The sequence below is a fragment of the Equus asinus genome, chromosome 2 (genome assembly GCF_041296235.1).
Source record: "Equus asinus isolate D_3611 breed Donkey chromosome 2, EquAss-T2T_v2, whole genome shotgun sequence".
Taxonomy (NCBI): Eukaryota; Metazoa; Chordata; class Mammalia; order Perissodactyla; family Equidae; genus Equus; species Equus asinus.
Window position 1 is genome coordinate 163,951,801 of NC_091791.1, and position 72,089 is coordinate 164,023,889.

At 38.4% G+C, this 72,089-nt stretch overlaps 4 protein-coding genes and 1 pseudogene across 13 annotated transcripts; 4 read left to right on the top strand and 1 right to left on the bottom strand.

Annotated features, from left to right (window-relative positions):
• LOC106833321 (olfactory receptor 11H12-like) overlaps positions 1 to 12 on the top strand; it is a 1,227-nt pseudogene extending 1,215 nt beyond the window's left edge.
• Positions 13 to 5,506: 5,494 nt separating this feature from the next.
• On the top strand, positions 5,507 to 12,528 carry LOC106833300 (toll-like receptor 11). Of its 10 annotated transcripts, none has more exons than XM_070503940.1 (3): positions 5,507 to 5,967; positions 6,700 to 6,856; positions 8,721 to 12,528. In XM_070503940.1, exon 3 carries the CDS (start codon positions 8,735 to 8,737, stop codon positions 11,504 to 11,506), a length of 2,772 nt encoding a protein of 923 aa, XP_070360041.1. In that variant the 5' UTR covers positions 5,507 to 5,967; positions 6,700 to 6,856; positions 8,721 to 8,734; the 3' UTR covers positions 11,507 to 12,528. The 10 variants fall into 10 exon arrangements, with proteins under 10 accessions (XP_070360041.1, XP_070360034.1, XP_070360035.1 ...); XM_070503939.1 differs by lacking the exon at positions 5,507 to 5,967 and adding an exon at positions 8,073 to 8,194 and having other exon boundaries at positions 6,576 to 6,883; XM_070503933.1 differs by having other exon boundaries at positions 5,508 to 5,967; positions 6,700 to 12,528.
• A 12,105-nt stretch (positions 12,529 to 24,633) lies between these two features.
• Positions 24,634 to 30,876, top strand: LOC106833320 (olfactory receptor 11G2-like). The gene has a single exon (XM_070503941.1). It carries the CDS (start codon positions 29,700 to 29,702, stop codon positions 30,666 to 30,668), a length of 969 nt encoding a protein of 322 aa, XP_070360042.1. The 5' UTR covers positions 24,634 to 29,699; the 3' UTR covers positions 30,669 to 30,876.
• Positions 30,877 to 53,915: 23,039 nt separating this feature from the next.
• Positions 53,916 to 61,149, top strand: LOC106833319 (olfactory receptor 11H6-like). Its single transcript, XM_070518708.1, has one exon. It carries the CDS (start codon positions 56,748 to 56,750, stop codon positions 57,714 to 57,716), a length of 969 nt encoding a protein of 322 aa, XP_070374809.1. The 5' UTR covers positions 53,916 to 56,747; the 3' UTR covers positions 57,717 to 61,149.
• Positions 61,150 to 64,235: 3,086 nt separating this feature from the next.
• LOC106833318 (olfactory receptor 11H12-like) lies at positions 64,236 to 65,210 on the bottom strand. The gene has a single exon (XM_014844522.2). The coding sequence runs from the start codon at positions 65,208 to 65,210 to the stop codon at positions 64,236 to 64,238; it is 975 nt and encodes a 324-aa protein (XP_014700008.2).
• Between the last annotated feature and the right edge of the window lie 6,879 nt (positions 65,211 to 72,089).

The following is a 72,089-nucleotide window of genomic DNA, read 5'->3' on the forward strand; positions in this document are numbered from 1 at the left end:
ACAGTTCATGGGATTCTTTTGTGATAAAAATTCCTGTATTCTATTCGATAATTTTGATTAATAGTCTTGGGATCAATAAAATTATAATTATGTCATTTTGTTTGTTGAGTTGGTTTGTTGTAAATAAAAGAAGGAAATACATTATTTTCTGATTGTGATTCTTCTCATATTTGACTTTGTTATTTTGGTGATATGGTCACTCCTGATAAATAAACCTTTAGAAGCAATTATCCAAAATTTCTATAGGACAAAAATAGTCTGCTAACCTAATGATATCCAGACATATGTTGTTTGTTTTCTTTACATGTTACCCATTTCTAGGCCCTTAAAGGTCAGATTTTAATTCCATATATAACAACATCAATCAAACTATTCAAAAATACAATATTCTGAGTACTAATATTTTTACCTAAATGAAGTGTCATCAAAAACTTGATGGCTCAACTAGTTGGATTTCAGATAATAGAACATCTCTTCCTAAAAATCTTAGAAGGAAATGGTGTACTTGGGTTTAAATTACTTAAGTTCAGAAAATAAATGACAGATGATTGTTATTTGTCACTGAAACAATGCTAAAATAACATTAAGGAAAATTTCTGAAGAATAAAAGTATGCAGAATTCAATCATTGTAACAAAACAACTTTCACTTATATGTATGCTTTATTTAATGTAACATCAAACTTGTTCCTATGTTATAGGAGTTTTTATAATTATTGTATTTTAGGAAATGTAACATTCTGCTAAACCAATATAGCATGGAATGTAAATTTTCATGTGGTGAGATGAATATCTTCCTAGAAGGAGGATTGTCCTTCCAAGTAGCTTGACGCTGACTTGTGAAGGATATAAGAAAGGGACTTTTCAGAAGAGGAATTAGGGGAAAAATGAATGCCACCACTACACTATAATGATCGCTTAAAGAATAAGTACTCAAGGATTCAGACTCTCCTTCTTTCTGTTACCAATCTCTTTGTTGGACGTTATGCTTATTTCCATTATTTTACTGTAAAATTTAATATCTCTAGGAAATCTTCATAAATATTTGCCATAATGATATTTTGCAAACCTAAATTAGGATTCATCATGTAATCCAAAATCAGAACTGCCCCAGAAAATCCAGGATGGAAGAATACTATATGCATGTAACAATTTTCCCTTTAGGGTTTTTAGAACAGTTTCCTGGGAAAGAGATGGATTACTCTGTTCAAAAGATAGGAATGCATTTGTGAGTTTTGAAATGGATGTTCCTAGCAGGACAACTATTTGTTGCTTCGATGTGAGACACTGTCAAGCTCCTTACTCAATCGTACTTATAAGAACTCTGCCATATCTTCTATCACTGGTCTAGTCCATTGAGGATGTTTTCTAACTCTATCCCCTTTCCCAGGATGCATGACTTTTAAGTTTCCTGAGATCAGCTAAGGAAAGGGCTGAAGAAGAACAGGTAGTTAATGATGACAATATTTCCAATGTAATGTCAGAATTTCCTACCACGGGTTACTAAATTTACACACTTGTACAGCCACGAGCTTTTCAATGATCTCTTCTTAGAACCTCAAACACTCTAACTGGTTCACAACCTTTTCCAAAGTATTGAATTATTTGACATATCATCACAACTTATATACGATATTTTTTCAAAACCAAACTGCATCCCAAAGAGAGGAGAGAAGAAAAAGTATTAGAGGTGGCAGTAAGAAGATAGTGTTTCTCTTTTTTTCTGAGTATTTGAGCTTTCGAATGAACACAGAAAGGTCATGTTAAAAATAATTGTGCTTGTTAGTGGTTTCCTCAGGGAAATGAAAAAAGAAAGTCAGTATTTTTCGCTTTCAGATATGAGTCATGGTGTTTATCAGCTGCCTTGGAACCCTTGTTAAGCTGACTGAACATTGACTATCCCTCAATTGCAACTGCCTCCCTCACAAAGTAAAATTTATTTATAAAGCCAAACATTATGTATAGTCAAGATTTCAGGAAAAATAAGGGCATGGGGCACATGGGAAAACAATATTACAAGAAAGAAAAGTGAATTTATTAGTTTAACAAGTTTAGATGTACAAATTCACCACTATGGGGTTTCCTCTTATTGACAACATTGAAAGGAATAATAATGAACATTTTGAGCCTCTTGTTTTGTGCCAGGCACTGTTCTAAGTCCTTTACATATGTCACTTTATTTACTAACCATGACAAACCAAAGAAGTCAGGTCAGTATTTTCGTATCTCTAATTTACTATGGGTGAAAGAGGCACAAAGAGTAACTTACTTAGCGGAAGGTGGTATTCAATCCCAGGTGGGCTAACTACAGGACCCACGCTTTTTACTACTGTAGAGGAGAAGGGCCAGCACTCTGGAATCAGATAGATGGGTTTCAAAGCTAAGTACTATCACTAACTGTGTGAGCTTGTGCAAATCACTTGGCCTTTCTTCCTTGACTTTTTTAAATCTACAAAATAGAGCTAGTGATGATACTTTTGTCACAGAGTGGCTGTGAGTAATAAAGGAGGTTAATCAGAATAGGACTTTATACATAGTATGTATGCAATTGATTTCAGTTAATATTATTAATATATTTCTTTTGTAAAGCTCTTTATAATTTACAAAACACTTTGACTTATTCTTTCAGTTCATCTACACAACTTCTGTGACATAGTTAGGGTAGATATTCTCATAATCATTTCACAGGTAAGACCCAAAGAAGCCAAATATGTTGTCCAAGGTCACAGAAGTAAGTGAAGGAACCAATTCTGCTAACTTCAGTATCACTAAGAACTCTGCTTTGCTATGTTTTCTCTCCTGGGAACTACAGCTATACACTATGTAACTACCTTCAGAACTACAGGACAATGCAGGCCAAAAAGCTGCATTTACCTCAGAAATGAATATTGTAGAGGAGAAATGCATGTAGAACACTTATAAGAGATTTCTTTTCTATTGTTTTAATACAGAAATTACATGAAGATTTATGTAAAAAATATTTAATAGGTAAAATATTATGTTACTGAGCGAAAAAGGTAGATCATGAAACAATTATTATAGAAGTTTACTTAAATATAGAGTAACAGTATTATGGGTAAGTTAGGTTCTTTTTTTCCCTCTTTTATGTTAATATATGTTTATTTCCTAATTTTCCATGATAACGATGTATACCTCATTTAATTTAAAAAGAATGGGGAGTTTAAAAATTGTTTAGAAAGGGATATACAATTTAGAGCAATTCTCCTAGACATATTGCTTACCTAAGCTTTTCCTCTACTTTATATGTTAGGAAAGGACAATGGTACTGTCTTTGGTAAGTCTTACATCATATGCCTTTCCAGGGCTCCTCAAAGACTTTTCCATGGGAGCCACTTTGTGGAGAGGAGTAAATTTGGCTCCCTAGTGCTTCTGTTTCACTCAGAATCAGCTCTTTCTCTAAAGGAAAGAGGGGTTCTTGGCAGTATATTCTGGCTTTGCAGGTTTTGTTCTAGATGCTTGGAATAGAAAGAAGAAAGGAAATAGACATGTCATGCAATCGAATGAATTTCCAATGAATGTTCCCAAATAGGAAAATTTTCCCCAGGGACCTCCCATCTACATGTTTCTATCTCTCACCTAGGCCCCCTGCTTACCAGTAGTACAACAAAGAATTTTCATGAAAAGAGAGTTTGAATTATTATGCTTTTAACACCTATTCTTTATTACTTCTGTTTCTTTTTAACAACTTGTTTCAAATATCCACCTCTTTTAAAGAACATATGCCATTTATCTATCAAAATACATACTTTAAATCATCTTAATGAAAACAGAGCCTTTTTTTAAAGAAAATGATCATTCAACTGCAGCAAAAGAAGCAAAGAATCCAGAATTGGAAGAAATAACAATTACTTTTTTATTAAATAATTCAGATACTCCATATTTTACCCACTTGAGTGATGGAAACAAAAAGGAAACTCCAGCTCTATCCAGGGACCCAGAATTGCCATATATATTAGACTTAGATTCAGCTGCATATAATAGAAATACAAATAGCAGCTTATGCGAGATGAAGATTTAGTTTGTTTCTCACATATAAACTTCTAGAAGTAGGCAGTCCATGGCAATCCAGAGGTAGGCAGTTCCAAGATGTCTCAGGGACTCTGGCTCTCCTGGCTTTCTGATAAACACTTTGTAGGGGACTGGAATTGGCCACACCAAGATACTTCTCTTTGGCATGAGGATTATTTTGGGCTGGTTACTTTTAAAAACTGCAGACATGAGAGAAACTCTGAAAAATAGAGTTTAACCCTTTGTCAAGAGACATTTATATTTGTAAATGAAATTTCCATCTGTAAATGTGTCTCCCTCTCTGTAACAGGAAGAAGCAGGGATGACCTTATCTCTAGAAACTCTTATCAATGCAGAAGGCAAGGACTTAAATCTGCATAATAACCTTACTGTTGTTTACTGTAGTTTTCTGGTCATCTCCCATAACTGACTCCCCCCACCCTCAACATCCTCCTTTGTCTTGAGCTGAGGATGGTATTTAAGGTGAGAGCTTCCACCATTTTGGCAAGCTATGCAGTTTTTCTGGGTCTCTCTCATGTATACATGTTATAAAGCTTTGTTTAATTTTTTCCTGCTATTCTGTCTCATGTGAATTTAATTCATTGTCCAGCCAAAAGGACTCAGAGTGGGTAGAGGAAATGTCTTCCTCCCCTACACCTTCTTAGACATATTTTCTTTCCCAAATACATCTTATTATCTGAAGATGGCAGCTGAAACTTCAGACAGCAGGGAAGAGGCTAACTTACACTTCTTTTATATTTTTGATTGAACAGAAGTCTGTCACATAATAACCCCTATGCATAAGAGAGGCTACAGTATTTGATTTTTCAAGCTGGGCACTTTGCCACCAGAAAAGAATTGAGGTTGTATTAGTTAGGAAACAATAAAAATGGATAGTAAGTATGCAGCTAACACACTCTGCCACATGTGTATTGGGCATAAAATAAGAAAATGAATACAATTATGACCTTTGCCCAATGCTACCTCTTTAGCAGGTTGACACTCAAGGAAATCTTTACATCCAAATAAGCAGCAAGGAGACATTTAGTGGATAGAAAAGGTTGAAAGACCAATGTGTTAATAACAAAAAAAAATGAGGCAATACAGAACCTAAGATTTTAGTCAAAACTCATGAATGTGTGTGAAAAAAATAAATATAAATGTTTCCCTAATCCTCAACAAACAAAAGCACCTCATGTGATACTTGATAAAATGAATGCTTGGGACAAGAGATGAGAGAAATATTTTAATGTCTCCATAATCAAGCTTATTTAATTGTTACTCCAAAAACAGAGGCAGGAAAAAAAATACCCAAAAAGAGTTTCAGTCAAGTTAGGCATCATATGAATCAGAATGTGGGCGATGCTTCTCTCTTTGGGATACTAACTTGCTAAAACCTGTCCTGGCTCTGATTTCATGACTTCCTTTGCAGAAGTTTCTCAATGGCTCATATCCTCTGGGAAAGAAGATTCTGCCATTCAGATAGAAATATTCTTCCTTCTCCTCTGCTCTTCTAACCTCAGTTTGAAGGTCAAGTTCCATCCACCAAAATTATGGGTGCCCCTTCAATCATCCTGCTACAAAGGAGCTTAATATTAAGACTATTGGCAGGACTGAGAGGAAAAAGGTAGAAACGGTAGAAATGATGCGGGGTTGGTGAGCCGAGGAGTCGAAAGAAAGATTTCTTGGACTCTCAACTTCTGGCAGTAGTGCTCTTTTGTTTAGAGAATAGTGTGGAATAGCATGGGGACAGGACCCATGGGCAGTCAGAGCTGCTGCTGCTGCTGGCATGGGGACAGGACCCATGGGCAGTAAAGAGCTGCTGCCACCGTTGCTGCTGCTGCATGGGGACAGGACCCACGGGCAGTCAGAGCTGCTGGCATGGGGAGATGCTGCTGCTGCAAACATGGGTGGAGAGTAAGGCTAAATTTAAGGCACAGGTATGTGAATTATCTCTTTACAAGACAAAGGAAAGAATATGTAAAAACAGTTGTTAAAATGGTATCAGGGCAGGTGGGGTCTAGTTATTGGGTGGTCCTATAACTTTTAGATAAGAATCAAACTGGATTGAGTAAATGGCAGAAGCCACCGCTTAAATATTATCTTCAGCTAAAGACAAAGGAGGATGTTGGAGAGGGGGGAGGTAAGTTACAGGAGGTTGCCAGACAGTAAACAACTTAAGTCCTTGCCTTCCCCATTAAGAGTTTCCAGAGATAAGGCCATCCCGCTGTCTTCCTGGCACAGAGAGGAGGCATCTTTACAGATGGAGGTTTCCCTTACAAATGTAAATGTTTCCCAACAAAGGGCAAGCAAACTCTGCTCCTCAGAGTTGCTTTTATTAAAGGTAACCAGCCCCCTTCTCATCTGCAGTTTTAAAAGTAATCAGCCTAAAATAATCCTCATCAGAAATAGTGGGTCACAGTCATTGTAAGGAAGAAAGAAAACTCTCCTGGAAAATGAAGAAGAGACATGTTCTTTCAGACATCAGGAGGATATGATACAAAAGTCGTGAGAACTGAAATCCCCAAGCCAGACTGGAAAAGAGGAAATTATGAAATAGAAAAGGTTGTTAAGACGGAAAAGAGAGAAAATGGTGCAGTTTGGGGAGCAGTTAAGAGGTTACCAAAGAACTCTCCTCTCCTCCCTGACACATTCCACCTTCAATTTAACAGGAGTGTCACACCTGTGTGTGAAGAGGGCAGAGGCCATTGTGGAGGAAACAATCACAGAAGAAAAGGCTTTTACACCTTTGCTGCAGAAGATGAGAAAGAGCCCTTCATGAGAAATTTCAATTCTGTCTCCACTGACCTTCGTTTCCTCTGCTGAAAGGTAAACAAATCGCTGCCCCAGTGCCAGGTAAGCTTTGTTTACAAGGTGGAAGAGCAAGTAGTGGAAATTGAAAAGGAAGAAAGCAAAACAAGACAATCTCCCCTCTATAGAGATCCTGGCCCTCTCCAGGGGAGACCAGAGGCTTCAAGCTGGGCAGGGGCTAGGCACAGCTTAAGGGGAACATTTGTGTTAAAGCTTGCCACAATTTAACTGGCCAAATGAGGAACTGTCATTTGCGGACAATGTAAGCAGTGCTTTGGGTAATACCATCAAAGCTGATTTCCTAAGGACAAAGGACCACTCCATAGCCCAGAATTGTCCTGTGTCCTTGGGATCTGTGCCCCAAGACTATTGTGTCTCCTTGATCTGAGATCTATTCCAAACCCTAAAGTCTCACTACATACTAGTAGGGAAGCCCAAGAATAACAGGGTATGCTATTTGACACAGTCAAGACTGCAGTGGGGACACAAGAAATAGCCTTTTAAAAATTCAAGGAACAGCCATGGAAATAGAATGAAACAGAATCAGGTATACTGAGCGACATCAACAATGAGGTTGATAGTTTTGCAGGGTCAAGTTATCCAATCAATGAATGTCCAGCACCTTCTCCTCAGGCCTCCTCTGAACTTTTTTCACTGAATTCTGAGGTACATACAACTATGGTTCTTGAGGAAAGGCAGCTTCAGTGCTTCCAGAGCCAGCTTTTTCTATCACCCAGGCATGTTATCCTCATGGCAAACTCAAGGGGAAGGCAGGAAATTCTGTATCTTTTAATACCAAATCCTCCTTTGCCAAAGGCATGAGTTACTGAGTAAGCCCAAAGCTTGTCAGGAGGGCAATGCTTTTCACTGTGGTTAACTGGCATTTATCCCTCCCAGAACATCAGTCTGCTCTCCTGCTTCTTTCTACCTTTTCAGGAACCTAGATGGGGGACACATGATTACCGCTCATTTCAAAATGGGGAATTCTCCAATTCTAACTATGGGAGAGGAATAAGTCAGCAGTGATGAAGGGTCAATGGGACCCTTGTTCTGAACACAAAAGTATCAAGACTTCATTTTTTCTTTAAGTGCTATTTCGACTTCTTCATTCTCCTGCTCACTTTCTGTACTTTCTTCATAGTTTTCCTCAACCAACTTTTGAGTCTTTCTTTATAAACTCAAGGTAAACTCAACAGTAGAATTCACTTGAAATGTTTCCTTACTCCTGCCTGAGGATTCTGTACTGAAAGACCACCAAACTTGGAAGAAGAAAACCTGGACTGTGGTCACAATTTTGCCACTTTTACTTCTGTGACATCAGGAAGTCACTTAACTTCTTTGACATTCAACTGCCTTGTGAGTAAAAGAAGGATAATAATATTGGGCCCCCATATATCACACGGCTAAGGATCAAATAGGAGTGTATGTTCAAGTCTTCTTATGTTTGTATCATTACCATTCTTTCTCCTCCAATCTCCTTTGTACTAAGACAAGTAAATTTGTTGCCTGGTCTTGAAAGTAACCCATTCATAGCTGAGGGCTCCCCTCCAAAAACTTATAAATCTGAGCTAATCATCCCCAGCAGGAGGATTGGAAAGTGCCACTAGTTTCTCTGCTGGGATCTTTTTTGAGTTGCAGGTTCTTCTTGCTGGTCTCTCTCTGTTTCTGTCTTTACTGACTTTCTGTCTGCAGGCAGGCACATCTGAGGGTGCACAACTTGAGTCCCCTACTCGGCCAAATGTCTCCTCTATATTGCAATCACAGAACGGTTTCTCAAATATATCCCAGAACATATTGTGTATTGTGTGATCAGAAGGCCCAGGCCTGGGATTATTGGCTTTAGTAGGATATGACATTCCTCTTCTTCCCCCTCTTTTCCTAGAGACAGTACCCAGGATGGAAAGACCTCTGCTGTCCTTCACTCTCCTCTCTCCCTTACTGCTGGGCTTGATGAGCCTCGGCAGGATGAGCTGGGCATGGACTGCTCCTGATTGCACCATAGCAGACAGCTCCCTATTGCCTAACATTTCCTACTACATCCCATTCTGTTCCTTGGCCCCGGGACTGCACCTTTTTGCATCATGCTCCAATGTTAAAGACCTGGCTCAGACCCTAACAGCAGTGCCCCGAGATATAGAGGCACTTTGCCTCCAGGGCACAGTTCCTTTCCTGCCAGCTGATGCCTTTGGACACTTCACCACACTACAACTTCTGAGGCTGCAGCTGGGCACCATCAGCATTACATCTGGGACATTTCAAGGACTGAATCAGCTGCAGCACCTTTCCTTTGAGCATCACGCTCCCTGTTGCCTGAGCCTGTTCCTCCCTCCAGATGCTCTGGAGCACCTCAGACTCCTCAACACCCTTTCCTTCCATGGCTACTGCCTGAATTATAGCCAGAACATCCAGTTGCCCATCAGCCTTAGGCATCTAACCGTGAGGCATAGCTGTCTGATAGAATTGCGGGAACTGCAAGGGCTCTTCCCAAACCTTGTCCCTGGTTCCTCTCCGACAACCAGCCCCAGCCCATGGACCTCCTTCCTGGAGGAGCTGGACCTGTCTGCCAACCTACAGCTGAGCCAGGTGGGCAATAGAGCTCTGGATGGCCTCCAGCTCCGTTCCCTGAGATTGGATGGCACCCCACTAAGCGCATTAGACCTCCTAGGCTCAGGACTGCTCCACTTGGACTCCCTCTCCCTTGAGGGAACAAGGACAGAAAGACTGCCTGGGAATGTGACACGCTACTTTGAGCTTCGTGCTCTTGACCTTGGAAGGAACCAAATCCAGAACCTAGAGGATGAGGATCTCCTAAGCTGCCAGTCCCTGGAATTCCTCAGCCTTCATGCCAATGGCCTGCAGTTACTTCCATCCAGATTCCTGAATGACCTGCCCCAGCTTCAGAGGCTCAATCTGTCAATGAATAAACTGGGCCCAACTTTGGTGCTCCCAGAAGGGCTGGTCAGCTCAAATCTGAGAGTGTTAGATCTGTCCCACAATGAGCTCTGTGTTCTGCCCTATAGGGCCTTCTCCTCTCTTCCTCAACTCCAGGAGCTCCGGCTGAGTGGTAACAACATTTCCAACTTATCCAGTGAAAGCCTGGAGGGACTGAGGTGGCTGAAGACCCTAGACCTGAGTTGGAACCAAATTAAAACGCTGAAGCCAGGCTGGCTCTCCTCTCTTCCTGCTCTCACCTCACTGAACCTCCTGGGCACCCACTTGGAGCATATCTCAGGCAAGCAGCTCCAGGGTCCCCAGAAGCTGAGCCACCTGCAGCTGGGTTCTCTTGAGATGCTGGAGATCTATCCTCCCTGGCCTCCAGCACTGCTCAGCTTGGAGGTACGGGCAGATGTTTACATCCAGTTTGGAGTCCCCAGTGGAGAACCCTTCTTGTTCTTGGAGAACCTTACCTTACAAACTTCCAATATGTTGCTGCAATTGGACAACAACACAATCCACTTCCCTTCCCTACGTCACCTCACTCTGCGAGGCTGCAGCCCCTATATTTTGTCTGGCCATCAATCCCACAGATTCTTCCCACAGCTCCCTCTCCTGGAGCACTTGCACTTCTGGTCTGATCATGAGGGTGCAGACGATCTGCATCTATTTGGGATGCCCAGCCTGCGAGTGCTGGAGCTGGGGGACTTGGATTTCCTCTGTCAGCCAACATCAGTGAAGTTGGAGAAGCTACTGAAGGAGCTGCCTCAGTTACAGGTTCTGGCATTGAGCAACCTGAACCTTGGGAACCTCTCTGCCTCCAGCTTCAGGGGCTTGGGGCCCCTTCAGCTGCTGCTGCTCAATTCTGAATGGGCTCTGGGGCTGGACAGCAGCCTCCAGGAACTAATTCCCCAGATGCCTCAATATGTTTATTTCTCAGATATCACCTTCACTTGCCAGTGTGAAAGCTCTTGGGTGGGGCCTTGGGCAACACAAGCCCCAAACACTTTTGTGTATGGACTGGAGAAATCCATGTGCATGGCCAACGCCTCTGACTACTCCAAGACGCCATTGCTCTCCTTCCTTTCTGGTCACTGCTCACATGATCCTGAGTTTCAGAGCTTTCTAACCAGCTTCACTCTGGTGTTCCTGCTGATCTTCCTTTCATTGCTTGGCTGTCCCAAATGGCCCTGGCTTCATTACCTCCAGACCCTATTTCATGCCTGGTGGTGGAAATTGGGTGGGTGGCGGCCCAGAAACCAATTCCACTATGATGTCTTTATATCCTATTGTGAGCAGGACCGAGCCTGGGTGCTGAAGGAACTGGTTCCTGCTCTAGAGAAGCCTCTTCCAGTTGGTGAGGGTTTGAGGCTATGCCTGCCTGAGAGGGACTTTGGGGTTGGGCAGGACAGGATGGATGCTATGGTTGCCAGCATGGAAAGCAGCAGAGCCACCCTCTGTGTGCTCAGCTGCCAGGCCCTGGGAAGTCCCTGGTGCAATCTGGAGTTAAGGCTTGCCACCTACCACTTGATGGCCAAGCCTGGGACTGCTCGTCTCCTGCTGCTGTTTCTGGAACCTATTGATCGGCGGCAGCTTCACAGCTATCACCGCCTTGCCCGGTGGCTGCAGAAGGAGGACTACTTCGATGTATCCCAAGGAAGGATTGAGTGGGATGCCTTCTCTGAGAAACTCCGGAAAAGGTTAAGGAAAGCTGGGCAAGAGAGAGAGGATTAGGAGTTGTGGAAGAGAGATTCAGACATGCAGGAATAACTCCCAGCATGGCCCTGGATGCCATCCCATCACTGGAAGACAGGCTCAGAAAGGCAGTCTGTAGGCAATGCTTAGCTCAAGTCCGCTTTCCACACTAAAAATGATAGATACAGACAACAAATCTCAATGGGGTAACATATTAGAAAGCACTTGGAAACAAGGCATTCATTCACTAAAACAGTTCTGATACCTACTAGTCCTCTCAACACAAGGCATCCCCTAAAAAAGAATACACAAAAATGTTTTCTAGAATTATGTCTGTATTTTTTGTAATGAATTCATTCTGCCTGACGAAAGCAGTGTATTTATTTTTGGTAAAAAAATCTACTTTATTCTAGTGGAATGGAGCCAGAATCAATGAGCTATTTTTCTGTGCTCTGAAGCTAGATTGAAACCATGTTTGCAATTCACCGGAGGTCCAAAAAGTCAAAGAACTTCCCTAACTCATGAGGCTCTCACAATAACAGTATACATGGCGAGAACAATAGTTTTGATCCTATATTACCCATGGAGACCTAAGCACATAAAAGTGAAGTGCTTTGCCACCCTGCCACAGCTAGTGTATCATAAAGTTTAGATCAATCCAGTACTGTATGCTCTCCACTCTACTGTCTTCCAGGTATCTCTAACCGGTGACAACTTACCTTGCTACAAAATTAAAATAGGCAAACTTGTGGCAAACGTCTTAAAAATACTCACATGTGATCTATTTCCAAGAATTTTTTTATAAGGAAATAAAAATCACAGATTCCCACAAAATTTGAATAAAATAATAAGTGCCCCCAAACAGAAAGATAGTTAAGGTCCATTGATAAATATGGAATATCTGCACCCACTAAGAATCATGCTTCAGGGAAATATTTAGTGGTATGGGAAAAGACTCATCATACAATATAAACAAAGATATTGACAAACTGTATGTAGCCTGACTCTAATTTTGAAAAAGTTCCATATCTATCTAATCTATGAAATATGAAGAGAGAGAAGACTAGAAATGGCCCTGAAATGAGATTGTAGATGATTTAAACTTCTTCTATTTTTCTGTATTATTCACTTTTTCTAAAATAAGCATGTATTACTTTCAAAAAAAATAAATTCTGTTTCAAAACTAAACACCTCTCCTGTAGACCAGTTTAAGTAATTTTCTACTTTATGGTGGCACAATGGGAGCTTTAGAGAAAGCATGAATGCTGAAATCTGGATAAACACAGGAAACAGAGTAAAAAGCCATCACAAACTTTCAAAGATCATCTGTTATGTAAATGAGCCAATGATAGCTTCTGTATAGGTTGCTTACTTCTTCACAGCAGGCTGAATGTTGTTAGCTCAAAAGCCCACAGGTGTCAAAATTTTTACATATCCAATTGTTTTAGAGATAGTCCCAATAAGCAGATTTTAAATCTGCTTTACAGACCTCAGGAAATTATGTCTAACATCTGCTACCCATAGATAAGACAGACTCCAAGATAATACTACCCTTCGGAACTCTCTAACGTAGCACGTCCTCACCCTCAGGCTGACTTCACCTAGACAGGTAAGCCATCTCTCTGATCCCCCTCTTTCTCCTGGGAGTTCCTTAGTCCTCCTCCCCTTCTGAGCAGTGGCACCCCCTCGCCTATAGTCTCTGGAAGGTCTCATGCTGTGAGGGATTTCCCCTGAATACAAATCTGTCAAAACAGTGTCCCCAAATAAAACTTGTGTGTGCCATTCCCACCTCATGGTCATATTTTCCCTTGTTTAGCCCCAAAATCCTCTGAACCCTCTAAACAAACCTTGAAGAATCATCTTTGACCAAACTAAGGATCTACTCATATGTTAGCTCAGAGATTGAGAGATTTCTACACACATTTTTCAGAAAAAAATACCAATTTCTTCAATTAATAGAGTTGGACTATTTGTAGTCCATTGGCATAACTTTGGGACTTTGCTGAGCAAGGCACAGTCTAGAATTCTCTTTTTATTTTCCCTTCATCTATTGTCAACTAACGATCCTTGGAAAATACTATTCATTTTTATCAGTGTTAATGAAATCCTCAAATTCTCATTAACTTTTTTTCCATTACAGTTTTTTATATCATTGAAGTTACCTGGAGAGGTTTTCTTCTTTTCTTGATACATCTGAGATGCATATCATGGAATTTCAGGACTGAAAGAAATTAACTTCTGATGCTTAAATCCCCTCTACCACTTTCTCAGACTGTATTGGACAAAATCCTTGACAGAAAGCAATCTTCTGAAGCAGCTTACCCCATCACTGGAGAGGTTTCTCTGGAAGAAAGTTATTCTCCATGTTGAATTACAATATGTCTCCCTGTAACTTTTGACTATTATTTTTAATTCTGTGCTTTTGGGGTTAAATAGGGCAAACTGAATTTCTCTGTTAAGTGATTACCCTTCCTTTGTTCCCATAGAGTCTTTCGTTCTCCAATTTAAATATCTCAGCTCCATCCACTGTTACTCATTTTTCATACTTTTAAGCCCTTCTAAGTTGCATCCTGCAAATTCACTGCAGTTTGCCCATGTACCTCTTCAATTATGAGACCCAAAACTTATGAAGGTCTCTATATCTGATCTTCATAAAATAAAACAGGATTAGATCACTACGTCCATTTATAAATTCTAAAGTCACATTTTTAGCTGTGGTAGTCATAATGTTGATTTAAAAGTTTAATTTACTTTTCTCTGGCTGAACTGAGATTGAAAGGACAAATTCACAGAACAAGTGGGGCAATAGTTTACAGTCAATGGAACAGTTGTGTAGGGACCTGGAATTGGCCACCCCAAGATATGTCTCTTTGGCCTCAGGATTATTTGAGGCTAATTGCTTTTGATAAACTGGGACAGGGAATGGAGGCTCTGAGGAATGGAACTTGCCCTTTGTTAGGACACATTTACATTTGTAAGGTAAATCTCTGTCTGTAAAAGGTGCCTCCCTCTCTGTACCAGGAAGAAGAAAGGAGATGACCTTCTTTCTAGAAACTCTTAATCAATACCAAAGGCAAGGACTTAAATCTGCATTTTATTGTGCTTGTCTGGTAACCTCCTATAACTGACTTCCCTCTCCCTCCCAACATTGGCATTTCTTTAAGGATTAAGCATCTTTCCTTAGGCTAGGAACTGATTGCTGCACTCACTTGTGACCACCCAGCTCCAGACAATCAACTTGCCTCCTGCTACGCCCACCACCGAGATAGCAGACCACTACCTGCTGTGTCCATCAAGCACTGTGCCGACAGGGCAATCTCGTGACTATTGTGGGAGGGACATTTCAATCACATGTGAAACACCCTGTTTGGGGGTATATAACCACTATGTGCACCCCACTTCTTTGGTGCCCTTTCTTCCCTCGGGAAGAAAGGCCCCGGGCCATGGTTCCTCATAAAGCTTTGTTTAATTTTCTCTTGCTATTCTGTCTCATGTGAATTTAATTCGTTCTCTGGGCAGACGAACCCACATTTGGGAAGAGGAAATGTCTTCCTCCCCTACAGTTTTGGCGCAGTCGGCAGGATGAAATTTCCCTGGCTGGACATTGTGTGCTCCTGGACTGCTGCGGCTGAGAGATCCCGGACCCCTGATGAGAGCCGGCAAGCGGTAAGAGTTCTTACCATGTCAGTCTCCCGGATCTCTGCCTGCAGGCTCCAATGGAAGCAAGAGTGGTGAGTTTTTTTTTTTTTGTTAATTCGTTCTCAGGCCAAATGAACCCACATTTGGGAAGAGGAAATGTCTTCCTCCCCTACAGTTGTTACTGAACCAAAAGTCCCAACATTACCGCAGAATAGTTGGGGCTGGTATATGTGTTGAATTGAGGAGAGGAGGGAACAGATGGTGGAAGCCTTAGAAGTATTTTGTAAATTTTTGAGATAACTAATCTCTGTCTTTACATCCCGTAGCTTCATTGAACCCTTTGCTCTTAGATTTTTATTCCTAAATCCAATGTCATCTCTTTTGTAGGAGACACAGCTGCATTACCATAAAATATATAAAAATGCTTCTGGTTATACAGGCAAGCCTATATTGGAAGAAGATGCTATCTAGGACTTTCATAGCTAGAGAGGAGAAGTCAATGCCTGGCTTCAAAGCTTCAAAGGACAGGCTGACTCTCTTGTTAGGGCCTAATGCAGCTGGTGAATTGAAGTTGAAGCTAGTGCTCGTTTACCACTTTGAAAATCCTAGAGCCCTTAACAATTATGCTAATCTACTCTGCCTGTGCTCTATAAATGAAACAGCAAAGTTTGTATGACAGCACATCTTTTTACAACATAGTTTACTAGATATTTTAAGTCTGCTATTGAGACTTACTGCTCAGAAAAAGATTCGTTTCAAAATATTACTGCTCATTGACAATGTACCTGGTCACTCAAGATCTCTGATGGAGATGAGTAATGAGATTAATATTGTTTTCATGACTGCTAACACAACATTCATTCTGCAGCCCATGGATCACTAAGTAATTTCAACTTTCAAGCCTAAATACTTAAGAAATATGTTTCATAAGGCTACAGCTGCCATAGGTAGTGATACCTCTGATGAGTCTGGACAAAGAAAATTGAAAACTTCTGGAAAGCATTCACCATTCTAGATGCCATTAAGAACATTAGTGATTCATAGGAAGGGGTCAAAATATCAAGATTAACAGGAGTTTGGAAGAAGTTGTTTCCAACCTACATGGACGACTTTGATGAATTCTAGATTTCAGTGGAGGAAGTGGTAAAAATAGCAAGAGGACTAGAATTAGAGGGACCTGAACATGTGACTGAATGGCTGCCATCTCATGATAAAACCAATGGATGAGGAGTTGCTTCTTATGGAAGAGCAAAGAAAGTGTTTCTTGAGATGGAATCTACTCCTGGTAAAGATGCCTTGAAGGTTGTTAAAATGACAATAAAGGATACAGAATATTGCATAAATTAGTTGATAAAGCAGCAGCAGGGATTGAGAGGATTGACTCCAATTTTGAAAGAAATTCCACTGTAAGTAAAAAGTGCTATCAAACAGCATCATATGCTGCAGAGACATCGTTCATAAAAGACAGCGTCAATAGATTCAGCAAACGTCATTGCTGTCTTATTTTAAGAAATTGCCCAGCCACCGCAACCTTCAGCAACCACCACACTGATCAGTCAGTAGCGATCAACATAGAGGCAAAACCCTCAGCCAGGGAAAAGATTACCACTCACAGAAGGCTCCTATGATAGTTACCATTTTTAGGAATAAAGTATTTTTTAATTAAGGTATGTACATTGGCTTTTTTTAAAAAGATATACTGCTATGACACACTTACTAGGCTACAGTGCAGTGTAAATATAACCTTTATACGCACTGGGAAACCAAAAAAATTTTGATTTTTGGATTTTTTTTCTTTCCTTGTTAAGTTGAAGATTTTCATCTTTTCACTTAAAGGAAGCACTTTACTGCTTCTCTTTGTCGTATGCGAATTGCCAGTATCACACCTCCTGTGCTTTAGGGCCATTGTTAAGTAAAATAAGGGTTGCTTGAACACAAGTATGGCAATACTGCAGCAGTCAATATGATAAACAAGACAGCTACTAAGTGACTAACGGGCAGGTACGTATACAGTGTGGATTTGCTGGACAAAGGGATGATTCATGTCCTGGGCAGGTGGAGTGGGAAGGCATGAGATTTTATCAAGCTACTCAGAATGGCACACAATTTAAAACTTAGGAACTGTTTATTTCTGGAATTTTTCATTTAATATTTTTGCATTGCAATTGACCGTGGGTAACTGAAACCACAAAAAGCAAAATTGCAGGTAAGGAGGGGAGTCACCGTATCAGCATGCCTGGAGTGGGGTTAGTAGAGGGAAGAAATGTAGGAAACGGGGGCATGGAGGAAGACCTCACTGGCCATATAGGTTGTGGTAAAGAATTTGTTTTTTTTTAAATGAGTTTAAAAGACTGAGAGCAAGTAGTTGACATAATCAGATTTTTAAAAAACTATCAGTCTAGTCCCGTGTGGGTAATAGTCTCTAAGCATATAAAAAACAAACAGGCAATTTAGGAGACATTTGTAGCAGTTTAAATGAGAGTTTCATGGTAGCATGGACCAGAGTAAAAGCTGATGTGAATCCTAAAAATTGTTCAGATGCTGAATATTTGGAACGTGAGGCCTAGAGAATTTCTTTACAGTTTGGATATAGAGTATTGAGAGAGCTGGTAAGTTATGGCCAAAGTTTGTGGCCTGAGCAACTGAGTAAATTGTGGTGCCATTCAGTGATAATGCCGATAAACTTTAAGTAATCTAAAACTATGCTGCTAATTGAATTGTAAAGAAATTCAGAGAATATCTTAGTGAAAAAACTTCTTTAATATGGTAATATCTTGTTATTACAGTTTTAGGAGAAAAAAATGAAAAACCCAAGAGCAAGTAATCACCGTGACCCTGTGACTGATTCTTCTCGGATTCCCTTGTACCTGGGAGACTCAGATCCTCCTCTTCTCACACTTCTCTGTGATCTATGTCCTGACACTAATTGGAAACCCGTGCATTAGCTGTAAAGTGTGGTGGGACCACCATCTCCACACCCCCATGTACATTCTGCTGGCCAATTTTTCCTTCCTAGAGATTTGGCATGCCACTTCTCCTGTCCCCAATATGGTAGCCAATTTTCTCTCTGAGAACAACACCTTCTCCTCTGGCTGCTTCATCCAGTTTTACTTCTTCTTCTCCATGGGCACCAGTGAGACCTTCTTCTTGTCTGCCATGGCCTTTGACAGGTACCTTGCTATCTGCAGGCCCCTGCACTACCCCACTGTCATGACAGTTCAATGCTGCATCAGAATGGGAGTCTGCTGATGGGTGTATGGCTTCTCCTGTCTTCTCCTCCCAGGGCATCTCATCTCCCAGTTTCCTTTTTGTGGCCCCAATACAGTTGCTTCCTTATGAGGTTGTCCTGTGTGCCAGTTCCTGCCACTGAGATCGTCTGTGCCATCTTTAACTTAAATCATAATTTTCTCCACTTTCCTCTTCATTACCAACTCCTGCACTCTGGTTGTCAGAGCTGTGTTGAGAGTCCCCTCACCAGAAGGCCAGCATAAAGCCTCCTCCACAGGTGGCTTCTGTCACGCGGTGGTGTCCCTGTTCTATGGCTCCATCACAGTGATGTATGTGAGCCCAAGAGCAGGCAATCCAGCAGGAACTAAGAAAATTGTAACTTTATTTTATTCTGTGATGACTCTACTTTTCAATCCCTTGATCTACAGCCTTCGGAATAAGGAGATGAAGGAGGCCCTGAGAAAGCTGTTTAGGATTATAACATTGACTCAAAGACAGCCTCTCAAGAGCTAGAATCCATAGGTGTGTAGGACATGTTGTGATATAAAATTATAGAAGGTTAATGGTCTTAAGTAAATTTGAGAGACAAATACGTTCCCTATATCCCCTGGAATATTTTTAAGGATGCCTTTCAATGAAGCAAATAGCAAGTAAAATCTTACCAGAATTTGCATAAATCATTTGTACTAGGCTTTATTATATTAATATTCCTGTGTGTAGTGCATGGAAACAGGAAAATGCTGGACATTCTCGGGCATTTTTGAAGAAAAAGACATATATAACTCAGATGTCAACTGTCAGTTTCTATCTTTTGCAGATTTAGGTAAATTTGTCTCTGACTCCCAATTTCATAGTGATTAGATGTCTAGAGTCCCCACCACTATCTCCCTACACACACACACACACACACACACACACACCATACAAACAGGTTCCTGCATGCTTCTTTCCTCCCACTCCTGAATCCACCTGCTGTCTTCTTTTGATCACATCAAACTGGATGTGAGACTCATCTCCTTCAATATTTTATCCAAAACCAAACTCATTCCAGCTTAGTGTAGATTTATTAACCTGACTATAGGCTGGAGTTAGGGAGAATCAGAGGAAGGGCCACCGTGCTGGACCACCCACTCAACCTCTCATATTATAGCTGGTGCTGCCTCTTTCTGTTTCTTACTCATCTTCTTCCCACCACCCACAAGAGTGACCAGAACATCTTTCACTTTCTTATTCAGAATAATTTTGTCCATATGTAGGCCCTTTGTGGTTTGAGATTCTTCCTCAAGTGGGCTTGTCAAAAATTTTCTTCTCAGGAAACCAAATTCTTGAACAAGACCTTGTGAAAACACTTTTCTCCAACTGGTTACTTTTCAAGTTGTTTTAGGTTCTTACAATTTGTTAGATTCCTCCTTTATCTTAGTACTACTCAGGAGCACTCAAAGAAAAAAATAAAGGTACTGAAACAGAATAGAGGTGAGACATGGAAACAAGATTACCTAGAAAAAACTTAATGACAAAATAATAATTCATATTTTAAGTGCTTTATGATTTTTAAAGTGCTTTTATCCCTGTATCAATTAGAATGAACACTAACCATGCAGTGAGGGTAGTGTGTGTGAGTCTGAGATAGAAATAAGATAGTATGGCCAGGGTCTAAATGAGGTGTATTACTTTCCAGTTAATTTCCAAAGTGGCCTGGAATTAGCATGCTATATCTTCATAAATGTATCTTACTCCAAGAGGGCACAATCTCATCTACTAGTGAAATTATGCCCAGTTCCACAGGAGCGCAAAAAGCTAGATTCACTTGTCTTCATTTTAGCTATGCATGGGAAATGAAAGTCAGGCTCTATGTGGGCGACAGCAGGAATTAGTTTAAAGTTTGGGTGTAGGGCTGAGGCTAGTCCATGAAGCCCCTTGTGTAGATCACAAGATCACAAAGCAGCCCCTCAGCTGCAAGTCTTGATCAGAAGTGCTTTCATGCACCTCTTCCTCAGGTGGGCCCCACACACACGTCACGGTGCACATTTCTGCTCCCAGGCACAAGCTGGGTGACAGTCACCACTCCCTCTGTTGGACAGGCTCCCTTATTCCAGGAACGACCTGTAGAGCCTTATACGATATCCTTTGGCAGAGGAGGGAAGAAGTCAACCAGTACAGCCTTCCCACATTCTTTCAATAGAAGTATTGAATGAAAGGGGAAGGCAAGTGTTTAACATTCCAACTGTCTTGAAAGAAATAGGGAGAAGATGGTAGGGATTAAAACATAGCACATCAATACTCATCAATTATCTCCTGAACTGAAAGTCAGAAATTTACTCTCACTCCAATACTTATGTTTCTGCCTATTTTTCTTTACTCAAGACTAGTAGATATTTGATGTGAATTTTAATAAAAGTAATTTCAAAAAGTGATTAAAATCAATAACAAATATTAAAATGGTGGCCAGATGCAAAGTGAATTTACAAAAGATAATCAGAAAGAAAATATAATGGAAGGGAAATGCTATTTATAACAACAACAAAGTGTTGTAGACCTCTAAATAAAATCACCAAAAACTAGTGAAGTGTATATGAAGAAAACTGCAAATACTTACCTTGAAACAGTAAAAGTTAATTAATTAATTAATTAATTAATTAATTAAATAAGTGGAGATATCTACCATGTTTCTGGATATAATAAGTAAATGTAAATTTATCATTTCATTCCAAACAAATTGATAATTTAATGAAAATAAAATAAGGATAATCATACCCATTTAAATGTTCCATAACTGGATATTTATTAAGTGAATTATTGTGCATACAAATTATAGACTATCACACAGATATTAAAAATCGCGTTTTGAAATATGTTTGATGAGTTGGGAAAATGTTAATAATATAATGCTAAGTTTAATTTCTCTTTTTCCAAGATAGAAAAGACTTACATGATTATTTCCAAACTTATTTTGTAATCAAGAAAATATAGGAAGGAAACAAAATACATTTCATATTTGTAATCTTTTCAAAAAATTATCGGTGATTTTGTTCTGCTTCTTGATGTGTTTTACAAATTTACTATGATAAGCTTAATTTTTCTTACCAAATTAAAAAATGTCAACTCAGGGGCCGGCCCAGTGGCGCAGTGGTTAAGTTCGCACATTCCACTTCTTGGCTCCCCGGGGTTTGCCAATTCGGATCCTGGGTGGGGACATGGCACCACTTGGCACGCCATGCTGTGGTAGGCATCCCACATATAAAGTAGAGGAAGATGGTCACGATGTTAGCTCAGTGCCAGCCTTCCTCAGCAAAAAGAGGAGGACTGGCAGTAGTTAGCTCAGGGCTAATCTTCCTCAAAAAAAAAAAAAATGAGGGAAAAAAAGTTAACTCAAAAATCTCAACTTGACAGTTTAAAGAAGGCTTATTCTTTATTTCTAATTCTTCCCTCAGAGTGAAATGAGGAGTCTTGCTTCAGGAACTGAAGCTGAGTCAACATAGTGGGACTTTGGTCTGGAGTCCACATGCTGCTGACTGAAGCAGCCACTGAAAAACCTTCATCAGAAAATCTGGAAATAATTTGGGTGATACATCCTATCCCCAAAACTAAGTTCAGAATCAATATACTGAACACATACCTAATCCCTCAAGGACAAAATAACACACATAAAATACACACATACACAAACGCACTTGTTATATCTTGTATTTCCTATAAATGTTTTGGAAAGTTGCTTGTTTCCCTGAGCTCATTTAAGACACAAGGTTGTGTGTTGGTGCAGCATGTGTTGTTCTGGGGACCTTGTCAGTGTCCTTCCAATAGCACAGGTGGTATAAACTCATCACATAAGTAGATTATTAAGTGGGACAGGAGTTCCTCCTTCTTGGTTTTGTGCTCTTTCTTCAAATCAGTTCTCCTTTATACCATCTACATTTCCTCCTATGGATCTCAACTCTTCAAGCTTCCTCATAGAACATCAGCCCTGGAGAATAATCTGAAATTGTAAATAAACCATACATCCACCAATAAATAAATTGTTAAGACCACTGTAGTATGTGTACATGATAGAATGTTTTAGCAGTATTAAAATAAATACTTATAGAGATAGTCCAAAAGTATGGGTAAAGACTTAAGATGTGCTATGAGAGTGAGAAAAATGAGATTCAAAATTGTTATACTATGATTATAAATACATTAGGAATAGGGAAAATGAAACAAGGTATTAATAACAATTTGATTTAGATGTACCAGTAGTGACATTAATCATTTCTCTGCATTTTTCATATTTGCCAATTTTTCTTAGTTTTGTTTTCTAAAATAGTCATTTAAATTGTATATAATTTTCTGACAGTGTAAATGCCTAGTCACATTCAAGGAGAAAACATCCTATAGTAGTATGCAACTTAATATGATTAAAACCCTTTATATGGGTGCAAACAGTGTTAATGATGTTATTTTGCAGATGAGAGTGCACTAAAAGAGGTATTTTGGGAGACATTTAGGCTGGTGGGTCTCAGGCCTTTGAAGTGGTCTCCCTGAGACAGTCTCCTTCTCAGTGTTCTAACTATCAGCGCTGTGTGTGGGAAAGCGACCTGATTTGTGTATTTGAACAAGCTTAATTCCTTCAATTGTTGTGTCTTTAGCTTTCCCCATATCCTTCCAGGCCTCTCTATTTATATATCCAGGAATCTTTCCTGATTTTCCACTTGAATTTCATCACATAACACAATGTGACTGAGATTGCCTTTAAGATCTTAGGCACAACGGATCCAGGTATTTGTGACAACATAGATGGAACTTGAAGACATTACGCTAAGTGAAATCTGTCAGACAGAGAAACACAAATTCTGTATGATCTCACTTACATGTGGGATCTAAAAAAAATAAACAAAACAAAAACCTCGTAGTAAAAGAAATCAGATTTGTGGTTACCAAAGCCATGGGAAGCAATTGGAGGAAGATGGTCAAAAGGCACAAACTTCCAGTTATTAGAATAATAAGTACTAGGGGTGTAATGCACAACATGATGTCCATAGCTAACATGGCTGTGTGATACATAGGAAAGTTGTTAAGAGAGTGGATCCCTAAGAGTTCTCATCACAAGGAGAAATATTTTTTCTTTTCTTGTTATTGTATCAATGTGAGATGATAGATGTTAAACCTATTGTGGTAATCATTTCACAATATATGTAAATGAAACCATCATGCTGTACACCTTAAACTTACATAGTGATATATGGCAATTATTTCTCAATAAAACTGGAAAAAAAAATTTTTAAGTGGAATGAGGGGACTTCAGTCAGACAGTGAGGAACCAGAAGAGGGATTAAAGGACCCAGAAACTCTGAGGACTTAGGCTATGGAGAGGAGCCTTGGAAGAAGCTTAGACCTGCCCACTGCTCTCATTTTACTGTTTCATCTATTAACCAGAGTAAAGGAGGAGGTGGTGAGAAACTGACTTCCAACTGGTCAAGTTCAGAATGAGGTCAACAAGCTTGTTCACACACTCTACAAATGTCTCTGAAATTGGCTACAGATTTCCGTGTTACAACCCACCGCCTTTGTCCCTCTATTATAACATTGGAAAACAATGGAGAAGGGGCTCAGTGGAAAAAAATATATAGATTTGGCAAGTCTTCTATACAGAAAACTGTGAAAGCTTATTGAGAGAAATTCAAGAAGACAAATTAATGGTGAGAATATGCTACATCCATGGATTATAAAAGTAACTACTGTGTAGATGACAATAATTCTCCCCACTCAAAGCAATCTCAAGCAAAATTCCAGCAATAATTTTTGTGCAAATTGAAAAGTGGATTCTAAATTTATGTGAAAATACAATGAGCTAAGACTACCAAAAAAGTTTAAAGAGAAATAAATTAGGAGGACTCACCTTATGAGATATCAGACATTATAAAGCTATGATAATTAAGAGAATGTGCTACCAGTGAAATAGGTACAAAAAGACAGATGGAATTAAATAGATAATCCAGAAATCAAACCATCATATATAGACACTTAGTTTATGATAAAATTAGGACTACAAAGCAGGGGTGGAATGAAGGTTCTTTTACCAAAAAGAAAAAAATGTCTAAGTCAAATGGATTTTCATGTGGAAAAATGAACTTTGACCTCTATTTCAAACCATACACAGAAATTAAGCCCGGGATTATTGCAGATCTTAAATGTGAAAGGTAACATAATAAAGCTAGTAAAAAATAAAGTAGAATGTTTTCATGCCTTTGAAATAAACAAAAAAGAATAACTGTACAGGAACTTGATTGATAAATTAAACACATTAAAATTAAGAACTCCTATTCATTAAAAAAATTATGAGACTGGAAAAATAAGTCACATAAATGGGAGAAAAAATTTGGAATACAGATAACTAATAAAAGGCATGTTTTCAGAATGTTTTTTAAATATTTAAAGTAATAACAAAATTCCTAATAGAAAAATGTGCAAGACCCTTAAAAAATCATTTTGAAAAAAGAATATAATCCAATTATAACACAGTATGTGTTTTCCTAAATGATTTTTTAAAAAACTGACATAATCAAAGACTGGCACAAAATACAGAATGATGAGGATTATCATATACTACTCATGAGAAGGTACATTTGGGTAACCATTTTGGAATACTCTTTGATGCTGTTTGTTAAAATTCAAAATATGCATTCTCTAGGATCCAGAAATTTCTTGTATATACAACATATATTCTTGCAAGCATACACCAAGAGACATGCAGAATACTATTCATTGCAGCACTGGAGCCCCAAACTGGAAACAACCCAAATGTCCCTACAATAGAGTGAAGACTTGTGCATATTCACTCAGAGGAATATTATACAATAGTGAAAACAGATGAACTACAGCAATATGAAAGACCACAGATAAATCTCACAAATTTAATTATCAATGCAAAATTCCAAACACAAAACAGACACTTTCATGATTTGATTTCAAAATCAGGCAAATTGAGGGTATTAGAAATAAAGACAGAGGTTATTTTGGAGAGAGAAGTAGTAATAGGAAAGACCACAGTGAGGCTTCTGGGACCCTAAGTAGTGTCCTATTTCTTTTAGTCAGGTGTCAGTTAAATGGTGTGTGCATTATTAATAATTCAGTGAGCTGTGTAATTACAATAGGCATGCTTTTATGTACAATATTTCAAACTTTAAAAAAAACAAAACCCTTAAGCCAGATCATTTTATTCTCTGCTTAAACACCTCCCCTGACCCTTTCTTAGAGTGAAAGCCAAAGTTTTTACAATAGCTTACATGCCCTAAATGATCTGCCCTCATCTGTTTTCTCTCTGCCATCATGTCCTACTACTTTCTCTATTGCTTACACTGCTATAGCCACACTGGCCTCCTTGCTGTTTCTCCAACATGTTATGCTTTCTTATCCCTCTGGTTCCCATGATTGACAAATCTTTTTGCCTGGAACACAATTCCTCCAGATATCCATAAAGTTTGTTCTCTCACTTCAAGACATTGTTTAAATGTTACCTTCTCTGTGAGGCTTTCCTTACCACTCTATTTAAAATCATAGTCCCCCATTCTAACATTCTCTCCTAACTCCTTGATTTATTTATTTATTTATTTTTTAAAGATTGGCGTCTGAGCTAACAACTGTTGCCACTCTTCCTTTTTTTTTTTCTGCTTTTTCTCCCCAAGTCCCCCCAGTATATAGCTGTATATTTTAGTTGTGGGTCCTTCCAGCTGTGGTACGTGGGATGCCGCCTCAACGTGGCAGTGCCATGTCTGCACCCAGGTTCGGAACCAGCGAAAACCTGGGCCACTGCAGTGGAGCACACAAACTTAACCACTCGGCCACGGGGCAGGCCCCTGATTTATTTTTTATATTATTTTCTAGTATACTATATAATTATCTTATTTATGTTATTTATTTTCCTCTCCCTCCAATAGAATGTAGGTACTGTGAAGACAGGACATTTGGGGTTGGTTTCTACAATATCCCTGGGATCTGAAATAGTGATTGGAACATGGTTAGATATTCAATAAATATTTGTGGAGTAACTGAACACCAATTAAATTTCTTGAACTGCCAATTCTTTTTTTCCAGCTTTATTGAGATTTAACTGACATATAACATTGTGTATGTTTAAGATGTATAATATGATGATTTGATAAACATATGTATTGTGAACCAATTACCACAATAAGGGTAGTTAAGACCTCCAGCACCTCGTATAATTGCCTTTTTTTTTTGGTCATGGGAACATTTAAGATCTAGTTTGTTAGCTTCCAATTATATAATACAGTATGGTTAATTATAGTCACCGTGCTGTACATTAGAACTTATTCATCTTATAGCTGGGAGTTTATACCCTTTGACCAACATCTCCCCATTTCCTTCATTCCTCTATCCCTGGCAATCACAATTCTACTTTCTGATTATATGAGTTTGAGCTGCCAATTCTTTTTGCCCTACATAAAATGCAACTCAAATATTAGTAACAAACTATGCAAGTACAGATATTTGATGGACAAAGAATGATTTCTTCTTCTTCAAAATAGATACAGGGAATCTAATGGTAGAACTTCCTATTGTACCTATTATGACAATCCCAGGAATCCTCAGGAATACACAGGTACTAGAGAAGAAGGAAAAGATAAAATCAACTTCTACATCTTCACTATTCTTTGGGGAATACTAAGACTTGATGTTTGATTATAAGTAAGTGAATATTCAAACATTATCTCCTCTTTTGAACAAATATTTTCAAATCATCAAGAGAAAAAGACCCAAATCTCAAAAGGTCATGATGCAAGGAAATAGGCATATATATATATATATACCTTCATCCGGCTTTCATTTTGACCATAAACTTGTGCTCTGAAGCTGGAGAAAAAAATACCTTGTAGGTTCACTCTTTGCAATCCATGAGCGATTACACACTGGATCGTGCAATTTCTTGGAAGCCTCTCACATGCCTTTTGCTCGGTGAAGTAATACTTCATCTCCCTATTAGAACATCCTCTTAGCATTCATTGAAGGACTGACTGGAAACCGTGTAACATGGGAGCTACAGGTGCTCCAATTTTTTGCATTAATAATTTAATAGGAAGCATTTTATTCTTACCTTCGAGAAAACTGAAAATATTTCATTCGAACGAAATGCTGGCAAAAAATAAACCCTGAAGGTATGAATTTCCTTCTTGTTTCCCTGAGTTCTGTAGGATATTTTGTACTTAATTTATATATCCCTCTAGACGATAGGTAAGATATATATACAAAGAGGCCTAGAATTTCAAGTGAAGATGTACATTAACTGATACATTGCTGGAGAAGGATTATTTTGATTATTTATTTTTTTTTGCTTGGTAAGTAAAGGAAATATGGCAAATCCCTCTTTCCAGAGATATCTTCCTTCCCAAGCCCATATATTGCTTTTTAGTTCCATTAGATTAATGAGCCCTGGTTTACTGTGGATTAATTCTTTTTGAAGCAACAAAACTTTTCAGCATATATGAGTTTTTGTTGTTATTTTTGTTGCACATACAGGATTTGCTCTAAACTCTGGCATTGGACAATTACTATCCCCAGGTAATATTCTCAAACAAGCAGGGTATGTGTCAATAATGATTTGAAACAAATCCTTTGTTGATGATCATTCTCTAAGTAAAATAAATTAACTGAGATGGCTGAAAGTAGGGTCTTGAGTAAATAGGACACAAAAATGTCTAACAGACAAAAAGGCAGTTCATTGTAATGCAAAAATATGTTTCAAACAAGGTATTAGGGGACATGAATCCTCGAAAGTCCTGTGTGAATGAATGAATTTTTCTTTAAAATATTAGCAAACTGTTTTGGATAAGCCATAGAGCAAAGGATTTTGCTGACCTGATTTACTACATCCTTGTTTATACAATCCTAGTGGCAATGAGAAACAATAAATAGCAGTCCTTCCAATTTAGATAACATCTCAATCATCAAATAAAAGAGTTAGCCATCTACATGGTCTGACCTAGGAATCCTGATATTATCTTCCTATAAAAAATATGTCAAGGGACTTCCCTAACTCAGGATCTTGGATTCCCACCTTGAAAACACTTCCTCAATTTACTAAATATTCCTTATAAAATGCAAAAATATTTTCAGGAGTGAAAAACAAATCAAAATTCAGCAAAAATATATGACTTTTACTGTTAACCTCTTGATTATAAGCTCCATGAATGCAAGATCTTTCATATCCACAGCTGTTTCTCCAACAATTAAGTGACCACTTGACACAACGAAGAAGTTTAAGAAATATTTTTGAATTAGTTACTTTGCCTAATGTAATAGTTCATAGTAGGTTCCTGAGGAGGAAAATTGAGTTTTGATTCAATAACAACTACTTGGGATGGAAGTAGTCAAAGAGAGAGAGAGGCAGGAAGTTCCTTATTTCAGATTTGCCCAAATAGGAAAGGCCTAGATGGGGCTTAGTGAGATGTAAAAAGATACTGAAGATCTGTCCAAAAGCGAGAAAAAGGAACATGTGGAAAGAGCTGTGAAGAAAGGAATACGGAAATCCTCACGAAAATGTAAAACCTATCTTTCCATTTTCCTTGCAGCCAGTGTGACTAGGGCTACCTAGCACAGGCACGCTGAACTTAGCCACAGTCACTCAGACCAGCTGCTCTCCCTTAGGTCAATTGACAAAATGGGCATATCTAGTGCGTGAAAGTATAGCAAAATATCTAGCCAGAGCAATTTAGAGGCCAAGGTGTAGAACTCTTTCTCACAGTGTACAGTGCATCCAGTAGCCTAAAAAGGAAAAGAAGCATTTTTTATATTAAACAGTGGTATAGATACATGAAATAGCAGAAAGACGATATACCCTGGAACGATAGAGGTATTTTTTAATATCATTTAAAACACCATGAGTAACCTGGAGGAACTGAAAATGAAAATCAAGATTAATTTGTGTCCTGTCATGGCACTACATTGAGACAAAGTCTTTTAAAATATCTTGATTTTTTTTTTATTATATCAGTTATAAATCATAAAGAATCAGGTATCCATAGTACTGTTGAAAGAGGTTCACGTGCACAAAAATGTAGTATCAATAGTGCCGGTAAATAGATGAAAGAGTAGACTAATATAGGTAATTTAGCAGAATCACAAAAGTTTGCATTCCTACTATCTAGTCTAGTGTCTTTAAAAAGGTAAAAATTTGTCTCTGATTCATGTTTCCCTCTTTTCTATTATTGTGACTTTTGAAAGTTAAATATGTTCAGAGGCTGAGTCATAAAAGTCAGTTTTGCTGCTTAAGCAAAGTGTGTTTACTACTTTATGAAACAAAAGATTTTAAAATTTGGTGTTTTCAGGAAAAACCAACATACTCCACTAAAATGCAATAACCAATGTCATCTCCATGCCTTCCCGACTAATGAATGTGTCCAGCAGAGAAACCACCAGCTCCATCAGCCACTTCATCCTCATGGGCTTTCCCTCAAGCCCAGAAATTCAGTTCCTCTACTTTGGGCTCTTCTCAGGAGCCTATATCTTGACCCTGTTGGGGAATGCAGCCATCATCTGTGCTGTGTGTTGGGACTGGCGTCTTCACACTCCCATGTACATCTTCTTGGGGAATTTCTCTCTCTTGGAAATATGTTATGTTATTACAACCATCCCTAACATGTTGGCTAACTTCCTGTCCACTAGCAAGTCCATCTCCTTTGTGAGTTGTTTTACACAGTTCTACTTCTTCTTCTGTTTTGGGTATGATGAAGGCTTCTTCCTTTGCATCATGGCCTTTGACAGGTACCTTGCCATCTGCCGTCCTCTACATTACCCACACATTATGTCTAAGCAGCTATACACTGGTCTTGTCATCTTCGGATGGTCATGTGGGTTCATCCTCTTCCTAACCCCAGTTGTTCTCATTTCACAGCTGCCCTATTGTGGTCCAAATATCATCAATCATTTTGTGTGTGATCCTGTCCCATTGATGATGCTTTCCTGTTCTGCAGACATCATCACTCAGCTCACTTACTCTACTTTCAATGCTGTTTTCATGATTGGAACCCTTCTCTTTATCCTTTGCTCCTATGCTCTGGTGATTCTGGCTGTACTCTGGATGCCCTCAGAGGCTGGCAAACGCAAGGCTTTCTCAACTTGTGCTTCTCATCTGGCAGTTGTCACCTTGTTTTATGGCTCCATTTTGGTGATGTATGTTAGTCCTGGATCAGGACATCCAGTGAAAACTCAGAAATTCATTACCTTGTTTTATTCTGTGATAACACCTCTATGCAATCCTCTAATATATAGCCTCAGGAACAAGGAAATGAAGGCTGCTCTGAGGAAAATGTTCAGGACTGAACAAGGTGTCCATAAAATATAAATGAGAGCCAAATTCCATCTCTCAAATGCAACTTATGCTAATAAGACATGAGTGATATATTTAACTATAAATTCATTGTTTTATCAAGAAAGAAGTATAATGAGGATCCATTATAATCTTAAACACCACTCACCACAAGATTCAGCAGTGTTATTTCAGGAATATATTTTAACGAATGAATTCAATTTTGTTTTGAAGTTAATATCAAGTGAGCGAAATTTTACATACCTAAGCCAACTATTCCCTCTACATGTAATTCACTTTCTAACAAGAAGACAGAGTTCTGCTTTGTATAATCTAGTTGAATCAACCAATACACATGTAGTAGAGATCATAAATTTCTTTGAGGATTAACACTATAAGCCAATAATTCTCCACTGGAACATATTGACTGATAAAGAAGGCTCAAGTTTGAAGGAAGTGCACTTGCTGGAGTGTAGCATGTGTCGTTACTTTCAGGAAAAAGACTAATAGCCTTAGTGGGATATTAGTGATTTTTCAGAGCACACAGGACAAGGATTAGGAATTTAAAGTGCATTAGTTCCCTGGAATATAGGAAGGATAAGAGCTAAACATAAAGACCAGGGCGTTATTCAGGGCATAACTCACTGCAGGGTAAATCCAGTTTAAACAACAGCTTCTGGTACCATATGTGGTTTAGTGTTAGTACTGTGTGACTTATTTTAATACTTCCATAAGCATCCTTAAAACCATTTCTATATAATGTTTAATTAACATTGTTGCTTTAGCTATGACTTTTATTTTGTACTGTTACCACTTTTTTCAAACATGACTCCACAAAACATAATTAAAAGGAATCATCATATAAAGTGTAATTTATAGGATTTTAATTTGTAGTCTTCAAGAAGTCATTTGCTACACAAAGTGAGGTGCAGCAACAATTGGATTTCATTTATTAAGGAACCTGGGTTGAGAACATTATCTGAAATTGAATGGCAGGATTTCTAAGTTCTGAAAAGTCACTGTCTTTATTCTGCTTCAATAAGAAAAAATTAAGTAGCTAAACAATTGCTTGTAAACTACTTTGAATTGGAAGAAAATATAAACAATTTTTAACTTCACACAAACTAATTTCAATGGTAGGTTTAAAGTGCTGATAATTTTAATGCTGATTTTCATCTCTGGAGCTTAAGGAGTGTCCATGCCAGTTCCATTCATCTTTCTTAATTATATAAGAAAAAGGGATAAGAATTAATGATTCTTAATATGAAGGTATACAGTGCCTGTATTTGTGATTGTCTTTTATAATTATTAGTTAATTATTCACCAAGTTTTCCTCACTCATCTTAAATTCTACCTCATTTAAGTTTGCCACCACTTGATAGATTTGTAAATTATCTGGTACATTAAGAAGCATTTCCTTAAGAGATAGACCTACCCTTATTGCATCAATATCTTTTCTTTGGTTAGTACCTATGACTTCATGGTGGGAAGTGAGGTTTCATAAACCAGCTGACAAGAAGGAAAAGAACGTCAGGCTTGGTTCACAGACAGATTGTCAGAATATATAATAGCGCAAGGATGAAATGTACTACTGCTGCACTACAGCCCCTTTAAGGGCTGTCCACAGAGTGTAGTGGAGGAGGAAATCCTCACAAAGCAAAGAGCTGGGAGAAACCCACTTAGTTATCTACTTTTGTATGGTGGGAGAAATAGCCTGCTACACACGATAAGGATAGTCACAGACTAATGACTCCTGCAAAAATTTTCACTGATTGATCAGCGACCCATAAGGAACCAGATAGGAAAATCAGAGCCAATGAAGGTTGAAGAGATAGCATATGGATGAACATATGAAAGTGAGCACAAAGTATGCAGATCTAAATCAATGTTCATTGGTGAGGATCCTCCACAATGGAGGCATTCAACAGCCAGGTAGAAAGAATGAGTCATCTAGGATGTCTTGGGCAGCTCTGACCTCCTTCACCTCAGTGCTTACACAAAGTGCTCATGAAGAGAGTGGTAGGGATGCAGGTTATGCATGAGCCACAAAATATAGGCACTCTCTTATCAAAGCTAGTTAAGCCAGTGAGATACTGAGGATGAAGCCTCAATGAAAGACCAAGATTAAGCCCTCAAAATGGTTTAATCCTTTGAGAAAACCAACAAGCAATAAGCAATAAATTGATGACATCAAATTCCTGTCATTATGGCAAGTGCAAAGATTTGTCCTTTCTGTGACTGTATTTTTTTTTTCTGGATGTGGGTTAGACTTCCTTTTCTACATAGCCTCTGTCTGCACCACGATATTCATGCTTACAGAATACCTGATTTACTAATATGGGATCCCTGCATAACATTACCACCCCGTGAAGTGAAACAACAGGTACATGATCATAAGATTCACTGGCCCTACCACATATGTGGAAGCAGTCTACTTGATAGAATTTTTCGATAGTGTTGTTCAGGAATTCCGACTCCTGGTTACCCTGTTTACAGCAGAGAGGAACCCTGCCAGGTCTTTCTGCACCATCCTCTTACCCTCCAATGCTATATCAGACAATGCTCTACTGCTATTCATAGGGTTTTCATGGCCTATTTTTATGGAAGAGGGTAGCCAGATCCTTTTTCCTAGTCTGTCTTAGTCTGAAAGTTCTGCTGAAACCTGTCCACTATGGGTGACCCTGCTGGTATTTGAAATACTGGTGGCATAGTTTTCAGCATCACCACAACAAGCAGTGGCTACAGTATGACAACCGACAGATGAGAGATGTGGTTCTGGGTTGCTTGATAGAATACAGGAATGCAATATTAAAGTCTAACCACAATTCCTCAACCTAGGCATTATTGACATTATGGGCTGAATAATTCCTTCTTGTGGGGAGCTGTCCTGAGCAGTGTAGAATGTTTAGCAGAATTCCTGGCCTCCACCTGCTAGATATCAGTAGCAGCCCCTACTGCTATGGGTATGACAAGTTGACTACCTACAATGTCTCCAGACAGTGTCAAATATCTCCTGGTGGGTGGGGGGAGCCACCTCCATTTGAGAACCACTGGGTAAGTAAAGATATCAATTTGAGGCTCCACTCCAAGTTTTGGACTCTGTCCTCAAAAAAGTATTACACACATTTAATCAATGGCCAATAAAAGGGGCTTCACCCCCAGCAGCTAAAATTATATCAGTCTGAGAACTAAGAAAATAAAGTTTGGCTCATAATTCCCAGTGATTCACTTGCAGAATTTGTTCTTGCTTCCTCTGCAAATTTAAATTCTGCCATATAAATTATGGTTACAAGAATGTGAGGAGGAGAATCTTGTATGAGGGGACCAAGTAAGAGTTCCATTAAACCTGAAGCTATGACCACTTCTATTTGGAACTCTCTTGTTGGTGGACCAACAGAAGGGATTCATTATACTGGTCAGTGTAATCTATTATAATTAGCCATGGTTGCTCCTTCATAATAAGGATGAGGGAAGCATGTTTAGAATTGAGAGCATTCATGGGGCTTCTTGTGGTGCTTTCATGCCCAGTGATATCACTGAAGAAAATACTATGCACACAGCCTGACAAGGGCAAAGCAACTAAGGGCTCAGAATCCTTAGAGATAAAGCTCTAGATGACCCCAGCAGATGAGCAACTTAGAGCATCTGAATTGCTCGTCAAAGATGAGGGACATATACAATGGGTGGCAAAGGAGGAAGATGATGGGTACTTGTGATGGCTACTAATTAACCATTCTACATGGAGTCATTTTTATAGATTTCAGGCTACCAGTACCTTGAAGATGCAGAAATAAAATGGACATAATACAGGGAGCAAATGTATTTGAATAGTTCAAGAAGTAGGGGACTATAGCAAAGCTTTTGGTGTCCTGCATTACATCTATTCAGCCCAACTCTATTTTCAGTTATAGCTGCCTGGACAGTTATAAGCTTGGACTCATAGTGATAGTGTTAACCTCAAGAGTTCCACACATCTTTTCACTTTCCGACTTGGAGCCTTCTCCAAAGCCTCTGGGGCCCAGTCAGCTAGAGAGCAAATGCAATCAGAAGATAAAGAAAGTGATAACACAGAGACAACCGTCCACCTAATGGGCAGGGGGTGCCAGTGTAAAAGCGCCCAGCTTCTTAGACATGCTGGCAGAATCAATTCCCTGATGTCCCTGTTGCCTACATCAGAGACCTTGAATAAGATGACGTTAGCTCTTCCTGCTTCCAAGTCTCACTCTCACTGCTCTCTATTCCTCCTTCCTAGGTAATCCCAAATAAATGATGCACCTGAGTCTTTATCTGAGGTTCTGACTTGGGGAACCTAAACGAAAACAAATATTAACTGTGATCTTTTGCAGTGATCCCTCTAACAAGCAGAACACATAAATGTTCCTACTGCCAATTTTACACTATTTCCGTTCTTAGACCTTCCATCTTAGCAAATTAGGTATTTATCTTCCTTTTCATAGGCAACCTCTACACTATTCCCTTGAGCCCATCCTCTCATACATCTTTGTACACTCTAATAGTTACCTTATCTTTCTCCAGAGTCATCAAACTTATACTTTTACCTTTCCAAAGTCACCTTCTTCAAACATAAGAGACAGGGAAGGTGAGGGATTGAGAGAGAGCCTGAGAAGAGAAACTCTCTCTCTCTGGAATGGATTCACCTTTAGTTGTCCACATTTTTCCTCTATATCTAGATGACATGAAAAAAGAGTCTACAGTCAAACTCCACTTCATCTCTCATGCACCCATCAACCCACTGTGCTCTGATTTCCCACTTCCTCTGCTCTGCTAAAAATGTTATTCTTCATGTTTCTGTTGAGGAATAACAATAATAATCATATGGATATTTTCTTTTAGGTATAAAAGAGTCTTAGTAACTCAGATTTCCAGATCTGCCCTCACTTTCATTAGCCAACCTCATCTTACAACAGAGTAAATGTACACTTTACATTCTTGTGACTTCCCCCATTAATTTAGTGTGAAAATCTCTGTTACAGCCTGGAAACAAAGTTTCTTAGGATCAGTTGGAGCCCTTTGTGAATAAGAGTAAAGGTAAAAAAGTTGAAAAATGTGTGTTACCCCACAATTGCAACTCAAAATCTAGTTAATTTTGAATTTATGTTGTCATGGAATTAACGGAAGTCTAAACCAACATTTCTCAAACTTTAATATACATATCAATCACCTGTGAGCCTTTTTAAAATGCAGATTCTGCATTGGTAGGTACAGAGCAGGAGATTCTGCATTTCTGAGAAGTTCCCAGGTGACATTCCTGCTGCTGATCCATAGATTACACTTCAAGTAGCAAGGGTGTATTCATGACCTAATTAAAATGTCAGAGGAAACAAGTTCCTGAATATGAAAGCCTTAATAATATCTCCAATTGACCCATATCAATAGGAAAAAGTCAGAATTGGGAGAAATTATTGTAAATGAATGTTTCTCTTTCACAGTAGGGTAAAGAGATAGACATCACTGGATTTCTATTAAACTCTACTAAGATTCTGTCAGCTAAATAGCATCTTTATTGTTACCTCCTGAAGAGCAATGGTTATTATATTTTATTAATGCTGAATGTGTATTAAGTTCTGTTAGCCATAAAATTGCCAATGTGGTACAGTGTGATTTATCATACTGTTATATAAATAACAAAAAGCAAAGAAAATACTTCATACTGCAAATTTATGTATATATGTGTTGCAATATTACAATGCACGCATATAAAAGATATTTCTTATATATTTGTATTTTTCTCAACTATTTTTGAAATATAGTTATGTTTATACATGCATTCTGTATTCACTTATTTTAACTACTTTATTTTCATCATGTGACTATACCACAATTTATTCATCCATTTTTTCATTGACTATTCAGATTGTTTCTAGCTGTTATTGTTGTAGTTTTGTTGTTATTGTTTTGTTTTTTTTAGCTTGGGGTTTTATTAATGCTGCTACAAACAATACTGAAATAAACATTGCTATTTTAGATTTCCATTTGCACATATTTGAGATTTTTCCTCTGATATATATCAAGAAATGAAATTTCTGGGTCAAAGAGCATGACCATCTTCAAATTTGTTAGATAATGCCAGATTGTTATGAAATGCGGTTGAAGCAATTTACTTCTCATCATAAGTGCATGAGTCCTGAGTTCTAAACTTTCCCACCAGTACTTGATATTTGAGACAAAACAGAAAATAATATAAATACAAATTGGGAAACTTTTTTATTACTCTCACTTATTCATTTATTTAACATATATTTGCTGAGCACGTGCTATGTGCAAGGATCTGTGATATGCACTGAGAATACAGTGGTGAGGTAAACTGGACCTGCACATTCTTGTAGAGTTTACAATCTAGTATAAATCCTAAATAATATTTAAAGTAGCCAGATAAATAAACATCAAAGTAAAACTTCTATATGTGTTATAAGGAAAGGTACATAAAGCTCTAACACCATCCAATAGCAAGGGAGTGGGGAATTCTCTCCCAGTCTTCATAGTACAGGAAGATTTGGGGGAAAACCTGGATTTACCTTGAGTTGAGATTTGAAAAATGAATAAAATTACTTACGTGAAGGGAGATGAAGGTGGAAAGAACACTTTGGGCACAAGGAATAGAATGTGACATGATTTAATCTTCATTTTTGAAAAATTAACTCTGACCACAGTAGAGAAGATAGTTTAGAGAAGGACAAGGGCTTATGTGAAACCAATTATTAGGCAAGTATGTTTGTTCTAAAAGGAGATAGTAGCAGTCTATAGGTAGAGCTGGTGGTGGAAATGGAAAGAAATGTATACTCATGATATCTTCGGGAGGTAAAATAGTCAGGACATATCTAAAGATTGGAAATGGAGATGGCGGTCAAGGGGATTGTCACAGATGCTCTCAGTGGTTTGCCGTGTCCCTCATCTTTAGTTCTTCAGTGCATGCCAGCCTGACTTTGAACTGCCAACACTTGCATTTCTTTGTCTGAGTGCTTTCTCTGATCACAGAAGCCTGCTTTTGCTCTTTCTGCTGTAGACTCGGCGTGCTGAGGAGCGAAAGCTCCTTGGGAACAGTCCTTAACTAATGATTATTAGGAATGGGTGTATGAATATCCTTTATCTTTCAGGTAGGATGTTTCTGAGATGAATTTTCTACTCTGGCTTCCAGAGTTTTTTCCAGGATTAAGCCCCAGTTAACCATTCTTCCCTTATCTGTCTCACTTCCCCACTCTCTGACCAGAGAATCTGTCACCTTCCACTAATCTACCCATATGAATCCTTGACTATAGATCTGCTTCCAGGATACCCATGTAGTTCTCACGAATGAGAGTCTCATTCCCTTAGGGACACGAGAGGAGAATCAGGTTTGAGAAATTCTTTAGATAAGTTTTGGAGTTTCACATACCTTTGAAACATCCAGGTAAAAATATCATCTATTAGTCAGACATAAGAACCACGTAGTAGTTCTCATCTGGAACTCTGAAGATGTAATTTGTAATTTGATGGAATCATTGGCAAATAAATGGTAACCAAAGCTGTTGGGAATGAAATAACATAGGAGATAGATTAGCACTAAAAGATATGATAGCCTGGAACCCAGGTCGCAGAAAATCAGTGTTTAATGACCAAATAGAAGGAATGAACTCAAAATTAGATGGAGAAGATACAGTCAAAAAGATGAGAACTATCTGGGAAATTAGCAAAGAAATCAAGATAGAATTTCATACCTCACTCTGGTCAGAATGGCTATAATTAAGAAGACAGGAAGCAACAAATGTGGGAGAGGATGTGGAGAGAAGGGAACCCTTGTTTACTGCTGATGGGAGTGCAAACTGGTGCAGCCACTGTGGAAAGCAGTATGGAGTATCCTCAGAAAATTAAGGATAGATCTACCACATGATCCAGCTATCCCACTGCTGGGTATTTATTCAAAGAACTTGAAAACACAAAGGCATAAAGATGCTTGCACCCCTATGTTCATTGCAGCATTATACACAATAGCCAAGACTTGGAAGCAACCTAGGTGCCCAGAAAGGGACGAATGGATAAAGAAGATGTGGTATTCATACATGGTGGAATAGTATTCAATCCTAAGAAGTGGTGAAATCCGGCCCTTTGTGACAACATGGATGGATCTTGAGCGTATTTTGCTGAGTGAAAGAAGTCAGAGGGAGAAAGTCAAATACCATATGATCTCACTCATAAGTAGAAGATAAAAACAACAACAAACAAACACATAGCATTGGCGATTGGATTGGTGGTTACCATAGGGGAAGAGGGGAGGGAGGAGGGCAAAAAGGGTGATTAGCTCACATGTGAGGGGATGGACTATAATTAGTTTTCTGGTGCTGAACATGATGTAATCTACACAGAATTCAAAATATATTATGATGTACATCCAAAAGTCAATCAATTAATTAATTAAAATAAATAAGTAAATAAGTAATTTTATAAAAGAAAAAAAAAGATAGAATTTCTATTCTCATTGAAACCAAAGGAAAATTATATTTCAAGGGTGAATAGCCATGCTGAATGCCTTTTTTTCCAGACAAATTTGATTTTATTTTTTCTCAGCTTTATTGAGGTATAATTGACAAATAAAATTGTATATATTTCTAGTGTATAATAATGATTTTATATACATATATATTGTGGAATTATTACCACAATCAGATTAATTAACACATCCATCATCTCACATAGTTACCTTTTTTGTATGTGTGGTGAAAACACTCAAGATCTATTCTCTTAGAAAATTTCAAGTATATGATACAGTATTAATAACTAGTCACCATGCTGGACATTAGATCCCCAGAACTTATTCATCATATAATTGAAAGCTTCTACCCTTTGAGAAGCATCTCCCTTTTTTCTCACCCCCAGACACTGATAACCAACATTCTACACTCTAGTTCTATGAGTTCAAATTTTGGGGGGGACTCCACATATAAATGAGATCATACAGTATTTGTCTTTCTGTGTCTAGTTTATTTCACTTAGCATAATCTCCTTTAGGTTCATCCATGTTATTTGAAATGGTAGCATTTCCTTCTTTCTCATGGCTGAATAATATTCCAGCATGTGTGTGTAAAATTTTCTTTATCTATCCATTGATGGGCATTTGTGTTGTTTCCATATCTTGGCTATTGTGAATATTGTTGCAGTGAATAGGGGAGTTCAGATATTTCTTCAAGATAGTGATTTGGTTTCCTTTGGATATATATCCCAAAGTGGGATTGCTGGATTATATAGTAGTTCTATTTTTAGTTTCTTGAGTAATCTCCATACTGTTTTCCATAATGGCTATGCCATTTTACATTCCCATTAACAGTGTACAAGGTTCCCTTTTCTCCACATCTTTACCAGCACTTGTTATCATTTGTCTTTTTGATAAAAGCCATTCTATCAAGTGTGAGGTAATAGCTCATTGTAGTAAAAATCAAATCTAACTTCAAAAGATGGGAAATTACTGATCTCAGGTCAGTTATCAAATGATGCAGTTTGTTCAGTGAGCCTCTTCTCTCCCTCCTCCCAAATAACGGAAGGGAGTGTGAAAGACTTCAGAGCCATATACATTACCCCAGAAAAGCAGGATGAAAGGGCAGGTCCTCCGTGCCCTGAACTGTGCTGCTCACAGAGGCCAGACCCACACAAAGCCTGTGATGTTTCCAAATCTGTTCCTACCCAAAAAGAAGATCCAAGAAAGTTGGATTCATTCCAGGTGGGCCACTTCATTTTAATTGCTTTCAGGTCCTAGTTTTTGCCCAGTGACCAAAGTCAAAAACCCAATCAGGATCTAGTCACCTTCAGTAGTTCTTAGATTAGTTAATTAATGGCTCCTTGGTCCTGAAGGAAAGCTTTTCTTTTTTGCCATTACACAAAAATAATTTGTCTTACCTGGCAATGGATGAGCTCAGGATTATCCTGGCATACTGAGGTTACATGGTTCTAACACTCCCAGAGTGTTAGGGTCTTGGACCAGTTACCTCCTAAAATTAAGCTGATCAGAAGATAATAAGCTCACTGGAGATGTCACAGAGCCTCTGTTTCCATGCCACTGATTGTTAGAAGAGAACGCAGGGAAAGGCAGAAGAGAAAGGAAAGAGAGAAAGATGCAAGAAAAGTTGAAGAATAATAGAAAAATATACAGTGTCAACCTTTGAGTGAAGAAATGTGTTGAAACTTCTGGGTAAAACAATTTTTTCAGAAAGACTGACTTTCCAACATTTTCTTGGACAGATATGGTTTCATTGAAGAACGTATTCTGAGCTACATCTCATTTTAGACTAAGAGTAAAAGGATCAGGACTTATTTGGAAATACACAAACTATTATAATATCAAGAAGTTCATATTAAAGAAGCTGGATAGCCGTTAAAAAGGCAGAAAGTTAACAGACACTTTCTGTAAATAGATCATTGAGTTGGATGTGAAAACGTTTTGGGGGTATCATCTGAAACCCCAGATACTCCAGGGGCTTCTCCAAAGTGTAAACTTAGAATATCCTTGAGTAGCATTGAAAGCAGAGTAGGCCTGCAGGTGGCTGGTAGAAAGAAACTAGTTACTCCAGGTAATACTACTCTGCATAGGATTTGCTCTGAATTGCTCCTAGCATGAGTTTGAGGTGCGTGGGCAAAGTGAGAGTGCACTTAAAAGCCTATGGCTTCACTGGATTTGAATAAGAGATGATGAGGCTTATCCTGCCACCTTGTGGCTCTGGGCCAACATGCACAAAGCTTGGAGACAGAAGCCAGTAATGAAGGGAACCAGAGGGCCTAACTGAGGAAGTAAAGTTCAGAACAATCTCCCTCTCCTCTCCCTGTAGAAATCAACATGCCCAAGATGGTGCATCACCATCAGTGTAAGATGACAATAAAATTGCTTAATTAGCTAAAATGAATCAGGTCTGTAGTGCTTATTCATTCAATCATGTTGTTTATCAAGTATAGTGCTTTAAGTGGCAACATTATTTAAGAAATAAGCTAAAAAATGTTACAGTGTTGACCAGAGTGAAGAAAAGCCACAATTTAATAATAGTTAGAAGCCATACTTAGATTACATATTATTTTCACTAGGATTGTCCTAATCTCTCAAAAGATAAAACACTTAGCTGAATTATAGCCAAATCTAACCTCTTAACCTTTGTGAATTTCTGTTTTATCACTTGAAAAGGGCAATGCCTCCCTCACATTTTGCTGGTGAAATCTGGGGGCACAGTGCCTGGCATAGGATAGACTTGTGGGGAGGGCCCAGGAACTTGAATGCTACATTGGGCCCCAGCTGATTCTTATGCATACTGAAGTGTGAAGGTCAGTGGACCATTTCATTGAGCATCAGTCCCTCTGCTGGGTGGCCTCTAGGTGGAATAGAGGAGACCAAATTTTAATATGTCTATACTGAATGATAAAGATGGACCTGGGGGCTACTCTTAGTGGATGATTGGGAAGGCGAACCCCCGGCCACCAAAGCAGAACGTGTGAACTTAACTGCTGCACCACTGGGCTGGCCCCAGGTTTTAGTTCTTGCTAAAAATTCAGATCTATTCAGGATTTGGGGATTTGTTAAACTGAATTTTAACTGTCATTTAAAGAAGCACATATGAGGAAAGAGTTGTTCCTGGAGCCTTGAAGCAACTGGTGACATCCAATATGAGGCTAGTTTTTAAAATCAAGAACCAGTCTGGAGGTGTCAGGTGAGCCGCAAACCAGAGGGCCCATTACCAGGCGACAGTCTCACTGATGGATTCAGGGGATGCCTTCACCTTTGAGCTCATCAGTGAAAGTAAAACACACCTGGGAACTGAGTGACGCACTGTGATTGTCCCTGCTGCTCCTGAGGGGTGGCCTCCAGGGACACTACGTGGCCAGAAAGGGGTGCAAAATAAAAGAGAGGGAGAGTCCTGGCACTCTACTTCTTTTTGTGTAACAGCCAAAGAGGATCTTTTGTGAAGGCCAACCTGTGTCAATGCTGCACTAGAAATCCAAAATCTTACATAGCTAAGAGTGTTTTAGAAATGTTTAAGCATATATGGGGGTCCTTTGACCATCCTGAATCAATGTGCACTTTGTTGTAATTATTGCTTGCAAAAATGGTCGTGAACATTATTATTTTATCTATAAATATATTTAAGAATATAGAAAAAGAAGTATGTAACATAATATATCATTCTTCTACAAAATCCATGTACTGTTTGCTTAGCCTGCAAAGAGAATATCCACAGAAGATTTGTTTGAAAGCCCTGTCAGAGTAATCTTAGCCAGCACCTCTTTGTTTCCTGTTATTTTTCAGATGACATGCTGACACAATTTATGAATTTTGGTCAAATCAGAGATGAAACAACTGAAATTAAGTTTGTAAGTTGCCTATACCTTAAAAAAGAAAGCTGAACTTAGATTACCAGGTGGAATACACAATAGCGGAAGACAGAAACAGAATGACCCCTCAACATGATAAATTTAAAACAAGGAGAATTGATCATAGTGGGTCTCAAAGAGAAAGAAATCTGTTCTTTAAATCAGGAGATGAAGAAAAAATAATGTCTTCAGACATGGGACCATGTTTCATCCCATGGGAAGGAAAACTGAATGACAGAGACTGAAGATTCTCAGTTTCATCTAAATGCACTCAGATGTCCCTATTCTAAGATTTAGCATCCCAATTTATTTTGGTTATCTATGAGTGCATAATTATGCCAAAACTTAGTGATTTAGAAAAAAAATCATTCATCTCATAAATCTGTGCATTTACTGAACTCAGCTGGGAAATTCTTTCCTCCACATGGTGTTGGTACAGGCTGTAGTCATTTGGAGGCATGATTATACCTGGAACAGTCAAGAAAGATCACCTGCCTGGCTGCTAGTTAGTTCTGGTTGTTGGCTGGAAGCTCAGCTAATACTGTCAACTGGATCTTCTTGGTTCTGTTTTACGTGTTCCAAAAGGTAACAGTGGGAGCTACAGATCTCATAAGGCCCAAACTTGTTACACAGATCATTTCCAGCACCTTCTATAGATCAGTATGGGACACAGGACCAGCTTATATTCAAGGGGAGTAGAAGTAGATACCACCTCTTGATGGTGAAATGGCAAGGTCACATTATAAAAGAATATGTAGGATGGAGATATTCTTTGGGCCATCTTTGGAAACACAATCGACTATAAAGTCCCCTCTCTCTGATCATGACCAATCACATCCCTCCCATGTGTAAAATATATTCAACCTCTCCCCCAAAAGACTCATCCCATTATGGCATCAGGCATTAGTCCAGAATCTTGTCATTTATAATGATGCAAGAGGTTCCTGGGTGCAGTGACCTGACAGAATAACTGCAATATTCACTCCCGTTCAAATGGAGGGAGTTCTTTTCCTCTTCTTTCTTCTTCTTTTTTTCCTCTCCTTTCTGAATAATTCAGCCATAAAGCCATTAGGTCTGGCAGAGACAGGTGGATATCCATGGTAGAGAATAGACCTGTATAATCTGGAGCCCAAGTGGGTTGAGGGGCCGGTGCGGGGAGGGGCAACTGGGAATTTTAGAAACAGATAAGGGTTAGAATAGTGTCCAGGTATGGGGATATCCCAGCATGGGATGTCTATGCTCAAGCAGGATGGTCCATCTGCACAGAGAATGCATGGTAACGGAAATGGGAGGCTGGTGGCCTAAGGGGGATTATCAAATAAGTCATAATTAAATATGATAACTTAAGCTTCTCACTGTCAGAAAAGGGAGTAACAAATACAGAAAGGGTGAAAACTAGAATGAACCCAGTAGTGTTGAATTGGAATTGAAAGTATCAGTGTAAACTCATCATTTTCAATATACATGGATAAATATAGAAATAAATCTGTCCACTGAGAGGACCTAGGAGCAGTGATGGGCCAATAGCAATGAACATACCTACCAAGTTCCATTTAAAGGAACTCTTTAAGAAAATGGCTGATTCCAGGACTGGGGTACAGAAAGTACAAGGTGAGCTTAGAACATCTTTTCTGTGCCAGAAAGCAAGGAAGTACTTAAAGATTTGTGAGTACAAGACAAAAGTCACAAAAAAAGCTTGAATGGGTTCCCATCAGTCAAATAAGGAACAATTTAAGCATCAAAGTCGTGATAGTAACAGATTTGTAATTATTCAATTAAATAGGAAACTGTGAATCCATATAGATATAAATGAATAAACTGAAAATTTGATGAAGCATTTAGAGAATTTCAAAGTACCTCCTCAGGATCTACTTATTAATCACAAAGGGGAACAGATATACTTTACAGTGGAGTAGTCTGGCAGACATAACCTTAGTCAAAGTGAGCATTATCAGAAGTGGGATGAATTAAAATCATGTGTCACCTGATGGAATGCAATAGAAGAAAGTGGTGTATCTATTGCTGTCAGAGTTACCTAACATGAATCTAATCTTAAAGTATATAAGATGGATAGAAGAATACCGTACAAAATAATTTTCACAAATGTCAAGATCAAGGAAAGACCCATGAGCTGGTCCTTACTGAAAAGAAAATAAAGAAACATGACAACTATGGCAGCCATAGAGGTATGCCATACAGATCTCTCTTCAAGAAAACAAGGGTTGATGAGCTGTGAGAAGTTAGGTGATAGCCTCCAGCTGCAGCACCTTTGTGAACCACCACAGCATTAAGTGAAGGCCATGTTATTCCCACAGCCAGTCACCAGACAACCATGGGGGTGAAGGTTCTGGGCCCAATGCATGAAATCTTTGAGCCAGAGCTCCCATTGGGGTAGCTAAGACTTTCTCAGAGCTGCTTCACCATCTGAGGCTCTTCTTAACTAATCCTCTTCCTTCCCTCCTCCTTTCACAGGTGTCAGATCCAATCTCAGTCAAAAGTTTTCCCTGACTGCTCTTGCTGCCCCTCTCATTTATTTTTCACACGTTACCCTCAATAAATCTCTTATACTTCTGATTCTGTTAGAGGCATCTACTTCCCAAAGGACCCAAATAACACTGAAATAAATGCAATGAATAATTCTAAACTTGGGTTATGTAGGAAAATACTCTTGTTTCCTATAAAGGCACAGTAAAATATTTGGGGATGAGGGAGCACCAGGTTGGCAATTTACTCAAATGGTCTAGGGAAAAATTTCCTTTGTGCTATACTCCCATTTTCTGTAACTTTGTGACTGTTTCAAAATGTAAAAAAGGAAGTCAGAAGACACAAGAAGTACACTAGACCATACTAATTCTGAAATCCAACTGGAAATATGGTACCAATTCCCCCTTTTCCAGAGTTTTAGGACTGAATTGTGTCCCCCTAAAATTTATATGTTGAAGTCCTAATGCCTAATGTGACTGTATTTGGAGACAGAGCCTATAAGGAGGAAATCAAGGTTAAGTGAGGCCATTAGGGTAGGGCCCTAATCCAATAGGGCTGGTGTCCTGATAAGAGGAAGACACATTGGAGATGTGCACACACAGAGAGGAGGCCATGTGAGCACACAGTGAGAAGGCCACCATCTGCAAGGCAAGGAAAGAGTCCTCAGAAGAAATCAAACTCGCCAACACTTTGATCTTAGGCTTCTAGGCTCCAGAACTATGAGAAAATTAATTTCCTTTGTTTAAGCCACCCAGTCTGTGGTGTTTGTTATGGCGGCCCCAGCTGACTAATACACAGGGGAAAGGAATGTTCATTGATCTGGGCTCATTTCTGCTCTCTAGGAATGATTCTTTATGGCTATGGGCTCTGTCTTCTAAGCTCCTGACTCCAGCCTCTGAGTCATCTTTCCTTTCCCATTAGAAATGGCTTGGATTTGTACCCAAGTAGCTTTCTTAGCCTGTTTCCTCCTCATAAAAGTTTGGGAGCACAGAGGCCTCTTTTACATTTGAAACATCTCTGCTCATTTTAGTCCAAACTGGTGATGTTTCTGCCAATCAGTGTCCTAATTTGCATTTGAGAGATTGGTAAGACTTTGTGCTCAACTTATTTTGTAACCCTGAAATTGACATGGTTAAATTTGATATCTAATTTACAGCATGATCAGCACTGTGGCTATCAGAAATAAGACATTCTTTTATGGCTGCCATAGAAGCTGTCTGTTTCTCTGACCATAACTTCAACTGAGAGTCTAAAGATCTCACTTTGCCATTTTCTTTCTGTTGATTCTCCAGTACATTCAAAGAAAGTCGCCCTCTGCCACAGTTCTGGTAGTCATCATTAGTGCCATAACTGTAAAGTTCAGCAGCCATCTGGTTGACCAAGTCACTTAATTACAATCAACAAAAGACAACTTATCTTTTTTACAGTTTTATGACTTTTTTCTTTATTTTTATAAAAGCTTTATTAAAATATAGTTCACATACTAAAAAATTCACCTTTTTGAACTGTACAACTCAGTGGTTTTAGTATATTCACAGAGTCATGCAACCATCATCATTAATTTTAGAACACTTTTATTACCACAAAATGAAACCCTATAGCCACTAGCAATCACTGTCTACTCCCTTCTTCTCCTAGCCCCTGGCAACTGTTAATCTATTTTCTGTCTCTTTTGACTGGCTTCTTCAACTTAGTATAACGTTTTCAAGATTCATCCATGTTGTAGCATATATCAGTACTTCATTCCTTTTTATTGCTAAATTATATTCCATTGTATGGATGTGTCACAACATTTTGTTTATCTGTTCATCAGTTGCTGAGCATTTGGGTTGTTTCCACTCTTGGACTATTATGAATAATACTGCTATGAACACTCACGTACAAATTTCTGTGTGTACATACACTTTCAATTCTCTTGGATATATACTTAAGAGTGGAATTTCTGGGTTAACATTTTGAGAAACTGACAAACTGTTTTCCAAATTGGCTGTGGCATTTTACAATCCCACCAGCAATGTATGAGAGTCCAATTTCTCCAAATCCTCATGAACACTTGCTTTATTCTTGTTTTTTAGCCAGCCTAGTGGGTGCGACTTGGTATCTCAATATGGTTTTGACTTGCATTTCCTTAATGATCAATGAAAATAAGCATTTCTCATGTGCTTATTATTTGCACAAATTCATTGGAAAACTGCCTATTTAAAACCTTTCACCATTTTAAATTGGATTATTTGTCCCTTTATTGCTTACTTGTACAAGTTCTCTATATATTCTGGCTTTAAGTCCCTTATCAGACTTATCATTTGCAAATATTTTCTTCTTGTGCATTGTGTTTTCACTTTCTTGACGGTATACTTTGAAGTATAAAAATTTTCGGGGCCGGCCTGGTGGCGCAGCAGTTAAGGTCGCACGTTTCACTTTAGCAGCCCGGGGTTTGCCGGTTCGGATCCCGGGTGCAGACATGGCACCGCTTGGCATGCCATGCTGTGGTAGGCGTCCCACCTATAAAGTAGAGAAAGATGGGCATGGACGTTAGCTCAGAGCCAGACTTCCTCAGCAAAAAAGAGGAGGACTGGCAGTAGTTAGCTCAGGGCTAATCTTCCTCAAAAATAAATAAATAAATAAATAAAAATTTTTCATTTTGAGGGGCCAGCCCGGTGGCGCAGTGGTTAAGTTCTCACATTCTGCTTTGGCGGCCTGGGGTTCACCGGTTCAGATCCCACGTGCGGACATGGCACTGCTTGAGAAGCCATGCTGTGGTAGGCGTCCTACATATAAAGTAGAGGAAGATGGGCATGGGATGTTAGCTCACGGCAAGTCTTCCTCAGCAAAAAGAGGAGGATTGGCAGCAGATGTTAGTTCAAGGCTACTCTTCCTCAAAGAAAAAAAAAAAGAGAACAAAAGAAAAAAGATTTTTTCATTTTGAGTAAGTCTAACTTATCTATTTTTTTCCTTTGTCTCATGCTTTTGGTATTATAAGAAACCATTGCCTAACCCAAGGTCACAAAGATTTACATTTATGGATTTTTTTCTAAGGGTTTTATAGTATTAGATTTGATCCATTTTGGGTTAATTTTTGTATGTGTTGTGAGGTAGGGGTCTAACTTCATTCTTTTGCATGTAAATGCCCAGTTGCCCCAAGACAATTTATTGAAAAGATCTTCATTAATTGTTATGTCATTAAAGACTATGGATTACTGGAATGTCACTTTCAATGAACAAGTTGGTAAGCATTGCGTTCAAGCCACAAAACACAACCAAACTACCATATTTGAAGATCTGCTTTGTGGGAGGACTACTGGTACCAATCTCTGTATCAGAAAGATCAAGTCAACAGATACAAAGCTCTTAGGTTATTTTATCACAGAGAATTTAATGTAACGAGGACATAACTAAAGTAATAAACACTTAAAATGTCAAACAAAGCAAAAAAAAAAATAAAGGAAACAGGCGATACTGAGGTAGAAATTGCAAGAGCCAGATACCACTCTTAGTTCTGGGGAAACAGAGAAAACATTGGAATTATTAAAAATTTAAAAGCTTAGAGATCAGGCCCTGTGAAGCTGAAACTCAAACTTCTCAGGAGCAAGCACCAGCCATCTGATGCTGTGCTGATGTCACTTAGGGGGTACACTGATGCTGTTTATGAAAGTGTGTTAGAAAACATCCACTTTACTAATATGAATGAGGAACTCTGCATCCTCACAGAGTTTTCTTTCACCCTCTGGAGCTTCCTATAAACCAATCACTTCTCACTTATCCAATTCAATTAGCACGATGTCACTGATATATTGGGCTAGTATAATGCTCTGCAGGGGTTTTACTGGATTATACTATCATAGAGGGTGGGAGAATTAACAAAGCCCTGTTGCCTGTTCCTAGTGAGTAGGAGTTCTTTCTGATTCATTTTTCTGATAAGACGGAAAAGAGCACAATTGCCAAATCAATGCCTGCATATTATGTACTTAGACTATGTTAATCTGCTCTTCAAAAATATAACAGCTGGCATAGAAAATGAATTCAGCTACAGTCCTGGCTATGGATCTTGAAGCAGCCTGTAACTTGGCTCCTGCTCTGCCCAGCCACAGCCTGGAAACAGTTTTCCCACTCAGGGACCTGGCAGGAGACATGCCTACCAGTGCTCCCAAAGGAAGGCCAGCTGACCTCAATCCAACTGCAAAGCCTAAATTAGACCTATTACTTGGCTACAGCGCTTCTCATTCACAGTCCAGAAGCAGTCCTACCTGCCCAGGGACCCAGGTCAGTGACACGCTCCTTTGTGCTCCTCAAGACAGGCCTGCCAACATTTGTCCAACTGCAGATACTGAAGTGGCACTGTGACCCAGCTCCAGCCCAATCAGTCACAGTCCAGGGCCAGTCTTGCATGCCCAGGAATGTGATAGGATACACAGCTATCTGTGTCCTAGAAAGCAAGTCTGTAGACCTCAGACCATGTTGTGAACCCTGAACCAGCCCTGTGACTCAATTCCAGACCCTTTCAGCTGTGGTTCAGTGTCAATCCTGCCTGCCTAAGGCTCCTGCAGGAGCCTTCACAGGGACCCAGTGGGAGCCACACCTGTCTCTGCACCTGGTAACAGTTATGCCATGTGCAGACCCTGAAGTGAGCATTTGTCGCAGTGAGGCCCTACAGACCAAGGTCCTGAAGGAAGTCCTACCACCCAGGGACCTAACAGGATCCACCACCCCCAAGGCCTTGCTAACAGCCCCGACAATATTTGACCCCACTGCAAACCCAGCAGCAGCCACATGATCAAGCTCAAATCCTACACAACTGTGATCCCACTAAACTGTAAAACTGTAGAACCAATAAACTAATTCAGTAAAATTGCAAGATACAAAATCAACATACAAAAATCAGTTGTGTTTCTATACACTAATAATGAAATATCTGAAAAATAAAGAAAACAATCCCAGTTATATTGGCATCAAAAAGAATAAAATACATATGAATAAATTTAACCAAGGAGGTAAAAGATCTGTACCCTGAAAACTATAAGACATTGATGAAAGAAATTGCAAAGGGCACAAATAAATGAAAAGATTGCCCATATCCATGGATTGGAAGAATAAATATTGTTAAAGTGTCCATAATACCCAAAGTGATTTACAGATTCAAAGCAATCTCTATCAAAATTCCAATGGCATTTTTCACAGATATAGAAAACACTGTCCTAAATTGTATGGAACCACAAAAGACCCCAAATAACCAAATCAATCTTGAATAAGAAGAACAAGGCTGGAGGCATCCCATTTTCTCATTTCAAACAATATTACAAAGGTATAGTGATCAAAACAGTATAGTTCTGACATAAAAGCAGACACATAGACCAATGGAACAGAAAAGAGATCCCGGAAATAAAGCCACCCATATAAATTCAATTAATCTCTGACAAGAATGCCAAGAATACACAATGGGGAAAAGGTAGTCTTTTCAATAAACGGTGTTGGGAAAACTGGATATCCACATTCAAAAGAGTGAATTGGACCCCTGTCTTACACCATACACAAAAATCACCTTGAAATAGATGATAGACTATAAGGCCTGAAACCATAAAACTCATAGAAGATAACAGAGAAAACTTCCTTGATATTAGTCTGGCCAATGATTTTTTGGATCTGATACAAAAAACCCAGGCAACAAAAGTGAAAATAAATATGTGGGACTATACCAAACCAAAACTTTATGCACAGCAAGGAAACAACAAATGAAAAGGCATCTTATGGAATGAAGAAAATATTTGAAAACAACATATCTCAGAAGAGATTAATATCCAAAATACATGAGAAACTCAGCAAAAAAAATTATATAACTCAATTTAGAAATGGGCTAAAAGTCTCTGTAGAGATATCTCCAAAGAAGATATACAAACGACCAACAGATACATGAAAAGGTGCTCAACATCACTAATCACCAGGGAAATGAACATCAAATCCACAAGAGGTATCACTTGACAACTGTTAGGACAGCTATCATCAAAAAGACAAGAGATAACAAGTGTTGGCAAGGATACGAAGGGATTTCTAGTTCATGTTGGTGAGAATGCAAACCAGTACAGACACTATGGAAAACAGTCTGGAGGCTCTTCAAAAAATTAAAAATAGAACTACCATATGATCCAGCTATTCCACTTCTCTGTATATACTTGAAGAAAATGAGGGCTGATGCCGAGCCATCAATAGGATACTATTGATTGAGAAGAGCAGCCAGCCACTTGGTGGCAAGTTGACTACATTAACCCCCTTCCTCTATGGAGAAGTAATGCTTTATCCTTTCTGAAATTGCCACTTATTCTGAAGGCAGGTAGTCCTTCCCTTTTAGTAATTATATACATTTTCTACTCACAAACAGAGGCATTTTTCAATTCCACATCTTATGTGTTATAAATATATAATCTCAAAGTGTGGATATATTCCTAAGCATAAACCATTAAGATAAAGTGATAAAGGTAACTACATTAAAAACCTTTGGCTTAAAAAAAATCACCATACATATATGGAACAAGCAAATGCCGAAAATGATAGGGGCTAATACTCAGAAAATACAAAGAATTATTTTACACCAAGAAAAATGTACATATGAATAGAAAAGTAGGTTACATTCAGAAATGAGAAGAAAAGAAAAAAAGTCAACACAATTAATAAAATATTCTTTTAAATTCAATCTAATTACTAATGAAATAAATACACATTAAAATAATAAGATGTTACTTTTAAATATTCATAATGGCAATTTTTAGAAAGAATTATAATAGCCTGTGTGTGTATGTATTTCAAATGGGAGGAAAATGAGCATTCTTACAACCTACTGGTTGGAATGTAAGTTAAGACAACACTTTTGGAGAGCAATCTAGCAATGTGGCAAGCAAAAGCCTTAAAACTATATGTACATTTTGCTCAGCTATTGCACTTAGACTAATTCATTGTAAGGGAACATCATCACAGAATTGTTTGTAATAGAAAGAGTTGCAAACATTATAAATGTCCAACAGGAAAGAATTACTTAAACAAATTACGCTGTAGCCATAAAATAGAATATTATGTTCCAATTACTGATTAGGTAGACTTATATTTACTAACATGGCAAAAATTCATTCAAGTTTGTGTATTTTAAAAAGTATGTTCCGACACAACATGTATGGTATGATCCAATTTTTTTACTGTAAATAATAATAAAAGGATAAACACCAAATGTTATGTTATACCATTTTTTATGATTTTTTTTTGTTTTTCTATAATGATATATAGTCTAATTAGCATAATTTAAAATACACTTGTAAATAAATCAACACTTTTGGAGAACCCAAGATGGGACGAAATCACAAAATAGTGCTCAAAAGACAACATGAATGTAGGGGGAACAGTGGAGGGAGTGAGGAAAGTTGTGGGTATAATTGAGGAATTTTCATCATAAACCAGGGTCTCCTTGAACCACTGCCAGGTGCCTGCCTCCAACCTATTACAATTCCATTTCTGCCCAACTTCTTCTGAGTTAGAGATTTTCCACTCAGATCTAAGATCAACGATCATATCAAAGATTCATGTGAGATTCTCAAAATTAAATTAAATTCACTTTCATTTGGAAATTCATTATTTAATGTCCATGGCTTGTTTGGAAAGAACAGAGAAGACAACATGCTGAAATTAAGCACTACCTATACCTACTCCAAAAGTTTAGATATCATTGATCTAAAGTCAGTTATGAAATGACCAAGTATGTATATCTGTCCACTTCTCTCTCTTCCACCCAAACTCCACAGGAGACATAGCAACCCTTAGAGCCTTTACATACAGCCTGAGGAAGTCTGTGCAAAGATAGGGACCTGGGTGCCTCGGGCCATACTGCCCAAAGCAGAGCCTGGCCCAGCACAGCCCTTGTGGTTTAGCTGCTATATAGTCCACAACATCCTGCCTGACAAACAGAAGGCCTGGGAAGGTCAGATTTACCCCCAGGTCACCACTTTCTGCCAGTGGCTTTCGGGTCCAGTGTTGATTTTTTCCCAGAGTTTAAATCCAGAAACCTAATCGGGACCTGGTTTTCCCTGGGTATTCCTAACTTAAGCAATGACTTCCAGGCCTGAAAGACATCTTCTCTTCAGCAGTAAAATGAATTGTTTGACTTAAGCTTAGCATTGTCCTCAAATATCCAAACTGGCATGGTTTGTTCACCCCGAGAACCATCCACTGACAGCCTGAGTAAGGCAAGAGAGGCAGTGAGCTCATTGGTGATATCACAGAGCCTCAGTTGCCATGGCACCAATTCTAGGAAGAAAACACAGACAAAGGGAGTCAGAGAATGGAAAGAAAAGAAAAAAAATGGAATAATAATGAAGAGTAAGAAAAAAATTATGGATTCAAATTTACATTTAAGGAATTTCTCTGAAACTGAAGCATCTAGAACAATTCATTTTTTTTTCAGAATGACTGTCTTTCTTGGGGCAAGTGACATGTCAGGACTGGTTTCTGAGGTACTTCTGAAATTAAAAATTAAAAGAACTAACTTGGAAAGTTATGTCATACCTCTGTGTTCAAAGGAATTAAGCTTGGAGAAGAGAGAAGGAGCATAACACAAGTTATAGACTGTCTAAAAGAAGAAGGTAACATCAGAAACGGGTCTGGATCCCATCTTCCCATGAACCACACCCAAGAGTTCAAATGTACCTCACTGTCAGTATAAGACTACCATGCATCCACTTAAGCAGCAAAGAATAAAAAGGATCTAAAGTTTTGTCCTTGCACAATATTTTGGTTGGAACTTTTTCCAAGGTAGTTCATTCCCCTGAAAGCTCCTTGTGGGCAATGATTGTTTGGAATAAATCTTTGTTCACAGTGGGCACTCATTTTTCAGTGAAATTTGTTACACCAAGATAAACAGGAAGTCAAGCCATAGAGAACAACTTATGAATAATCTTATAAAGTATAGTGTTTGAAGTAAAAATGTTTAAGAAAAGAAGTCAAAATAATAATGTTAATAGCAGTTTCTCAGAGTGACCAAAAGGCATAAGAAGAACAGGCAGATGCCATAAGCAGATTAGATATATTTTTTCACTTCAGGCATACTATTTGTGGAAAGAAAATGAACCAACTTGAATTACAGCCAAATCTAAACTCTTACTCTCTGTAGTCTTCTGTTTAATTGTTTTAAATGGTAAGATTGGCTTCAGAGTATTATTTATTAGATAATGCATGTGAAATTTGCTGGCATGATAATTGGCAAATAGCAGGTACTAAAAACTATCATCTAAGCATGATACAAAGCTGGGTAGAGTGATTATATCCTTTGAGGTAGGAGAAAGAGAATTCAAAAATATTAAAAGATGTAGAATCCCTGGGGTTGAGGGTATGAGAGGAGACTCTGAGGTTAAATGAGACCCCAGGTTTTCTTATACTCGTGAAGTCTGAAAGCCACTGGACAGTCCAGCAGGCATCAGTCTCTGCAGCCAGGAGTTTGCAGGGGGAATAGAGACCAACTTTTAATATCTCTATACCAAGTGATAAAGATGGGCAGGGAGGTTACTTTTAGTGGGTTATTGGAAAGATACTCAGGATTTGGGGATTTCTTAAAGTGAACTTTAAATGTCACTTGAAGAAGTATATATGAAGGAAAGGTTGCCCCAGAGCGTTGAAGCAACTGATGACATCCAATATGAGGATGGTTTTTAAAATCCAGAACCAATCTGGAGGTGCCAGGTGAGCAGAAAACCAAAGGGCCATTACCAGGTGACAGTTTTACCAATGGATTCAGGGAGGCCCTTCATCTTTGAGCTCACCACTGAAAGTAAAAGACACCTGGGGATTGAGTGATGCACTCTGATTGTCCCTGCTTCTCCTGAGGGGTGGCCTCCAGGGGCAATATGTGGCCAGAAGGGGATGCAAAATAAAAGAATGGGAGAGTTGCCTGGCACTCTACTTCTTTTTGTATAAGGCTACAGAGGATCCTTTGTGAGACTCAAACTGTGGCAGAGGGTCACCAGGCATCCAAAACCCTGCACACCCAGGATCCCTAAAAGGGCACAGGTGGGAGCCCCTCGACTGCCTGCTGCAATGTCACTGTGTGTAATGCTGCTACAAAAAGAGGGCTGTGAATTTTCTTTTGTATTTTTATCTATAAATATATTCTATGTTATAGATAAAGTAGTATATAAAATAATACATAATTTTTTTACAAAGCCTTTGTTCTTTCGTGCAGGGACTCTCAAATGTCTATCCAGGATATATTTGTTTAATAATCCCAGCAGGAAAATCTGAGCTGACACTTCTCTTTTGCATTATCTTTCAGATAAAAAGATAACAGAAACCTGTGGGCTTTATATCTCTTCAGAGGAAATAAAACATTTGTAAGTGACAGGTATCTACTCTCATTAAGTATAATTAAGATGTAAGAATTCCCATATTTGCCATAAAAGGAAAAATCAACATGTAATCCCAAGTAGAATCCACAAGGACCCAAGGCAGGGAGAGAAGGAGCATCGGTCCTCGGCGTGTTAAATTTAGAGCACTGAGGCAGGAACAGAGGCGTTCTCAGGAAGCCCAAGAAGTCTGCTCCTGAATTGGGAAAGGAAGGAAGGACATTCAGAACTATTCCAAGTTGATTTTCAGATAAGAATTTGAAGGAAAATCTGCTGCTTCTTTCTCTTTCTGGACATTTGCTTTTCTCTTTCTTCAAATTTTGATGAGCAACTGCTAATCCCAGAGCCACCCTCAACACAGCAAAGGCTTCTTCTCAAGGGCTCCCTATTCTCACCTTAATTTTGAGGTGACTTTACACTGATTCTAGCCAAGAGTGAAAGAGATATTTCTCACCCAAAGACAACAACCCTGAAATATATCTTCCTTCCACTCTTCTTCTTTCCTTTCCATGTTTCTTTGCCCTATTTACATGCAGTCTTACCCAGCATAGTCAGTTCAACTGCGTAAGTAAAATTGTGGTCACACTGAAGAGCGTGGGGCACTTACTACACACACTTCAGTTAAATCTCAAATATAGAAAATTGAGGTTGTCTAGTTTAAAGCATCCCTTCCAAGCACTGAATTTCCAGTCCAAAGCCTCCTCCATTGAGCCCAGAACCTTGGATTTATAGTTTATAGTTTTTCATTTCAACTCACCAGTCTGTATGCCATGTTTAGTCTCTGAAGGGACAGAAAAATATTTTCCTATTTGGCTTCCCTTTGGTATTTGATGGAAACTACTGACCTGGAAGATATCTGCCTCACCAGAGAGAAAATGGCTAATATAATGGTCTGTATTGCTCATTCCTTTCATAGATTAGAAGAATGCGTATCTCAGAAGCCAGTAATATCTCTGGGTCTGTGAGTGAGTTCATCCTCCTGGGCTTCCCCTGCCGCAGGGAGATCCAGATCCTCCTCTCTGTCATCTTCTCCCTCATCTACCTTCTGACCCTCCTGGGGAACACATCCATTATCTGTGCCGTGTGGTCAAGCCAGAAACTCCACACACCCATGTACATCCTCCTGGCCAACTTCTCCTTCCTTGAGATCTGCTATGTCAGTTCTGATGTGCCCAAAATGTTGGCCAACATCATCTCGCAGACCAAGAGCATCTCCTACACTGGCTGCCTGCTCCAGTTCTACTTCTTCTTCTCCATGTGTGCTGCTGAGGGCTACTTTCTGTCTGCAATGTCCTTTGATCGGTTCCTTGCCATCTGTCGACCTCTGCATTACCCCACCATCATGACTCACCATCTCTGTGCCCACTTAGTGGTTTTCTGCTGGGCAGGTGGCTTTCTATCCATACTGATGCCTGCAGTTCTTATGTCCCAGGTGCCCTTCTGTGGCCCTAACATCATTGACCATTTTTTCTGTGACCTGGGGCCACTGCTGGCACTGTCCTGTGCCCCAGTTCCAAAAACTACTCTAACTTGTGCTACTGTAAGCTCTCTCATCATCTTTATCACCTTCCTCTACATCCTGGGATCCTATACTTTAGTTTTGCAAGCTGTACTTCGGGTCCCAGCTGGCTCAGGCAGGAACAAAGCTTTTTCTACATGTGCCTCCCATTTCTTGGTGGTTTCTCTGTTCTATGGCTCAGTCATGGTCATGTATGTGAGTCCAGGCTCCAGGAGCCATCCTGGGACACAGAAATTTGTGACCTTGTTTTACTGCATGGCAACCCCATTCTTTAATCCTCTGATCTACAGTCTGCGGAACAAAGATATGAAAGATGCACTAAAGAAAGTCCTGGGAGCACCATCAAAAGAAATTCCTAAAAATATAGAGAAATGATATAAATTTTTCTTTCAGGAATATAGACTTTCTCTCATTAAAAAGAAAACTATTTTCTGGGCATGTCTAAGTGTTTGATTTCTTACTCTCATAAAAGTGTGACTCATTACATGCAAAGAACCCAAATCCTATCTCAAAAGGAAATAATCATAATCCTAACGGTCCATTGTAGGAATGTTCTGTACAGTTTCCATTCCCCAATGGATAATTTTTCTGTTCTGGAGATTTTTTGATGTCTTAAAACTAATATAATCAAGTTGGTATGTACAAATCTAAGATTCGTGTTTCCAACTCGTATCCCGGCGTTTATTCTAATACTATTTTATGTGTTTCAAATTTATCAACTATTTTTTCCTTTCCAATTACAGGTTTTTCCAAAGGGATACAGCATCTACTCACTGTACTACAAAAATTTTATTGCTTTATTTATAAGATCAAAGACCTAATGCCTGTCACTAAAACAGTAGCGTTTTTTCATTTGTATTTTCCTTACTACCAAGCATCAGTAAAGTGTCCATGGTGTGCAGCAAATGAAAAGAGGATATGGTATAGTTTCTTCTTAAGGGAAATTCTCAGTCCAACTTTGAAGAGGATACACTGAAGGACATGCACACATTCAAAGAAGCCAAATCACTAAGTATTCCTTACCCAAACCTGGATTTTTGCACCTTCTGAGCTTTTAGTAGAGGAGCATTTACTGTTACAGAAAATAAATATGAGAACCCAGGGAACAGACTCTGCCAACCAAAATATAAACTGCTTAGAGGCAGTTAGCACTTAACATAAACATTTTGACTTGACCTGATGATCTGTCTGTACTCTGAAATCTTCATACCTTAAACTATGGCACAAAATTTCCTTTTCTGGAGGAGGAAGTCATTTGTGAAGTTGTCATCTATACGTTGAAGAAAAAGCTAATGATTGGACTGACAATATCCAGTCCAGATCAGACCTCAATTCCAGTTGTCCATATAAAAATAGACATCTTAAAGTCCTCTTCCAAGTTATTCTGGATTTGGGGATATTTCCTGTAATAGAATATGCTTAGTGATGAAGCTTCCTGGATCACTTTAAAACTAGAGGGGAATTCAAGGCAACCTATAATCCTGAAAGGTTAGTTTCTCCTTGCCCTCTGCAGATTACTGGGATTGCACCTACCTGAGATAAATCTACTCTGATGTAATTATAACAGGGTTCTTACTTGCATATAACAGAAGTTAACTCCGGCAGATTAGGCATGACAATGGAAAATATTTATTGATGGGATATCAGGAATCTCAAAGAATCAATTAAAACTGAAGAAACAGAGTTGAGTCTCAGATTTAAAGATCAATGTGCAAACCCCAGTGGAACTGCTCTGATGAGAAATCACTATCACTACAGCCACACCACTGCCAGTGGCCACCAGATGCCACAGTTTCAACCACTGTCAATTCTGGGCTAGGAATTTTTCTTTCCTGCAATAATTGTGCTACGTGCTTCATTGATATTTTTATGTCAATATTTCACCACTGCTTTCCCACCCTCACCCCACTTCTGCTTCTTACATCACTAGCCCCTGCATCAAAGTCTGATGTAGCTGTGTGGGCTTGGTGGAACCAATAATACATCCCTATGCTGTAGCTGCAAGAGAGGCTAGGAGAGCTAGTACCTGGCAATCAGAACTCCAATTATGCAAAGATAAGCTCCAAGCTTGATAGTAATGTGATTCTTCAAGCCGTGAAAAAGGATTGAGATACTAGGCAGCCAAAAGAAACAGACAAAAAATATCAACTATAATGTCCCAATCATATTGATTCCCCAATAATATCCTTGGGCTACGTTCAATCTAGACATTACATAGGATAGACTTTAGTTAAATGACCCACTCATCAATAGCAGTGAAGTAGAAGCAGGATGAGAAATGGGAATAAATTTCCCTAGGGTAGTTGAGGGCTTGTCTATCTCATGATAAGTGCTGTAAGAATATGTCATGATGCTTATTAGTTGTTGCTGTACTATCTGTAGTTCTGAGAGACAGAAGTTCACCTAAAGGGAAGGAAATCATCCATCATCTGGAAAAGTCTGTATTAGCTGCAGTGAAATTTAATCCTTCCCACTCTCTTTTCTTAGAACTGAAAAGGAGTAGATAAAGATGATTCATCACCTACTCTTTCTCTTTGAGCCAAAAATTTTTAGCCTGGGAGTCAATGGACCACAATTCACCACATAACCTAGATCCTCACTTATATCTAGGTGTTCGTAGTGTCTGAAAAAGATATTTATATATAAAATTAAGCTTTTCAAAATTTAGATTTGGCCTAAATATTGTATACATAGAATTTTCAATAACCAAGGCTTGCTTATCTACACTGGGATGAATTATATTTCATTTTCTATTTTTTTTAATTACACAAGTAATATATTTTAAAATGGATAAGTTTTCATTGTCAAAGACAAAATACTACAAAGTAACAATAATCCTCATATCTCCATACTTCTGTACGCCTGCTTGTCTCCCAGCAATGTGTCCAGTTTGATAGGTATACTTCTAGGCCTTTTTGGGTGAATTTATATGTAAAAATATAAATTCTGGGTTTTGAATGAGTATACAAATTGGATTACACGAAAGTATTGCTCTATAACTGTCTACCACACCCATCCACTATTCTCACTTAAAAAGCAAGTCTGAGAGGGGGCTGGCCCCGTGGCCGAGTGGTTAAGTTCGTGCGCTCCACTGCAGGCGGCCCAGTGTTTCGTTGGTTTGAATCTTGGGTGCGGACATGGCACTGCTCATCAAACCACGCTGAGGCAGCGTCTCACATACCACAACTAGAAGGACCCACAACGAAGAATACACGACTGTGTACCCGGGGGCTTTGGGGAGAAAAAGGAAAAACTAAAATCTGAAAAAAAAAAAAAAAAGCAAGTCTGAGAGGGGAATTTCATCCAGATTCTGCCACGACTTCTGTCAGTCTGGAAGAAGTTAGGACTATGAAGCTGAAGATACAATTCTTCAGGAAAGACTCCTTACCAGGAGGTGGTGCATGGATGTGTGAGAGAACTACTCCCATGACACGGTGAACTCAGTGGGTTTTTTCACCAACAAAATCAGGATTTGAATCAGGAAAACCTATGAAATAGGAGAATACTTCTAGGCAAAGAAACTTTAATCTGAAAAATAAAGACAATTCAATTATTTGTTTAGCCTCAACACTTTCTGAGCTCTGTATTTAGTCCTCAGACTTCTCTATCTATACCTGCACTAAACTACAATAGCCATGACCTACATGTGGCTATTGATCATTTGAAATGTGACTAGTCCTAATTGAGAAGTGCTATAAGTATAAAATTATGTAATAATTTTGAAGACTTAGTATAATAAAATAATGTAAATATCTTATTAATGATGTTTATGTTGATTATATGTTGAAATGATACTATTTTGGATAAATTGGGCCAAATAAAATATATTATTAAAGTTGATTTCATCTATTTCTTTTTATCTTTATTAAAGTAGCTAACAGAATATTTAAAATTATATATGTGGTTCACACCTGAGGCTTGTGTTATATCTCTATTAGACAGCACAGATTTAGACCGATCTCAAAGAATCTAACAGCCTTAAATGCCATTGATATGTTGATAATTCTCAGGTTTTTATCTCCACTCCCAACCTCGTTACATACCTCCAGACTTGCACATACAATTGCCTACTTGAATCTCCACTTGGATGTTTATTAGTTAATTTCTAAGTATACACACATACAAAAATAACTGAAACAGGAGTTTCTTAGAATAATAATACCCTTATTACAAATTATGCCATACTATCCTCTTCTATTCCATTCCATTTTGTTTCTAAAGACACATCTTATAAAGCCCCAAGATGAATACATGGCTGGGTGATGTCATTTCCTCTTGGTAGGCTGACAATATGTGTGGTCTCTGTAATTCAACTAACTCTTTTCTCGTCACCAGACTGGAAGAGATTATTTACATAGTCTTTGGGGGAAAATGGCTAAATTAGTTAGAGATGTCCTTTGGAAGACAATATTCACAGAAACTAGGACTCAAACAGCTTTTTCTCTTTAGTCTTTTCTCTTCCAAATTGTTTTCCTCATCATTGAACTCATAGGTGTCATTTTATTGGCAAATGCTATTTGTTCAGTATAATTCCAATCATCATTAGAACAGTTCATTATTATTCAAATTTAGTTGTACCAATTGTTTATAAAACATTATTATAATCAACAAAAATTGATTTTAAGTCGTTAGTCAATAAACCTCTCAGTCTATTTGCCATTAATCAGATTTATAAATGTGATAGCTTCTTGAAAGTTGGTATGCTTGTCTTCTTCAGCTTTTTCACACTTGTCAAAGGTCAGTGTTCTCAGTTGTTTAAGTTTCATTACATCTAAGGTGATTAGAGAAACTCTGCAGAGCCCTCTGTGGCAGGGACTGCTATTACCCACCCAGAGTGCATTCCTCTTTTCCTTAGTAAAAGAATCCTGATTTTATTCAGAGTAGCAATGAGTTCAGCTAAAAACACTTGCTTCTTCAGCCTCACTTGCATCTAGCTAGGTTGGTCACATGACATAGCTCTGGCCAATGAGACACAAATTGAGGATTTCTGGGAAGCCAGTTGCTTTCCTGAAACAAGAACTGCTGCTTCATGCTCCTCCAGACTGGAACATGGAAAATACCTGGATGTTTAGCAACCATCTTGCAAGTGTGAGCTAACAAATATAAGAAAGAGGATCTACAAGCTAAATGTCACAGATCCAGCACAGAATAGTGGTTAAGAATATGATGTGAGGAAAATATTAAGTCCCTAAGTAGATATACATGATAGATAGATCATGGTATATTATATATATATAAAGATATATATAAATATTATATATAAAATATATATAAATTATTTATTATTTTTTATTGTTACATATAAACAATTTTTATATAAATATACAAAATATTTCTATAAATATTTATATAAATATATATAATATATATATTTTAGACTTTATTTTTTAAAAGAGTTGTTTTAGGTTCACAGCAATTTCTCATATGCCCACTGACCCCATACATGCATAGCCTCACCCATTATCAACATCCCTCACCAGAGTGGCATATTTGTTACAATTGATGAACCTACATTGACACATAATCATCATTCAGAGTTCATAGTTTACTTTAGGGTTCACTCTTGGTGTTGTATATTCTGTGGGTTTGAAAAAAATTTAAATGACATTTATCCACAAAAAAAGAAAAAGAATTTTGGATTTATCCAGTGTGTAAGTAGAGAGGAAATAAGTGTGGGGACTGAGGGAAAAGAGGTTTAAGATGATAATTCTAGAATTTGACATGGGAGATGTCAGAAACAGAACATTTATGAAGTTATTATGCCTTCATGGAATGCTAGAACCTGGACAAAAAATGATGAGTAAAGATGACAAAGCATCATAGGGAAGATGACACAGAATTTAATGATAGTAGGATTGGGTATGAGAAGGTGAGAAATTATAAAAGTTATGATTTTAAGTACAGATTATAGATCAGTGGATCCATTGGCAAATAAGGATGGTTAGAGCTAATTTAAAAGGAGATGAGCCAATTTAGACATAGACATTTGAATTTAAAGTAGATCTTCATGTAAAAATATCCAGCAGGAGGTTGCAGATGTTTGACTAAGGTTTGGAAGTAAAGTTAGCGCTGGAGTTATCCCAGAACAAAGTTTTAGCCCAAGGTTTCCTCATGAAGTGAAATACTGTAAATTAAATTACTAGTCTAGAAAACAAGAAATTACAGAGTAGAAATTATCTCTGAGGGACATTTAGCCAGAATTTTACAGAGAAATACATGAAAATAAGTACAGCTTAGACCTAAATATTAGTGATTCACCAAGTCTATAGGTCTTTGTCTTACACTGAGTATAAGCTAAACTTCATGTGGCTGCATATAGAAGCTTTGGACCTACCTCCTAAAGTGACAGCCTTGGTAAAATGTGAGGAATCAGTCAAATCAACATAACTTTACTGAGGACCCATGTTGTTGCCCAAAACCATACTTGGAATTATGGAATATATAAAAGTAGTGCTTTAAAATTGTCCCTGAGGTTGAGAGTTTTTTTTTAATCTGGTTATCTAAAAGATTGTTGGTTAAATATTTGTGTGTTTGCAATACATTCAACATTTGCTATGCTCTGAAAAAGAACTGGATTTGATGAAGGCAGATTTTGAGGGTGTTGAAATACATCAAGTAGTATGTAATGAAAATCGAAACAGAAAATAGAAACTCAATTATAGAGAAATATATGAAAATCTTATTGTTGGATTTCAAAATAAACAAGTCTATCTAAGGTACAGAAATATCTGGAACATAACAGTAATAACTTCCTAAGACTTAAATTATAAATATAATGAGTTTTTAAAAATCATCTGCCCAATATATAAAAATAAAAGAAAATGAAGAGAAAAAAAGCCTGATCTCATTTGTATCATGATCTTCCATCCTCCTGAACATTAATGATGCATTATATTAAATTTGACTTTTGAATCCTTTAGAGATTTTCCATAACAACACATTCAGAATTTTCCTTAGTTCCTCCTTCATATCTTTGTTCCGAAAGTTGTAGATCAAGGGATTAAAGAATGGGGTTGCTAAAGCATAGAACAGGGTCACAAATTTCTGTATCCCAGGATAGTCCCCAGAACCTGGGCTAACGTACATCACCATGACTGAGCCATAGAACAGAGACACCACAGCAAGGTGGGAGGCACAAGTAGAGAAAGCCTTATGCCTTCCTGAGCCTGAGGGCATCTGTAGCACCACACTCAGAACACAGAAGTAAGTGCCAAGGATGTACAGGAAGGTGAGAAAGATGATTAAAGAGCTAATGATTCCACAGATCAGAGTAATTCCAGGTACTGGAGCACAGGACAATGCCAGCAAAGGTGCCAGATCGCAGAGAAAATGGTCAATGGTGTTGGGACCACAGAAGGGCACTTGAGATATTAGAGTTAAAGGAGTCAGTAACCAGAGAAAACCACCAGCCCAGCAGAAAACCATTAACCTAGCACATAGGCGATAGGTCATTACAGTGGGATAATGCAAAGGTCTACAAATGGCAAGAAATCGATCAAAAGACATCACTGACAGAAATAAGCCCTCAGCAGCACACATGGAGAAGAAGAAGTAGAACTGGAGCAGGCAGCCAGTGTAGGAGATGCTCTTGGTTTGGGAGATGATGTTGGTCAACATTTTGGGCACATCAGAACTGACATAGCAGATCTCCAAGAAAGAAAAGTTGGCCAGGAGGATGTACATGGGTGTGTGGAGTTTCTGGCTTGACCACACAGCATAGATGACGGATGCATTGCCCATGAGAGTCAGAAGGTAGATGAAGGAGAAGAGCACAAAGAGGAGGATCTGGATGTCTCTGTCACATGGAAAGCCCAGGAGAATGAACTCACTCACAAACCCAGAGATATTAGTAGTCTCCAAGGTCCTCATGAGTCGGACCTGTGGAAGTGACAGAGACAGTAAGAGCCACAGAAATAGTTGCACTATTTTTCTTCTTCTTGGTAAAGAGATATATGTTTATTTTCCTCAGTTTGGTTTTGCGATATTACTACTTCCCTTTGGAAGGGTGAGTTGTTCTTTCCTCTTTGTCTCCTTTCCTCCCTCATTTATTCAATAAACATTTATTTTGCACATATCCTTGTCACTGTTCTAGGAGATAGGGAAGAATAATGAATAAAAAAAGGCAGAGTCCCTGCTCTTGTGGAGCTTGTGTCAAATATCTTTTTCCAAAGCAACTTCAAACAATACATTATGGCTGTAGAATTTCTATAGAGAGGGAGTTTAGGAGCTTAAATCTGATTGGAAAAGATCTAAGGAGATTTACCTCAGGACCTAATTTGCATAGCAAGGAAACTATTTTTACTTAGATTGTATGTTTATTTGTGGAACTTCATGGGAAACTGATACAGAATATGGAGTGGATGTTAGCATCCCTCTACCTAGACATGGTGCTGCCACTGACACGGTAACAATGGGATATGACAAATCAAAATAAAATTTTTTGTTGTCATGTGAGACTTGAAGATTATGACCAGTTGGAAAAAATAAGGAAAGGCATTTGGGAGGGAGAAGGACCTTGGCAAAAGGCAGAATGTTCCAAGGGCAATGATGGAAGCAAAACATTAATAGCATATAACAGTAATGTGAAAAGATTTGGATACAAGACATTATGTTTAGAGAAGAGTCCAAAAGAATGGAAGTTAGAGTACTTGTAAAGGAATGATGAGATATAAGGTCCAAAAGATGGGGCCATATGGCAGAGCACTCACTGCCAGTCTGACTACTTCACGCTTAATTTTGTAGTCAATGGCAAACAACTGGAGCTGGTCTAGCAGAAGAATAAAATGATCAAAGATTTATGGAAAGCTGCATTTGCAAGACAATCTTTAGGAAAAAAAAGAGAATGAAAAGACAGTCCACAAACTAGGAGAAAATACTGGCAAAGCATATATCATTTAAAGGAATTGCATCCAGAATATATATATGAAGAAAACTCAAAATCAATAATAAAAAATCAATTAAAAATGGAGAAAATATTTGAACAGAATTGAACAGAACATATACGGATGGCAAATAAATGAAAATATTTTCAACATCACTAGTCAATAGAAAAATACAAATTAAAACCGCAATGAGATATTGAAACCACTGTATGCATACCAGAAGGACTAAAATTAAGACTGTCCATGCAAATGTTGTTGATGATATAAAGAAATTTGAGCTCTCATACACTGCTGGTGCAAATGTAAAATGGTACAAGCACTTTGGAAAGCAGCTGGCAGTTAAGCATGTATCTACCACTTGAGAAAGCTATTTCACCCCTAGCTATTTACCCAGGAGGAAAAAAAGCATATGCCACATTAAGTCTTATACACAAATATTCCTAGCAGGTTTATTTATAATAACACAAAACTGGAAAGAATCCAAATATCCATCAACAGGTGAATGGATAAACAAACCTTGGTATGTCTATATAACAGAATATTACGCAGCAATAAAAAGGAATGATCTACTGATACACGCAACACCATGGATGGACCTCAAAATAATTGTGCTGAGTGAAAGAAGCTAGACCAAAAGAAAGAGTACATATGGTATGATTCCATTTATATAAAGCTGAAGAAAATTGAAACTCATCTATAGTGAGAGAAAGATCAGTGGTTCCCTGGGGAGTGAGGTCAGAGATGGGTAGGCGGGAGAGATTGCAAAGGGGCATGATGATTGGAGATGATGATTATGTTTACTATCTTGATTATGGAGATGGTGTCACAGGTGTATATATATGTGTGTGAAAATTATCAAATTACACACTTTGTATACAATATTGTATGTCAGTTATACCACCCTAAAACTGTTTAAAAAATAAAAAGTATTCTCAGATCAAGCCCAGAGATGGGAAAGTGATATGAAAAGGACAGAAAAGAGGCAGAGTAGTACAGACACTCTTGAACTCTATTAATTGATCAATCCTCCACACCTGCTTTTCTAGGTCATTTTCTACATAGGGCTTGACTCTCCCACTGCAAGTGAGTCACAGTAGGTACTATTTTTTCCAGAGGGTAAAATTACTCCTTCAAACCCTCATAGACTGCTGGTGGGAATGCAAACTGGTGCAGCCACTATGGAAAACAGTATGGAGATTTCTCAAAAAATTAAAAATAGAAATACCATATGACCCAGCCATCCCACTACTGAGTATCTATCCAAAGAACTTGAAATTAGCAGTTCGAAAAGTCGCATGCACCCCTATGTTCATTGCAGCATTATTTACAATAGCCGAGACATGGAAGCAACCTAAGTGCCCATCAACTGATGACTGGATAAAGAAGATATGGTGTGTATATATATATATATATATATATATATATATATACACACAATGGAATACTAATCAGCCATAAAAAAGGATAAAATCGTCCCATTCACAACAACATGGATGGACCTTGAGGGTATTATGTTAAGTGAAATAAGCCAGATAGAGAAAGACAATCTCTGTATGACTCCACTTATATGTGGATGTTAAACACGTAGACAAAGAGAACAGATTAGTCGTTACTGGGGAAAACGGTGTGTGGGGGTGGGCACAAAGGGTGAAGTGGTACAACTACAACATGACTGTCTAACAATAATGTACAACTGAAATTTCACAAGGTTTTAAACTATCATAGTCTCAATAAAAAGTTTTAAAAAATGCAAAAAAAAATTACTCCTTCAACACATTTTTTTTATGCTGTCACTGTGTATCTGAGGGCTTTGGTTTCACCAAGACAGAGACATCTGCAAGAAACTCTGGAAAGTAGGACATAAAGTGAAAGAGTTTTCTTCCTAGAGTGCCCTGTTTGCCAGGATATGGATTCTGCAATATTTTTAAATATAAATGGTGGCCAAACAGGGAAGCAAGCTGAACTCATCAGTGTTTTAGACAAAAATTTCTGCCACACTAGAAAGGATAGAGAGATAGGAGATCAGCTGTGTTCAAAGATCTGCCCCTCTGTTGAGGTAAGTAAACCTTGGAGCCCACCTCCCAGCTGCAGTTGGTCAGAGAGCAGCTGCAGAATGACCCTGCTCTGACTAACCTTAGCCAAGAACATCCTTGGACCAGGAAAGTGTCCTTAGATGCAGCTGTCTTCTTAAAGATGTCCACATAATGTCTCATGGAGAAACTTCCCGTTTCACAGCCAACTTATTATATGTTAGTTTTGTTGATGCCCTTTGGCCAAAGACCACAGGAATACCTATAGACGAATGAGTTGGGTTTGTTACTCATTATAGCAGGGGACAACATAGACCAGGAGAGAACCTTGGGATGTCTCAGTAAGACAGTGTTACAAGGAACCTATTATAGGACTGGTGCTTTGGTTGAGTGATCTTGGGGAGAATCTGAGAAGATGATTTGCTCCAAATTGAATGTTGTCAAAGCAAGGACAATTCTATGAGTAGGTATTTCAACAAATCTATCTATAGAGAGGACAGACAAAAAAGGAGAGTAAAGCTGTAATTGGCTTTTTTTAAAAAAGTAGAAGTCATTCATTTTAGCCAAGACAGGAAAATATTTGATATTGTATGGGTGGCACAGTGACTTTGTTTTTTCTGTGCTTAGACAAAATTATGAAGTAGCCTTGTTTTGTCCTGTTTTATCATGGTCTCTTAGTAACCTTGACTGAGGTTGTATTTTGTTGGATGGTTTATGTCCAATAACAGAATAGCACGGTATAGCTGAGAGTGTCAGGTCAGCTTGTAATAACTTTGAGGTCTGGTTGTGAATGTCAGATCAGTTATGGCCATCTGGGGCTGCTTTTATCCCCTTCAGGCTTGTAAGATTTTTCATTGGCCACGTGGTAGGCACACTTAGGGGAGCAAGAGACAGACTTATTGGTTGATTAATTAATCAAACAATCAATTGATTTGTTAAGATTTCATTATACCTGTGAGAGTTTTAAAGCAAAGAAAAGATATTATTTCAACTAGCACAGAAAAAAAAACCCAACAGAAATTAAGGCAGGTCCCGAGGGAAGTGAATAACAAGCATATAAATAGATGTCTCTTGACAGTTTTCCTGTTAGAAGCAGTAAACAGATCCTCAGGATCAGGAAAAAACAGGGCTTACTCCACCGCAGGCTCTGCTTATAACCCCTCCATCTCTCAGCAAATACAAAGATCCTCATCACAACCATTTGCACCTCTTTTCTTTTCTCTGGTTACCGCCAAGACTATGTCTCTTCTCTAAGAAAATAAAAAAAATAAACTTTTGAGAAGCTTCAGTTTGGAATTCCTTTGCTGATGCAGGTATTAAGATTATATACTGTTTAGAAGAGTAAAGAATCATAATCTGCCAGCTTTTACTCACAGCTCTCTTCGAAGTTGCTATAGCCATACACATACAACTAATATCTCTTAAGCTCTTACTGGTGAGGCAATGGTCGAGGTATTTACAGAAATTTGTCTCATTCAGTAATCTTTATAATAGCCCTTTAAAGAAGGCATAATTATGCCCATTTAATAGCTAGGGAAATTGAGAATTAATTTCCTATAACTAGTAAAAGAAGCTTTTGACTCTAAATCCAATGCTTTTCTGGTATACACAGCTGCCTACCACTCATCCCAATCTGGAAAATTATCCTTACTTTTAAGTACTTTCCAGGAACAGATTACCCAATGTGACAGATGTGGCAGCCCCTCGCTGAAACTATACAACGTTTGTAAATCAGGGAACTGGGTTGTCACGAGACGTCTCTGGACTGGCTGTGGACAGAGGGCCAACAAATGGAGGTACCAAACTTCTACTGTACTGAGCTTTGAGGGAAAATTAAAATATCAGGGAATGTCTTCCTCACACTGTGTATGGCACAGCCTGGTTCCCTCAGCCATAGTCTATCTCAGCCTCTCCAGGGTTGATTAATTTAACAGGTAAACCAAAAAAAGTTGATTGTTGTCAATTAACTCGGTCCAAGCAGCCTGGGTACACAAACACAGAAATCGTTATACCAATGTTCACAGCGCCCTCTGCAGCCGATGCAGGGTGAATCCAGCAGCCTTTCTTTTCTTTTCTCTCTCTTTTTTTTTTTTTTTGACAGCTCCAGCTCAGACTTGTGGAGATAAACTTCATAGTTTCTTCCGTACAGAGGAGCTAAGTAATAAAAGGTGAGTGACAGTACAGTCTGGTTAAATATATTAGATTAAGCATAAAATTGTGGTGGTCATTTCTGTTATCTAGAACACCTTCCTGTTTTCTACAACAGCTTTGTGAAACTTCCAGACAGAATTGCTCTGAGAGTGAATGGTTTTGTTCAGAAATCTATAATGGTAGGTTTTTCCATTTTTAAAGAGTGCTCTGCAGCTACTTGGAAAATGGAGGGTTTAGTTACAAAAGTAGAAGTGAGGAGCTCTGTTAGGATGGTGCTGCAGAAGTCCAAGGAAGAAAGTATGAAAATTTGAACTTGGGAGATGAGAGGGAAGACAAAGGAAAGATATGAGCTGTATTTCAGAAACAGAAGCATCTTGCTAATGAATTGGATGTGAGGCATAAAAGAAAAGAAGATATGTAACAGTAAAATAGACTAGACCAGGAAAAGTAAGTTCTTGAACATTAACTAAGTCATTCAAAGTGCAGAAAATATTTTGAGAAAATGAACAAAGTGATTATCACAAAAAATAACCTTTCAGAAATATCCTGCAAAACACTTTAATTAAAAATGCCCCAACCACAATTAGTAACAAATTATTTTGACCTATTGAAAACTCAGCAACTTTTTTCTAAGTTGGTATTACACCTGTAGGCCTATAAAGGACGTTTTTTAACTTCATGGAATTTAAAGTCCAAAAGCGACCTTTACATGTCATAGCAAATTTTCTTTTGAGTCACTCCTTCCATTCACCAGCAGTTAATGTATTCTCATGGCTCCAACATTTGTTAACAGCCCCTTTCAAAGAACAGGGCATTTGGAAAAGTGATGGCTTCAGAAACGACCACATTCTCAATATTTTCATCCTGAATGAGAACAGTGCATGTAAAGTAATGCAAACATATATTAGATATTTAATGTCTGGTTTAAGTTTACCTACAAATGATGACTATATAGTATCTGAAATTTAGTCTCAGTCCTTAGTCACACATCCTTAAAATCAGAGAGGAAAGGGTATTCAGAAGGTATAAGTTTATGGTACAAGAACAAGAATCTATACCTTCCACAGCTGAGGCACTAAAAGACCCGAGGTAATATAAGTTAAGACATAAACTATCAGGATCTTGGGAAATTTTCTTGACCACATGAGTCCCCCATGTCATGAAAATCAGATAAAATCCAGAACTAGATCTATCTCAGAGAGGGAAGCTTTCATACACATTTTATAAGCTCCAAAATATTAATCAGTTTGCTAGTCCCCCATCACAAACTTTCTTCCTCTCCAAAAACAAAACAAAAATATATTGTAATCAACCACCTTTTCCCTGACACCTTCTGCCTTTTATCCCTGGATGTCTTACTGTTTTTGAATATTCCAAATAGAATATTTGAATATTCCAAATAGAACATTTGAATATTCCAAATGGAACACTGTCAGACTCCTTGGATAATTATGCCAACTCTCAAAAATAAGATCATTGCTTGATTGATTGATGCTGTATTCCAGATAATGGAAAATACATATTTTTTTGTGTTCCTTATGCATACCTTATTTACAGAGCCCACAATAACCAAGTACAAGATCTGAGTGCAGGATCATTTAACAAAGATTTCTGTCTGTTTTTTTCAACTCAGAAAAACATAAAGCCATTATGCAAATATATAACCATCCAAAGTCATTCTGCCT

Excerpts from the sequence above, each read along its gene's own strand:
- LOC106833300 (XM_070503940.1), top strand. The coding sequence starts at position 8,735 with ATGGAAAGACCTCTGCTGTCCTTCACTCTCCTCTCTCCCTTACTGCTG.
- LOC106833320 (XM_070503941.1), top strand. The coding sequence starts at position 29,700 with ATGCCTTCCCGACTAATGAATGTGTCCAGCAGAGAAACCACCAGCTCC.
- LOC106833319 (XM_070518708.1), top strand. The coding sequence starts at position 56,748 with ATGCGTATCTCAGAAGCCAGTAATATCTCTGGGTCTGTGAGTGAGTTC.
- LOC106833318 (XM_014844522.2), bottom strand. The coding sequence starts at position 65,210 with ATGAGGACCTTGGAGACTACTAATATCTCTGGGTTTGTGAGTGAGTTC.